Genomic DNA, 72,089 nt, shown 5'->3' with positions numbered 1-72,089 from the left:
TGACTAAACCTCTTCTGGCGCACGGAGGACAGTGACGAGTGCCGGAGTGCACGGAAACGCCATTTACCTTCCCACCGCAGTGGTACCTATTTATCTACTTGCACTGGTGTGCTTTCGAACTGCTAGGTTGGCAGGAGCTGGGACAGAGCAATGGGAGCTCACCCCGTCGCGGGGATTCGAACCGCCGACCTTCCGATCAGCAAACCCAAGAGGCTCAGTGGTTTAGACCCTGTAGTCTTCCAAGATGGTGTTGGCCGTGCTGGCTGGGCTGATGGGAGTTTGCATCCAAGAATATATGGAGTGTCACAGATGCCCCCATCCCAGCTGTACAATAAGTGTGGTTGCAAACACATATTCTGGCTTACTAGCGGTACATGTGAAAATGATCTAGGTGTCTGGGTGGACCACAAGCTTAACATGAGTCAACAGTGTGATGCAGCAGCAAAAAAACAAAACAAAACAAAACAAAACAAAACAAAACAAAACAAAACAAAACAAAACAAACTAATGCTATTCTAGGCTGCATCAACAGAAGTCTAGTGTCCAGATCAAGGAAAGTACTAGTACCATTTTATTCTGCCTTACACCACACTTGGAATAGTGTGCCCAATTTTGGGCACCAAAATTTAAGAAGGATGTTGACAAGCTGGAACATGTGCAGAGGAGGGCAACCAAGATGATCAAGGGTCTGGAAACTAAGCCTTATGAGGAGTACTTGAAGGAGCTCATTATGTTTAGCCTGGAAGATTGAGAGGAGATATGATAGCCATCTTCAAATATCTCAAAGGCTGTCACATGGAGGAGGAAGCATGCTTGTTTTCCCCTGCCATGGAGGGTAGGACTCGAACCAATGGCTTCAAGTTGCAAGAAAGGAGATTCCGACTAAACATTTGAAAAAAAAAAAACTTGCTGGCAGTAAGAGCTGTTTGACAGTGGAACGAGAGGTGGTGGACTCTCTTTCCTTGGAGGTTTTTAAACAGAGGTTGGATGGCCATCTGTCATGGATGCTTTAGCTGAGATTCCGGCATTGCAGGGGTTTGGACTAGATGACCCTTGGAGACCCTTCCAACTCTAAGATTCTATGTATGATTCTACATTCACATTTGACATCATGAAAATATTTTAGGTCTTTTAGGAGAGAGAACTTCTCACCAGAATTCGAACCACCACCTTTCTTTCTTTTTTTCCATTTTGAAAGGGAAACCTCTCCTTCGTTAAACTATCTTGAAGAGACATTTGAAGTTGCCAACGGGTGTCATCAACAGTGAATCTAGAGAGTGTGCCTGAACGAAACCCTCTCGATAAGAAGTCAGGAGGAACTGTTTCACAATTTCACTTTAACTTTTATAGATAAATTATTGAAGATTTAAAGAGTCCTCTTGAGATGATAATTAGAGATGACAAGGCACTGCTGATGGGAAGCCTTGGTTGCTACGAGACAGAGACAGTGAAGTGTCCTAATGTATGTTTTATTTTGGGCCAGTAATGCTCATTAATGAACACTTTTCATTATCTTTCCTCTGCAAAAATATTATGTGAAAGATTTGGCTTCTTGTAATTGATTCTGGAGGTATTCAATTGATTGAAGGTCAGGGAATCTGGATGCTGTGCAGGCTTCGCCTCCTCTCATGTTATCCTCACAAGGTATCTTGGGATGACTGATCCAGAGACCTGGAGGGCGTGGGTTGGAGATTAAGCATGCAAAGGCCATGAGCCACAAGGCTTGTTTTTCTTTTGAAATTATGGACGTAAATTGGGCCAGGGAGAGGGGGAGACATGAATAGTTCACTGGGCTTGCATGGTCATATGTACTGTATATCTTTGGATCTTGCCGTAATGAATTCACTTGGCTATGGACTCAGCTCGATTGGTAAATAAAAAACATTTTATATGCTTGGTATCGAATTACGGTGCTGGAGGAGACTCTTGAGAGTCTCATGGACTGCAAAAAGATCAAACTTATCCATCCTTGAAGAAATCAGCCCTGAGTGCTCACTGCAAGGACAGATCCTGAAGTTGAGGCTCCAGTACTTTGGCCACCTCATGAGAAGAGAAGACTCCCTAGAAAAGACCCCGATGTTGGGAAAGATGGAGGGCACAAGGAGAAGGGGACGACAGAGGATGAGGTGGTTGGACAGAGTTCTCGAAGCGACTAGCATGAGTTTGGCCAAACTGCAGGAGGCAGTGGAAGATAGGCGTGCCTGGCGTGCTCTGGTCCATGGGGTCACGAAGAGTCGTACACGACTGAATGACTGAACAACAACAACATATGCAATATAACACCGTGACACCAGATGGCACTGCAGAGTCCCATCTTTCCCTACCAGATTCCCTGTATGAGTTTAAACTCTTGGATAATGGCACTGTCCCGAGTGAATCTTCACCCCCTGTCTCTCTCACTTCCTCATTCATCTCCTCTACGGGTGCTGCTACGTGCCCTCTGTCTTTGAGCTCTTTGCTCTCCTAATTTCAAGGCTTGCTGGGTTCTGGGAGATGGAGGGTCTGGAATGCTTTCTAATAAAGAGGTGTTGCTCTGGCTCTCCCATGATTCCCTAGCTTTCCCCCTCATCTGCCTCTGAGCTGTGACCTCCCTCAAACCCCTGTTGTAAATCTATACTGTCTTCCTCTTCCTCCTCCCTGGAAGGGTCAGGATGGGGAGGTTGTCTCCACCATTCCTCCTCTGCCCCGCCCCTGACAACTATGCATATAAAGCACTTTTTCTTTGCCAATGTAGCTGAGTCCTTGCGCCTGAGTCCTGCCCCCCACGGTTTGACTGACCATGAGTCAAGCTGAGGCAAGAGGTGGTGCCCCAATGCCTCTGTGGAGAAGCATTGGAAGTGGCAGTAGCTTCTGGCAAAATCTCACGAGATCTCATGCAAAATCTCACCAGAACCTACTGTTGCTGCTACTGCTGTGTGACCCTGCTAAGGGAGGTTATGGAGGGACAGAACCTGGTTATGAGGGTTTTTAAGGGACACAACAGCTATTATTAAGCTATCTCAGAATATTGAGCCCCACTGAAAAACTGTTTGTATCACTGGAGTCTATTAAAAAGTAATTTAAAAGTTTCTAAGATTTATCGCTTATTAATAATCTAATACACAATGAAAAATATAAGGGAAAACGGCTTAGGAATAGAACTGTCAAAGAGCTTTTCATTTAGGCCCAACTTTTCTATTAGCACAAATTTAATTTAATTCATTTTTTAAAGTTGCTATGCTCATATGTCCTGAAAAGAAAACCAGGGAATCTTATTCAAATTATAATGTTAGATCTTGTTGGCTATGTCAGAAAATGCATTTTTTAAAAAGTTTTTTTTTTTTTAGTTTTAAAAATTGGCTTCTCCTCCCTTTGGCTTTCACTAGGCATCACTCAGATTCAGGCCTGTCTCCACTTCTTTCAAAGCTAGAATCCGGCTTTTTGAAAAAATAGGCTCCTCAGGATGCTTCCTTCCTTGTCAACGCTAAATTGCATGCTTGCGCATTGGAATCAAGGGATGCAGACAGCCCTGGGAACAGTTTGCAACGTGACATCTGAGCTCAGGATGCATTTTATTTTATCTTGCATCCAACGTAACAGCCGAAGCAGCCTGCTTGCATGGCTTCGTGGACAAGCCGGTCCTTATTTTTCTGATATCCTGGTTGTTCCCCAGGGAAACAAAAGGTTTGTTTGTCATCAGAGTAATTTCCCTGGCAGGCAATTATGCTGTCTGGTACAGTAAGAAAATTGTGTTAATTACTAACTGTAGCAGGAGGGTTTGATGTGTGTGTAAGTGGATCTTTTGTGCTACAAAATAGCGCTGCTTTGTAATAGTACAGGAACTGAACAGCCCTCTCTTCTTTTTTGGGCCTGATTTAAACTTGTTGCCATGTCTCTAAAAAAACCAACAACTTACAAGTGCACCAGCTTCACTTTTAAACCAGGCCCCCAACTGCACTGTCGTCATGTTAGCAGCTAAATCCTTCCTGCTAAATAGAAGAGAGAGAGAGAGAGAGAGAGAGAGAGAGAGAGAGAGAGAGAGAGATAGCTCTTTCCATCAACCAGTAACTTTGGTTTCCCCCTCTCCTTGAACTTGTTCCAATTCAGGTGATTACAAGAACTCTGTAATTAAAGCCTAGTGACTGATTGCTTTTTCCTCTTCCCTCCTAACACCCTTTCCTTTTGCGCTGTGCCTTTTAGATTGTAAGTCTTGTGGGATGTAAACACAGAGCAGCCAAACCCAACACTGCTAGAGTGGACATGAAGGCAACTCAGTCCTCCAGGCTTAGCTTCCTGTTTACCTGGACTGAGTTACAGGAACCAGAAGTAGGTGTGGTCTTACCTGGGAACAAGATCCCAAAGAAGACTCCCCATTTTGCCTTGTCCTTTGAACAAGCAGGATGCTCTCTCTCAGCTTGCAGCTGAGAGAAGCAGAGGTGAAGCCTGTTCCCCTATGGAATCAGCTTCACCACATGTAAATAGATTTATCTAAGCTTGTCTGCCTCTTTGAGCCTGTACTGTATCTCATAGACGATGACTGTAAGTAAACTTTTATATCTTATAATCAGTACTGTATTGTGTCTTTGCTTTTAAGAGGGAAGAAGGGGAATATACCAGGAATATATATTTCTTATAGAGGCTTTAGCAAGCCTATGCAACCGTTTTCTGCTGTGTTTTAAAAGGGAATGTAACTCTGCTAAGTTTGGAGCTTGCTCACACAAGCTGGGTTGAGATATATAAATAATATATACTCATCCACACTCCCAAACATTCCCACAAGTCTGAGGGCAGGGTATGCCTGATATTTGTGAGCTGCCCTGGTAGCTTTATTTTTATTTTTTTGCTAAGGAGGAGGGTAAAAACAAACAGTGTGCAATGTTAGCATGCAATCGTGATGCTTGCCAGGCCACAGATTCCCGCCCCAACAATGCCCCATGAGCTGCGGAGACAAACTGTTTCAGAAGATAGCCTGGGCATGAGCACCGCCGTGTGCATATTTGTTATATTCCCAGCGCCCCTTTTAAATCAGGCCTCAGTAGGTATTCATGAGAAGCGGCATCACGATAATGATATTTAGTGCTGAATTGCCTGTGAGGGTTTTTTTTATCACCTTCCTTGTCATTGTAAATTTTGTTTTTCTTATTTAAAAAGGAAGAGAAATAGCATGGCTTGCTACTATTCCAATAAGGGAGTCCAGGCCTAGCTTTGAAGAAGAAGAAGGGACAATAACATAAACCAATAAGTATCCATTCATGAGATTTAAACCATTCTAGGCAGGGTTGTGGACCTTTTGACGGAAAGAGCTTCGTGCTAACCCTTCTCCCCTCCACAGATTGAGAATGGAAAATTTGTGACCCAATTGCCTTTGCTTTGAAAAGAGCACATATTTTGTCTTTTGTTAGAATTGGATTATGCGGGTGCCTATATTTGGAACAGATGCCTTTTGCTCTCTTTCCAGTTACTTTCAGAATTGGACTTCCGGATCACAAGAGACACTGTGCCTTGAAAAGTCTCCATTCAAGTGGGCATTTGATTCTGAAAGGATCACAGGAGAGCAGAGAAATTCTAAACACAGTCTCAACAATGAAAGTTTAGAATATTTATATGAATTCAATTAATTACTTTGATGTTTAATGCCAGATACCCTTTTGCCCTTCCCTCATAAATGTGGAAATGGCTACCTCAGTCAGCATACAGTCAGGGGAAATGCGGCCCCTATCTCTTGGCAGCTTTCAATACCATCAACCGAGAGGTGGGGCACCATTTTGGTCAACAAAAGAGGTTTAAAGACTCTCTCAAGGAAAATCTTTTTAAAAATGTAATATAAACACCTGCAATTGGGAAACACTGGCCTGTGAGTGCTCTAATTGGAAGCAGCCTTTTCCAAAGGTGTTGTGGAAATTGAAAATGCTTGAACTCGGGTCAAAATGGAGAAACGTGCTAAGAGGAAGGCACACTTGGCAAACCCTCACCGTGATCAACTCCCACCCGGAAACCTATGCCCCCACTGTGGAAGGATGTGTGGATCCAGAATTGGCCTCCACAGTCACTTACGGACTCATTGTTAAAACCATGTTCATGGAAGACAATATTTCTTGGCTACAAGTGATCTCCAAAGACTTCTTCTGAAGGGCTACTTCTGGATCTGTTACTGTTGCTTGAGGTTCAAGTGGCCTTGGTGGCATTCTTTCAGCTTCAGCTGGTGGCTCAGCTGTGCCCTTCTATGGACAGGAATAGCCTAACTTCTGTTGTCTGTGCTGTGGTAACCGCTAGGTCAGATTACTCCAACGCTTTGTATATAGAGCTGCTTCTGAAGATGGTTCGGAAACCTCAGCTAGTGCAGAATTCTGCAGCCAGATTCCTCACCGGGGCAAAATGGTTCAAGCATATTATACCGATCCTGGCCCAACTTGACCTATAAAACCTTAAATGGCTCAGATTCTCAATACCTCAAGGGGCACCTCTCCCTATATGAACCTACCTGGACCTTGCGATTATTATCTGAGGCCCTTATTCATGTTACTCCTCCACGATGGAAGATGGTGGGGGCATAGTGAGGTGTTATCCCCAAAAGTGGCTAAATAAAGATCTCGACTCTAGAATGAGGTTCACTCTTGGGAAAGCAACTAACAACATTTAGCTGATCAGAAAAGGGAAAAACACAAACCAGAGGACCTGATGGCAGTTTACTAAAAAACTGTTTGACATTTTGTGAAATGATGTAAAATAGCCACTCAACCCTCATTTGCTTTACCTGAGAATATGAATGAAAAGTATGATCGTTCTCAGGAGAATATAGTTTTTCGACAGACGTCAATTAACCATTGTTCATTACAGACGTTAGATAACCTTATTTCCTGTCTGGGTCAGAATAAAGTACCGGCATGGGGTTCATTTCAGGAATAATCTCCACTCATCCGTTAGGTCAAGTGGAGCTTGCGCATTTATAAAAAGAATAATCTTTTCGTTGGCTTAGCAGGTAATAAGAAAAATAATAGCTTGTGATAATTTCTGGCATTTCCAACGAGAAAAGTTTTCGGAATACGTGGCCAGACAAAATGACTTTACTGCAGAGATCCCGACAACTTGTTTATGTACCACACATACATAACATATGGAGCATATTTACGAAAAGTTATAACCATTAGTTTAGCCTCTAATGGGAGGGCTAGTTTTAATACTGCTTAATGTAATAAAAATGTCATGGCGGTTTACATAAAAAGAATAAAGCTACACAATATTCTATAACATTTCCTAGAAGCTAAATAGAAATGAGATGGAAACAAAAATGCAATTCAATATAGCAAATAAAACTGAGCAGGGTAAAAAACAATTTCTTAAAAGATATATTTAAAGGCCATTACTGTCTCTGCCTCACAAATTACCCGAGGAAGGGCATTTCAGAGGATAGGTGCTGTCACCAAGAAGGGGCTGTTTCACATTGTCACCAAGTGACAACTCACTGGTTTTGGAATGACTGTAGGGTCTCCTTGGAAGATCACAAAGGGTGGCTTGGTCTGCACCAGGGGAGATGGTCTGCTAGATATTCTGGCACCAAGCTGTTGGGGACATTAAATGACAACAACGAAACCTTGAACATGGCTAACAGGTAGTTGGTGCAGATCTTTCAACAAGAGTGTAATACAATCAAATCTGGGGGTTCTACTAAGCAGCCTAGCTGCTACACATTCTATTAGCTGCAATTTCTGAATCAACTGCATTCTTCTTCTTCTTCTTTCTTCTTCTTCTTCTTCTTCTTCTTCTTCTTCTTCTTCTTCTTCTTCTTCTTTTTCTTCTTCTTCTTCTATCACTCATAGCTGAGTAAGATTGTCTTCCATAAACACGGTTTTAACAGTGAGTCTGTAAGTGACTGTGGAGGCCAATTCTGGATCCACACATCCTTCCACAGTGGGGACATAGGTTTCTGGGTGGGAGTTGATCACGGTGAGGGTTTGCCAAGCCTGCCTTCCTCTTAGCACGTTTCTCCCTTTTCGTCCTGAGTTTGAGCGCCTTCAAATTCCATGACACCTTTGGTAAAGTCTGTTCTCCAACTGGAGCGCTCGCAGGCCAATGTTTCCCAGTTGTCGGTGTTTATACTATATTTTTAAAGATTTGCCTTGAGAGAGTCTTTAAACCTCTTTTGTTGACCACCAGCATTACAATTTCCATTTTTAATAGAGTAGTTGCTTTGGAAGACAATCAGGCATCTGCACAACATGACCAGGCCAATGAAGTTGATGTTGAAGAATCATTGCTTAGAAACTGGTGATATTTGCTTCTTCCAGTACACTGGCATTAGTTCGCCTGTCTTCCCAAGTGATGTGTAATTTTTTTCAGAGACACCGTTGGTGGAATCTTTCAAGGAGTTTATAGGTCCATGTTTCACAAGCAGACAGTAAGGTTGTTAGTACAATTACTGAATCAACCGCAATAGACAGCATATTGCCATACTCTAATGGTGAGCTTAGCAATGTATAGACAGCCATGGGAAGGCTGTCCCTGTTCAGGAACAGTCATAGTTAGTGTACCAAGTAAAATTAATAGGTGCTCTGAGCCACTGAGGTCTCCTGGCTCTCTAGTGACAGTGACAGATCTCTGGGCACTCCCAAACGATGTTGTACCTATTCCTTCAGAGAGAGAGTACAAATCCACTCATTGCTGGCACACAACCCCATTCCTGGACCTGAGAACCATCCATCTATAGGGCCTCTGTCTTGTTAGGATTCATTCACTCCAATACATCTGGTCTATGCTATTTACATGAAACTATTGAGAGATCAAATCCTGGCACTGCTATAGGATCCAGATGTTCAAAGGAAATGCAGCTGGATGTCAGCAGAATCAGAAGTATGTGCAATATTGCATATATTAGCCTAAAAATGCATTTACATGCCTATATACAAACATGCATTACATTAGGGGAAATTGCTTGCAAAAATGTGTAAGGAAAAATCTACGTTGAAATGCTGGATTTTCATGAGTTTTTTTAAAAAATCAAAATCGACAAATTCGTGCAGAAATGTAGAGAACTGAATTTAAGATTAGAAAAATGAGAAACTTTGAGAACCCAAACTGACAGATTCACCCATCCCTACTCTGAATTTTGAGATGCAGTTTTTGAACAAAAAATGTGTACAAACGTGTGTATATTAGAGAAAGCCTGCAAAAAGCACCATATGGAATGGCTTGCAAAAATGTGTAGGCAAAATTGCATGCAGAAAGTTGTACTAAAATAAATGTACACTAAAATGCTGACAAATTGATGTGAGGAGGGTCCCCCCCCAAAATGCAAATTGAGCTATAGTGAACCGAATTAAGATAATATATATGTATAGTTTCATCTGTCTGTAGTCTTTGTAGGTCTTAACCTCTAAAAGTATTATTTCCCCAAATATCTATTTTTTCCTAAGCAGTTGCCCTACCTTTTCAATATTGTTCAAAAGTTAACAGAACTTTATTTCCTTTTAAAATGAAAGCTGAATTTTGTGCACAGTGGCTAGCCTGTACTTCTGCAGAATCATGGCATGCAGGCAGGTGCCACTTGCTTTTCAAAATCTGAAATACCCATTTGTTGCCCACGCAAAATGGTTGCCCCTTTGCTCCATCCCAAAGCAGGCCATATCGTTAATGGTTCGGCTCAGCTAATCCTCACCCTTCAAGCTTTCGATTTGGCTGGTGCTCTGCTTGGAAATCCTTGTCAAGTCACAGTGGGAATAAAGGAAGCACCGTTGACAATAGAGGGAATTATTTCTATAGCCAATTTGTACTGCTACACATGGGGTTGATTATTAGGGTTCTTACTTGCTGATGCTGTCAGTAAAACTTTTCACGGGCCTCTATTTTCCGCTAAACACGATTCTCACTTCGTTGCGTCTTCCCCCTTGCTTCCATTTGGAGTTGTGAATAGGAACAATTCCAGTTACAGGTAGGTAGCTGTGTTGGTCTGCCATAGTCAAAACAAAATTAAAAAAATCCTTCCAGTAGCACCTTAGGTAAAGGTAAAGGGACCCCTGACCATTAGGTCCAGTCATATCTGACTCTGGGGTTGTGGCGCTCATCTCACGTTACTGTCCGAGGGAACCGGCGTACAGCTTCCGGGTCATGTGGCCAGCATGACTAAGCTGCTTCTGGTGAACCAGAGTAGTGCATGGAAATGCCGTTTACCTTCCCGCCGGAGCGGTACCTATTTATCTACTTGCACTTTGACATGCTTTTGAACTGCTAGGATGGCAGGAGGTGGGACCGAGCAACGGGAGCTCACCCCGTCGCGGGGATTCGAACCGCCAACCTTCTGATCGGGAAGCCCTAGGCTCTGTGGTTTAACCCACAGCGCCACCCACGTCCCATTAGCACCTTAGAGACCAACTAAGTTTGTTATTGGTATGAGCTTTCATGTGCATGTACACTTCTTCAGATACCATTCCAGTCATAGCATTGGACCAAAACATCCTGGTACCTGGTCCAGTCAGGGGAGCAGAGTCTAGAGCAAGTCTGGAGAATGGGTAGTACCAGGAGGGGCAGATCCCAGTGGTTTTAGATGGGCCCAGTAAAATAATAATAATAATAATAATAATAATAATAATAATAATAATAATGGTTGCCTTGTGGAAACTGGATATGCCATTTTTTCCTGGTCATTTGGAAACCCTGTGCCATTCTAAGGCAGGGTGTTCTGTGACACACGAGCCTGATGCTGGAAAAGGCATCAAAGCTAGTCTAGGAAATGCAACATCAATCACGGGAGGGATGCCTCTAAACAGCCCCATTAGCAAAATTTCTCACACTGCGCTTGACGAGCTGGCAGTCTTTTAGAAGACTTCAGATGTATAAAATTTTTACTGTATTCACCTGCATAGCCACCCTATAATTAGCCTGACTCCTTGCAGTACTCAAGTTCCCAGCAGTTGTCAGCTCCTGTGGCAGAGCAGATGAAAGAAAAGCAAATTTCATGGCACCGAGCGCATGAAAGTGCCCCTTTTGCCCTTGTTTACAGGGGCTAGAGAATTCAGTCCTTTACTGAGAGCTCTGAAGTAATGACACTCTGTGAAGCTGAAGCTGTCTGCAAGGATGAGTTAGTAAGAAACGCAAGGCAGTAAGAAACATTGGCTTGACAGCACAGTGCTATGCATATATGTCTACTCGAAAGTGAATGCCATAGAGCTCAATAGGCCTTACTCCCAGGTGAGTGTATATAGGATTGCAGTCTGCACTTTTTGTCAGCTTCCCCTACCTGCCCCAAAATGTTTTCCTGATTTTTTTAAAAAATTTATTTGCATTTTTAAAGTTTACATGCTGGCCATTCCATTTTCTTGTTAAAGGTAAGAATCATGAACACTACCATGGTGAGGATAATGAAATTATATTAGTGCATTAAATTAAATTAACCTCTGCATTCCAAAGTATAACACCAGTGTTATGTATTGAAGTTCTCACCCTAGGCCACTAGGGGTGTGTGTATATAGTTCATTCTGCTGCAGTTCTCACTCAGGTCCGCACATGCAAATGAGGGATTGAAAGTGACGTTCAGGGATTGGGTAACTACAGAAAGTTGTTACTGTTGCTTGTAGCTGAGTTCTATATAAGCAGGCTGCTGAGCCCTTCGGCTCACTTCTGTTCCAGCCTGAGAATAAACAGAGCTGCTTGGAGAATCACTGTGTCGTCTGCTATGTCCACCCAATATTTAATAACCGGAATGTGTGTTATAATCCAGAATGCGGCTGCTAGATCGGTGACTGGGAGCGGCCGCTGAGACCACATAACACCGGTCTTGAAAGATCTACATTGCCTGCCAGTACGTTTCCGAGCACAATTCAAAGTGTTGGTGCTGACCTTTGAAGCCCTAACGGTCCAGTATACCTGAAGTAGCGTCTCCACGCCCATTGTTCTACCTAGACACTGAGGTCCAGCGCTGAGGAGGTGAAAGCGGACCCTCAAGACTTGCTGCTTAGGCCTGCAGAACAAATTGGGGGCAGAGCAGCATTGCAGACTCAGAGACTTAGGAACCAGGAGGGTTGTTACTCAGGGATGACTTCCCTTAACACTAAAAAAAGAGGGGGTCAGGGAAGTCTCAGCCTCATTCAGTTACTAGTTGTTATGTATTGGGTTTAACACATGTTATGATTCTAACCAATCGTAGAAGCGTAGGTGGACGAAAGTTCTAATGGCAAGCACTGTCAACTGCCAACAACCAACTGGCACTTTGTGCTGGGGCTTTCAGAGTGTGTTCTTGTTTTAACATGGGAGTGAGCTGTTGAATAAACGAAGTTGCATTGGGCTTCTGACTTTTCCTGAATATTTAATACTAGTGGTGATGGGGAGTCGTAGGAGCCTTCGGGCTTAAGCCAATAGGAGATCCTTTGCAAATTTCTTTTACGTTTAATACATTTATGGATCCAGCTTGTTAACCTATTGTTAAATGCCTTGCCTTTTTATTTCCAGGTGTGGGTGCACATGGAGATTAATCATCATCATGGCTAGCTAATAACAGCAACAGCAGTACAGTAATTGTATGAAGATAAAATCAGAGGCTTTTATTCAATTCCCTTTTACTGGCTCAGATAATTTTAAACCGAGTTTCCACTTCTGCATTTAGTGCTATGTTGTTATAGAATAAATTGTCAGGCCTCCCTTCTGCAGATTATGGTATAATGGCGTGCTGTTTAGTGGAGCAAAGCAGCGCACCTCCTCCATTATGGCCCAATATTAAAAGAACGAGAGTTCCTCTGTTTTTGTTGCTGTTTATGCAGGAACATTTTGCACCAGTTTTATCTGAGATGGTTCTGTGAGGAAATTTCCCGTGCCGTTTCTACTGGCAGCAGCTGAAGTTGCAAAGTAGACTGCTAAAACTTAAAGAAGAAGGTTTCGGGCGCAACCTTATTCCTGAGATAGGCCCAGGGAGCTATGAGGGTGGAAGAAGATGCCAACCACCAGAACCTCCAAGAATGATGGTGAAGGACTAGTGATGGAGCAGATGAAAGCAGGGTACCAGATGGCTTGGGAGAGCATCACAGAGAAGGAGCACACCAGTGTCAAACCCTAACCTTCCTTGTTGCATGGACGTGCCTCGCGAGCAGCTGGAATCTACACTAGTAAGTAATTTCCCTCCCATTGACTCATGGGAACAGGGCAAAATGTGGATCACTCTGGATGCTTCTTGTCCATTAGGTTATCCCAAGGCTCAGTCCTACCAAGTGAAACGCCCAGCATTTATTTTTTTTAAGTTTCTCTCAGAAACCCCATCCACACTCTTTCATGCCACACACATCCTCCCATAATGCATTTCAATATACAGAGTCCTGGATACTTTTCTGTCAGTCTCCGGCCAATAAGCTTTCTGTGCCACTCAGTCAATATCAACCTGAAAGTATTGCCATGGCAAGGAGGTCCCACACACCTGCCTCCAGGCAGCAAAAAATAAAAAAATAAAAATAAAAATCTTGCCAGAGCCACAACAACCCTGGTTGTGCAGTTTTCAGTCCCCTGTTTCCCCAGTGCAGCTCATGTATCTGACATTAACTGGTCATGTAACTGACATTAACTGGTCTTCCTTTAGGACAGATCCAGGAGCTGTTCTGAGCATGCTCAGAGCTGTTTCCTTCACACCTCCAAGACCACACCTCCAAACAGCTCAAAGCGAGCTCTTTGTGGGCATGCACAAGAAGGGAGTGGTTGTTAGTTTGAGCAGCTTGGGTTGTTGTTTTTTAATTAAAGAAATAGTATTTGTTAACACAGAGAGAGAGTGTGTGTGTAACTGTGGACAGCGTGATTCACTTTCTACAACAAACATTCCTTTTTTTTTTTACTTTTAAAACTATTTGCATTTATTTTTTCGGGAAGAGAAATGGTTGACTGTGGGAAGCTTGTTTTTGTGTTGCAGCTTGCAACAGCTTGTGTTGCTGCCTGGTTTGTGGCCTGTCTGAGAAAGATAGTGCATCTACATTTTTACTCAAATTTCAGGTTCTATAAATGCTAGAAACATACTGGTTTTGTTTTTTAAAATGAAAGCTAAGAATTAGGGGATTATGAGTAGAGAACTGTCTGCTCTTGACATCCATAGGACCCTGCAGAATGTGGGCAGACCTCAGAGTTAGACCATTTCTACCTCAATCCTAGAGCATGTCTAGTGTATATGTGTCTACTCCAGCTGAGTTCAGTGGGACTTCCTCTCAAGCAAGTGGGTGATCTGCAATATCTAACAGACCAGACCTGTTAGCCCAGGATAGGACAGAACATACAGGTGAAACTCGAAAAATTAGAATATCGTGGAAAGGTCCATTTCTTTCAGTAATTCAACCTAAAAGGTGAAACTAATATACGAGATAGAATCATGACATGCAAAGCGAGGTATGTCAAGGCTTTATTTGTTATAATTGTGATGATTATGGCGCACAGCTGATGAGAACCCCAAATTCACAATCTCAGCTTTGGGGTTTTCATCAGCTGTGCGCCATAATCATTAAAATTATAGCAAGCAAAGGCTTGACATATCTCGCTTTGCATGTCATGAGTCTATCTCATATATTAAACTCCAGTAGCTAATGAAAACAATTGCTTACATAAATGGACTTTTCCACGATATTCTAATTTTTTGAGTTTCACCTGTAGATTGGGACCTGCTAGTAGATCTCTTAGTAATTTGTAGTCCCTGAGCCTAGAAAAAGGTGTCCCAAGCTTTGGGCATAGGAAAGACTTACAATCAAACAATTTAAAATATCAATGCTAAGCCAGCACAATTCTATTTCACCAATATGCATGCTCAAGAGTGCTTATTGCAACAACCTAGCTTGTGGAAGTCATTTCACGAAGGGGGGTGGGGTGGAATAGTATCAGCAAATTAATTGAAAAAAGTTTTGATTGTACAACAGGACACAACAATGAACCGTTAACCAAGTTAGGAAGATGAAGAAATCCCACAGCAATTTAACAAGCCACTGGCCATTATTCCATTTCGTTCCTCCACTTTTCCATTGAACTTTAATCAGAGAGATTGTTACATTCTTTGGGATGCTTAGCTGAGTTGCAGAATCAGCACAAAGCCCAGGACCTCACTGAGGAGATCACACACTGTTTTTGAAAGCATCTCAAGGAATGTATAGCTTGCATACTACAAAAGCAGTTCTAATTAGCCCCAAGAGGCAGTTACATAAGTAACATTGAGAACCTTGCCCAGTCACATTTACTTCCTCCTTGTGATTTTTTGTGTGAGATGCCAGTGTAATGAATCCTCTTTGACAACTGGAGCTAAGAGGCCTTCTAGCTAACAGCACTCCTGAGTAAACAGCCAGTGATCTGTATTTGCAATTCTGCAAAGATCCATTCTTAAGTGTTAACATTTCCCCAGATGGCTCCTCTGTTGAAGGTGGAAGATATTGCATCCACTTGGGAAATATTAAATGGGGGGTGCGGAAACAACACCTTGAGACTTTAGAAATAGCCACATGATACTGTGCCTAACTGATATTTCATTTTATTTTTTGTGAACCTGAGTGAGGTTTTCAAGCATTCCCCAAAAATCTACGTTATACATTAGCACTGGTGGATATCTGGAGGAAGGCATCCGGGACGGCAGGAGGTCTAGAAACCTCGTCCTATGAGGAAGAGTTGAAAGAGTTGGATAAAAGCAGAAAAAGAGAGGACCACAACATGGTGTGTGAATGCCCCTGCTTCAATAGAGGAAAAGATATATACACCAGCCACAACAGCACTGTCTCACAGAGAGGAGGTTTTTGCACCTCTCCTCTGTTCAAGATGGGAGGGAGAGTGGATGTCTAATCCTGGCATCCAGTGGATTAGGGGCCTGTCCAATGTAGGAGTGGCTGATCCTGTTGGGGCGGGTGTCTGTGGGAGAGTGTTCATTCTTTCCAGAAACAAACTGAAAGTTCTTGAAAGTTCCAGAAGGTTCTAGTGCAAACACGAGCAGCGTAGGAAGAGCAAACAGCATTTTTATTTTCTTGAATTTTTGTGAGGATGTTTACTGAGCCCTTTCTTCAGATGCCACGAGAGGTACTGGTGAGCAACCCCTTGACCCAAGTTATCTGTCTCTATCTATCACAGCATCAGTGTATATGATGCTCTAGATGAAGACAATATTTGGGGTCTTTAAATACAAGAAGAAGTAAAAGTCCTTCAAATGATCTGAAATTCCAGCTTGCATGCTAAAACTGTCGTTTTTATTATTATTTTGCACCATCTGGATGGAGTGGGTTTTTTTTGTGAGAGACAGATACTACATCTATCTATGCAACTGAGAATGTCAACTCCTCGGGATATTTTGGGAGAGCAAATAAAAATAGCAAACATGCCCTTGCTTGATAATGCTTCCCCTCACCCCTGCCCCACACTTAGTAACCACTTTCAGAGTGAATCCAGAACTGCAAGGGGATAAAACAGCTCTTCATTGCCACAAGCTTGAGCGGTACCGGTCTAGTACTTGTGCTTGTGAAATGCATTTCATGCCTCATCTGTTACCTAAATGAGATGTGAAAGCAGTTCACACCTCGTTTACATTTGTGCTATTTTATAGAACAGCAAAGACACAGTTTGGTGAAAGCAATGAAATGAGGTCACCCACCCAAGTTCTATCCTCGGATTGAATCCATGCAGCCTGATCCTCTCAATTCATCAGGTAGGAAATGAATCTCGGGTGCTGTTCGGAGAAAAAAACCCCACTTCGTTCTTTCCTGCAGATGGCTTGCTTTTCCCTAGGAAAGTTTGCTGCATAGACCAGTCGAAAGTTCCGCTTTTGTTATGCTATAGTGCAAGAGTGTCCCTTCATACGGCAATGAGAAGTATTGGTGAGGTATCACAAAACAACAAATAAAGTGGAACGATGGGCGGGTGGTCTGGTATAAATCCACTATTGTTGTATTAATTATCTTCAGCAGAATACACCTGCAAAAACCCTCCACCAGTCTGGAGGGGTCCTTATGGTAGACTTCTTCTTCTTCATCTAGCCCATTACTGTCCACTTCTCCTGGAAGCAGCTCAGTCTAGGCAGCTAGGCTGCTGACTGGGAGCAGCTGCCAGGACCACATAACACTGGCCCTAAAGAATCTATACTGGCTCCTAGTCTCCTAGTACATTTCCAAGCACAATTCAAAGTGTTGGTGTGGATCTTTAAAGCCCTAAATGGCCTTGGCCCTGTATACCTGAAGTAGTGTCTCCACTTGCATCATCCAGCCCAGACACTGAGGTCCAGCTCCGAGGGCCTTCTGGTAGTTCCCTCACTGTGAGAAGTGAAGCTACAAGGAACCAGGCAGAGGGCCTTTTCGGTAGTGGCCCCTGCCCTGTGGATTGCTTTCCAGGTCATGTGGCCAGCTTCTGGCACAACAGAGCACCGGAATGGAAGCTAGAGTACACAGAAATGCTGTTTACCTTCCCACAGCAGTGGTACCTATTTATCTACTCACATTGGTGTGCTTTCGAACTACTAGGTTGGCAGAAGCTGGGACAGAGCAACGGGAGCTCACCCCATTGCACGGATTCAAACTGCCGACCTTCTGATCAGCAAGTTCAAGAGGTTCAGTGGTTTAGACAACAACGCCACCTGCATCCTACTGTAAGACCACAGGAGCCAACTCCCTCGGCCCCTGGATAAAATATTTGAGGGGGCTGGGCCCTGTCCCCAAGTTGATGTGCATTGCTATTCAAATGGTGTGAGTGTACCATGTCATGTGATTGATTATGCAGGGTGGGGCTTACCTAGGTCCCCTCGGTATTTTATTCAAGTTGGCACCCCTGTGTAAGACTTTGGGGGCTATAACTGTCATACTTTTAACCTAATTTGGGACCAAGAGATCTCAGAATGACTGAGTGAGGGATTTTGCAGCTTCAGATGTGGCTGAACCGTAGGCATCATGATCAGTGGTCAGCGACATCTAGACTTCCACAGTTCCCCCCATCCCTGTCTCATTGGAAGCACATTCTAATTTCTAACAAAAATGAACAGATACAAAAATGAAAGCCCATACACTACAAAAAACACTAATATTTAAGAAGCACACTGGTGCCACTGCTAAGTCTCAGAGCAATGAAATGCTAAATATGCTTTTGTGCAAAGCCCCATCACTGAGAAGTGAACTGGTATATATTTTCATTAAAACAATCTGTGAAGGCTTATGCACAGCTCCTGCACAGGCAGGTTTTCATACTGGTCTTCTGAGCGACCAGATTTCAATAGCTGCCGCACAGTCATTGAGCCAATACCAACCAACATAGAGGTCTATGCCCAAACCATGCACTCCACATATGAGCATGTGCATCTTTGGCATCCTGGGTCTTGAACCAGGGACACTGGCTGCAGGGCTCAAAGGCCTGGAAACGATGCCTTATGAGGAACGACTTAGGGAGCTGGGTATGTTTAGCCTGGAGAAGAGAAGGTTAAGGGGTGATATGATAGCCATGTTCAAATATATAAAAGGATGTCATATAGAGGAGGGTGAAAGGTTGTTTTCTGCTGCTCCAGAGAAGCGGACACGGGGCAATGGATTCAAACTACAAGAAAGAAGATTCCACCTAAACATTAGGAAGAATTTCCTGACAGTGAGAGCTGTTCGGCAGTGGAATTCGCTACCAAGGAGTGTGGTGAAGTCTCCTTCTTTGGAGGTCTTTAAGCAGAGGCTTGACAGCCATCTGTCAGGAATGCTTTGATGGTGTTTCCTGCTTGGCAGGGGGTTGGACTGGATGGCCCTTTTGGTCTCTTCCAACTCTATGATTCTATGATTCTATTCTATTCTATGATTCTACTCCCTGCACCACCATAACAACTGATGGGGAGAGGAAAACGGGAGCCTGATCTCTCCAGCACTGCAGTACCACCCTTACAGCTACTAGCTCAGCAGGGATCAGGTGACACAATGAGTTAGAAGGGTCCCAGAGGGCCTTATCAAGCTATTGACTTTGGACTAGCTCCATGGATTGAGTTGCTTCTGCACTGCCAACTTGAGTGTTAGCCCAAACATCTGCTTGTCTCCAGGCAAGCAGCCCTGGCAGTCCACGAGTTTCAGTAACTCCAGTATGATAACATAACGACTTTTGCATAATGAAACACATGGGTAATTTAAATTAATGGGAGAAGGCAGACATATCACTTCTCAGTCTTTCCAATCCAACCCGGGGTCGTGCATGTACAAAATCAGGCTTATGGGGTGAGGAATTTTGCATGTGATTTCTCTTAGCTTGACTGAGAAGCTGTCGTTCTGCACCCTCCTTGTTTGACCCATGATTTCATTACAGGAACATGCTTCCATACGACTAAACTATTAAACTGCAATTAAAGTGAAAGCCAGGCCTGAATCTGGAAATGGGCAATGTTTTTGCCTAATTACTGAAAGTATGCAAAACCTCTACTTACTTTGGTTTAATTAATGACAAACAATTCATTGTGTGAACTAAGCAGATACATCAAGAAAGGTAGTGGTTCGGTTTCACAAACTGGGCCAAAGTATTCAATTTATGGACGAGCAAAGTTCTTTTATTAGGGGAGTGCTATTTGCTTATTTCCGAAATGAATTGATTTCAAATATGCTATCCTAATACGTATACCACATTTTCCTCTGCTTTCCAAATCATCGTTCTCTAGCCAGAACATGGAAATAAACTTTTTTTTTTTTTTAAACCAAAAGCGCATAACCAAGAGACATCACCCTCCTTGTCTGTGTGTTTATGCCGGCTCTGGTGGGTCTATATAAAGCAATTAACTCATCTGCACTCCACAATCCCAGATGTTTATGCAGTTTGGATGACATTCTTGGTGTGCCAGCGCATAAACAAAAGATCCAAACAAAATCAAACGGCGCAGGCTTATGCCATCTTGGAGAAGAAATGTTGCCGGCCAAATGGAAAAGGACAAAATCTGTCAGGAGAGAAGTGTTGTTTCCAAGGTTGATAAAGAGTATTGCAAACATAAGTGGCTAAGAATAAACACTGAAAGCCATAAAATGAACGTTGGCACCTTCGGAGCCCTTTCCTTTTAATCATTGGGCTTTCTCACTTTACTGCTGGATGAAACGCTGGACCATTTTGGCAGATAGTTGATCTGTGATCTGCAGGTGACATCTAGGGTGCTCCAAGACATGCTGCTGGCCTCAGGCAAAAGGCAAAATGCCCCCCCCCCTTCCATGTGCAGGTGAAGATTGGCACTTGAAACTTAGGCTGTGTAAACAGGACATTTTATTCTAGAAGCAAGGTAGGCCGAGTTCCTACCGTTCACACACAATCTGGATATTTTGCCCCTCAAAAGCACTCCTTGAGAAATTGGTTTCATTCTGAAGATAAAACCTCATTTGCAGATGGATTCTGCATTATCCTGTAGAGTGAAAACAGATTCAGGCAGCCCCGGCAAAGGGTGGGGTGGGGTCTGTGCCCAATGACATTGTGGGTGGGCATATACCAAAATTGCAACAACCATTTCCTCCTTCAGTCACCAGAGGTATGTGCAGGGAGAAGAAGAAGAAGAAGAGTTTGGATTTGATATCCCGCTTTTCACTACCCGAAGGAGTCTCAAAGCGGCTAACATTCTCCTTTCCCTTCCTCCCCCACAACAAACACTCTGTGAGGTGAGTGGGGCTGAGAGACTTCAGAGAAGTGTGACTAGCCCAAGGTCACCCAGCAGCTGCATGTGGAGGAGCGGGGACGCGAACCCGGTTCCCCAGATAACGAGTCTACCGCTCTTAACCACTGGATAATCTAGTTGAGGTGGGAGGTGGGGGGGGGGGGAACAGAGTAAAATATCTAGAAACAAAATAGGCAGAGAATGTGACTGCATGTGATTTCTCCTTAAGAAAACCTCTCATGGATAAATGGGTAGATAGCAAACCTACCTCCAAACTCACCAAAAACACTTATGTATGGGATCAGAATCATTTCTCTTTCTATCCACAGTGTATTGTACTTACAGGAAAATGGGAACAAAATTGTTACTATTGTCTTTATCAATGTGGAAAAGAAAAGAATTTTTCTTTGGAAATGCCAATGTACGCTGCGTGACTGCACTGGAGGTATTTTCAGCGAACCTTGAAGTATAAAAAAGGAGTAGGTGTGACGTTTCTAATTTTAAAATGAGTCATTCATCTATTCTTGAAACTGAATTGCGTTGAGAATCTAGTGCACTCCATGAATGGCAAAAGGTCAATGCTCAGTTCACCTCTTTTGATATTCATGGAAACAAAGCTCCAAATGTGTCCTGCAGTTCACCTGTTGGCGCTTCATGCAGGCTGACTACGGCAAGTGATTCAGAACATCAGCCAAGATGACCTGTGACTGTCTGCGATGAGTGAACTGAATTAACTGCTCGTTTCCACTACATGCAACCTGCTTGTGAAAAGAAGCTGGTAGTACATGGAGTGTTGTCTTTGGATGAGACTTATGACTGGAAATTGAGGGGTATAACTTATTTGAAAGGAACAGACCAAACAGGGAGTGGAAAGGATGTGTGCACTTGTGAGGAGATCCAGAATGAGAGTATATGGGTAAAAATTGTGTGAGAGGGAAACATAGTGGCCTTACTACGGGTGTCTGTTATAGACCTCCAAGCCAGAATGAAGACTTGGATGATGCCTTCCTAGATCAGATTGTGTGTGTGTTCAGTCGTTTAGTCGTTTCCGACTCTTCGTGACCCCATGGACCAGAGCACGCCAGGCACACCTATCCTTCACTGCCTCTCGCAGTTTGGCCAAACTCATGTTAGCAGCTTCGAGAACACTGTCCAACCATCTCATCCTCTGTCGTCCGCTTCTCCTTGTACCCTCCATCTTTCCCAACATCGGGGTCTTTTCTAGGGAGTCTTCTCTTCTCATGAGGTGGCCAAAGTACTGGAGCCTCAACTTCAGGAACTGTCCTTCTAGTGAGCACTCAGGGCTGATTTCTTTAAGAATTGATAGGTTTGATCTTCTTGCAGTCCATGGGACTCTCAAGAGTCTCCTCCAGCACCATCAGATTACCAAACATTCAAAAAGGAGAGATAGAGTAGTCATGTGAGACTTCAGCTACCCCAATATCTGCTGGATTTCAAACTCTGCCAATCGTGTACCCCAATATCTGCTGGATTTCAAACTCTGCCAATGATGATCCCGTGGTCAAAAGTGGATGGGAGTTTCTTAAAGGTAAAATGTTGAAGGCACTAATGCAGACAATTACAACAGGAGAGAAAAGTGGGAGACATCTAAAGAAGCTTGTGCGGCTGCATAAGGAGCTTACAGGTGAGTTGAGACTGAAGAAAGGTATGTATGGAAAAAAGGGGGAAATGATGAAGGAAGAGTATACACAAGTAGCCAAGAATTGTAACCAGTCGTCAACTGGTTTACCTCACCCATCAGCCAATCTCCCATTCCCACCACCCTTCTGAGTAATACCCCTCCCCACCCTCTCACTATATATAAGGGTCTGGTGACTTCAGAAGGTCTGGTAGGCCAGAGCTCAGAATGAATACAGACAGGCAAGATAGGTCAAAAATAATAGAAAGGATTTATTTGGTTATGTCTGAAGCTAGAGGAAGAATAAGCAAGTGGTAGGCCCTCTGCATGGAGAAGACCGAGAAATGTTACTGGGTGACAGAGAGAAGGCAGAACTGCTCAACACCTACTTTGCCTCTGTCTTCACCAAAAGGAAAGCAGTGCCCAAACTGGTGATGACATAATAAAGGATGCAAGGAGGGAGCTGTAGCCCAAGATAGGAAAAGAAGTTGTAAGGGACCGTGTAGCTACTTAAAATGAATTCAGATCTTCAGGGCCTGGTGAGCTCAACCCAATGGTACTAAAGGAGCTTGCAGATGTAATCTCAGGGCCTCTGTCTGTGAGCACTTAGAAAGGGATTGTGACTAAACGTCAGGAAATAACTTTCTGACAGTGTGAGCTGTTTGACAGTGGAATAGACTTCCTCAGAAGGTGGTAGACTCTCCTTCTTTATAAGTTTTTAAGCAGAGGTTGGATAGCCCATCTGTCATGGATGCTTTAGTTGAGATTCCTGCATTGCAGGGGTTGGACTAGTTGATTCTCAGGGTCGCTTCCAACTCCACGATTCTATGATTTAATCAGTAACTCACTAGCAGAATCAGTTCCCCATCTGCGCAATTAGAGTATAAATTGCTCTTATTATATGCTTGTATTGTTTTATAATTTTACAAAATAAATGTTCTTCTGAGAACTCAAATTCCCTCCCTTCTTTCCTTCCTTCAATCCATCTTTTGTCTACTTGTTTAACACACTAAAACATGCTTTCAGTAGCCCATTAAAAGCAATAAAATCTAACAAATGCTGTAACTCTCCCTAGCTGTCCCCTGGATGGGGAGATTAACACACCTGCATATCAATCTTCTCCACAGAAATAAATCCTATTGATTTCTTTTGGGGTTAATTTCTACCGAAGGGTGTTTAGGAATGCAGCCTCCAAGCAACAATAAAACACTTAATAAAACGAGGTGACAAGAAATAACAACACTGAATTAAAGGCGTGAGGTGCACAAATTGCTCAGGTTGGTAAAAACAAAGGGGAGTTGTGAACAGCTCCAAAAAGATCTATCCTAATTAGTGAATGGGCAGTTAAATGATGAATGTGTTCAGTGGAAGTAAGTGGAAGTGAGGCGCATTGGGGCATTCCCAACCACAACTTCATGGATGGGGTCTGAGTTGGCAATGATTGACCCGGAAAGGGATCTCAAGTTCATCTCTGGAAGTTTGGAGATCTCAGCAATTGTCCCATCTTTCCTACTCACCTTGAATTATTTCCAGGGGCGGACTTTCAAATTTCAGCGGTGCCCTGTGCAAGGTCAAAATTTGGCACCCCCTTCCTCTCGCCTTCCGCTCTGCTCAATCCACGACATCATACTCATGTCGGCCTGCGGCACCCCCTAGGCTTGGTGCCCAGTGTGGCAGAACCGGTCGCGCTGCCCTGAGCCCGCCTCTGTTTTTTGAGCCACATTATGCAATTAGTGAGGAGCATCTCTTAGCGAGGAAGGAGATGTGCAGAAGCTGCAACACGCTTTGTCAGCAGTTGGGTTTCTTCTTGTACGTGCCAACTCGTTGCAGGATAATGCTTTAATTCTGGGATGAGACAAATACAGAGGTAGCGTTCATTCGGGGACGTGCGAGACAGACAGATATTTATAGACTGTTAATGAAAGCTAATGAAAGCAAGGGTTAGAACAGTTTCTGACAGAAGTGTTGTGTGTGTTCCTGAGAACGCCGTCAGAGACAGAGATGGAAGCAGTAGGCAAACAACTGAACCATGTAACCAAAAGGAGTGAGGTATCAAGAAAGACCAGCTGGCCACTTCCAGATGCTATTTCTCTGTCCCTGGCAAAATAATCAGCCTGTAATGGACTGAACAGGATCCGACGAGAAGTTTGGCAGGCAGGCTGGCAGAAGTAGCAAGGCTTCTTCTAGATCCATCAGCAGTCTTTGCTTTTAAATAACCTTTTCCCTCTTCTGAGATTTAAACCATCTGCTCCCTGCCTGCACTACTTTAAGTGTCTTCATTTTTAGGGACACAGAGTCATGCTTTTAGGTCTCTGGTTTCTTGGCCCTTCCACCTCAGCAACCCTAATAATGTCCCTGCCCGGTGAAGCGGGTAAAAAGAGGATATGCTGCTGTGACCCCCGCTGCTCCCTGAAGTGAAATATTGAAGCTTTCATTTTTGTTAGTGAGAAAATCCCTTCTGGACACAAACCTGACATGGCAGTTTGCACCTTGGCTGTAATTGAATGTTTCTTGATGGGCCACTGTGAGATCCAAGGCAGTCTTTGTACTAGGAAAGTGGAAGGGTGCTGATCCATCGTAATGGCTAAGAGACTGAGCTATGGATAAAGATGTTCCTGTGGCGATTTCCCCCTCTACAGTGAACTCAGTCTTAGGCAAGCCTCCCTCCCTCCCTCCCTCCCTCCCTCCCTCCCTCCCTCCCTCATCCCTCCCCTCTCTCAGTCTCAGATTTCCATCTGCAATAGGAGAGCAATAATGCCCACTTTGCCCTCCAGATGTTGTTGGACTACAAGTCCCATCACCGTGACCATTGGCCATGCTGGCTGAGGCTGATGGGAATTCTGGTCTACACCATGGGATGAGCAGGTTTTTGGCTACCCCAGATATAACTGAAGTTCTTGAAAGTAGAATCATAGAATCGTAGAGTTGGGAGGGACCCCAAGGGTCATCTAGTCCAAATCCCTTCAATGCAGGAATCTTAACTGAAGCACCCATGAGATGACCACCCAACCTTTGCTTAAAAACCTCCACGGAAGGAGAGTCCACAACCTCCTGAGGAAGACCATTCCACTGTTGATCAGCTCTTACTGTCGGAAAGTTCTTCCTGATGTTTAGTTGGAATCTCCTTTGTTGTAACTTGAAGCCCTTGCTTTGAGTCCTACCTTCCAGAGCAGGAGAAAACAAGCTTACTCCATCTTCTATGTGATAGCCCTTCAGATACTTGAAGCTGGCCATCATCTCCTCTTAGTTTCCTTTTTTCCAGGCTAAACATACCCAGCTCCTTCAACCATTCCTCATAAAGCTTGCTTTCCAGACCCTTGATCTTCTTGGTTGCCCTCCTCTGCACACGTTCCAGCTTGTCAACATCTTAAATTATGGTGCCCAGAATTGCACACAGTATTCCAGGTGTGGTCTGACCAAAGCAGAATAGAGTGTACTACTATTTCCCTTGACCTAGACACCAGACTTCTGTTGATGTAGCCTAGAATAGCATTAGCTTTTTTTTTGCTGCTGCATCACACTGTTGAATCCTGTTAAGCTTGTGGTCCACCAAGACCCCTAGATCCTTTTCACATGTACTGCTAGTAAGCCAGATGTCCCCCTATGAATGTTAAGTACAGTGGTACCTTGATTCTCAAACTTAATCTGTTCTGGAAGTCCGTTCCAAAACCAAAGCGTTCCCAAACGAAGGCGAGCTTTCCCATAGAATGTAATGCAAAATGGATGCAAAATGTTCCAGACATTTAAAAACAACCCCTAAGACAGCAATTTAACATGAATTTTACTATCTAACGAGATCATTGATCCATAAAATGAAAGCAATGAACAATGTACTGCAGTCACACAATCAATCAATCAATCAGTAGCTGAACTGGGTCCAACACAGTCACAAAAACAAAACAAAAAGAGCCACAAAAACCAAATCGCAAAATAAATAGCAAAAGCAGACAGATCTCAGTGCAACACTCAAAATGGAAGTGTGGCACTCCAATAGGAAGTGTAACACTCAAAACTGAGCATGTTCGGCTTCTGAAAAAGTTCACAAACTGGAACACTTACTTCTGGGTTTGCAGTGTTTGGGTTCCAAGTTGTTTGAGTACCAAGGCGATTGAGAACCAAGGTACCAATGTATTGTTATTACACTAGAGGCAATGTTACTTTTGATTCCATTCCAAAGACAGGGTCTTCTGAGTTTGCTTAAGGGAAGCATGTGTGACTTGATTATTTTTTAATGTGATAACTAGGAACCTAGGAAGTTGCCTAATACTGCATCAGACCATTGGCCCAGCTATCTCACTGTTGTCTAAACTGACTGGCAGTGGCTCTCCAGGGCTTCAGGCAGGGGGTATTCCCAGCCCTGCCTGGAGATGCTAGGGACTGAGGCTGGAGTTTCCTGCATGTCTCCAGCAGTACAGCCTGAAGCTAAAAGAGGCTATAAGGTAGAAGAGACAGAGCCCTGATTTTAGCTGTGAACGCAAGTTATTTGTAATCGAAGCCATTATGCAGTATGATACTGGGAGCAGTATAATAATTAAGTAACTAAGTGAATGTAACTTTATTTGTTTGAAGTTCAGTTCTGTAAGCAAAGCTTTTCGAACCATATTTTTGGACTGAAGAATTTTTATTCCAATGCAAGAGTCAGTTTTGTTCCTCCAGCAGATTCCATGTGCACAAAATTAAGAATCTCAATACGGTATGGGAGCAAATTGGTAAGTTTAGTTAAGAGCACTTGTGAAGCCAATAGGAAGTGACCTGAGAAAGTGCCGTCTGTGAACACATGCATACAGCAAGCAAATCTGAGAAGTGCCTTTTTGGCACAAAATGGATTACAACCATTCTAGCAAAACGTACTTTGGATTGACAAATAGTATGGGTTGCTGGGTGAATGCGCATTATCATGTCGAGTGCACATGCTCCATATTTCCAGGCTGAATTGCTAGCTCATTGTTGAGGTTCTCATCTACGGAATCTGTTGAACTTGCCGTGAAGTACGCTCTGTAATGCCGAATGTCCAACATTTTCTGGGAAGGAGAAGCAGACCCTTAAAAGAGAAGACAAGAAAAAAGAGGGACGCGCGGCTTTTCTGCACCATGATAGTGCAAATGGAAATCTCGACTCTGAACTGACAGTGTCTCGTTAAGCTTGTCGACAGCGTTAACCTTCTGGGCCACGGAAAAAGGAGATAAAATGAGGACAAGGGACCCTGTGAATGTTGCATTGCTTGACCGCTATAATGAAACACTTGAGACAGCTGCAGTAACTTTCTCTGTGCAGAACTGGGAGGATTCACGTTGCACAGAAACCGAGCAAACCTGTCATTTGCTCGACGAACGCTTATGTAGGTGGCTCAGCTGTATCATGTCAGCCTGTCGAATAAAGCATGGAAATGTGAGAGTGAATCAAAGCCTCTTAAATGTGTTGTTTTGTCTTTGCAAGCTGCCTGTGGGTGCACCTGGCTCCCTTGCTTCTTTGCATGATGTACGTACCCCTTTTGTTTAAATAGCACACCAAGAAGAGAAATTGGGGCGGAAGGAGTTGGGGGGGGGAAGTGTGGCACGGAGAGGACTCATGATTCCCCCCCAAGTCAGCTTCAGTCTACATCTCAGGAACATGCAAACAGGAGAAATGAGAAGCGAGGGAAATAAAGCTGATTGAAATGTACGCCATAAATGGAGTCATTCCTTGGGAGAGGGCCACGTTTGCAATGTGCTTCTCTCCCACCTGTGCACTGCAAAACAAAGCACAGATGTGCCCCATGCAAAGAGATGCAAATCTGACTAAGGTATGTGGGCTGGATTCTTCCCCCCCAAAAAGTATTTTCCATCTGATGCTTCTCTGTACCTGATGCAATCCTCCCAAGGTGCGCACAAACAATCTGGTGTATATGTTTGCCTGCCAAGTTATCATACGTAAAATCAACTGAATATAATGGAAACACAATGGGGAGGAAAGGCATTTCAGGATACGCACAGAACAAGGGACTTGCTCGATCAGATGAAAGGTCCATCTAGTTCAACATTCTTCTTCTGGGCAATGTGTCTTCGAAGCCCACAAGGAGGTTGTGGGCAAGAGCCACCATTTTCCATATTGGCAGTGCCTTTTTTCTAGAAAAATAGGTGCAGGTACACACTATGAAATTGTTACAGTCAGTGCCACACTTTTTAACAACAACAAAAAGAGGTGCCAGTACTGCGTGCCCATGAGTACCCCCTGAAAAAATATTAGTGCTTGGTTCTCACGTCTATTGGATTGGGTTCAGACCAAAGCCGATTCATGCATCCACTTTGCTCATGTGAAGTCTACCTTATGAGGCAGAGGGATGATGTACGCCCTTCCATTCTTTACAGCCCTCTATGAGTTAGAGAAGGGACACGGGTGGCGCTGTGGTCTACACTACAGACCCTAGGGCTTGCCGATCAGAAGGTCGGCAATTTGAATCCCTGCGATGGGGTGAGCTCCTGTTGCTCGGTCCCTGCTCCTGCCAACCTAGCAGTTCGAAAGCACGTCAAAGTGCAAGTAGATAAATAGGTACCGCTCCGGCGGGAAGGTAAATGGCGTTTCTGTGCACTGCTCTGGTTTGCCAGAAGTGGCTTAGTTATGCTGGCCACATGACCTGGAAGCTGTACGCCGGCTCCCTTGGCCAGTAAAGCGAGATGAGCGCCACAACCCCAGAGTCATCCGTGACTGGACTTAACGGTCAGGGGTCCCTTTACCTTTACCTTTATGAGTTAGAGAGCGACTGCCTGAAGCAGGGAGCTGCATCTCCTTGTGGAGGCTCTTTGTGGGATTTAGAACCCCACACAATCAGGGCTCTAAGTCACACAGGGTGCCTTTATGAGGTTGGTCCATGTAACTTTGGTCTGCCTACCAACTTCAGGCTGCTTTCCACCTGCTTGCATAAGGGATGAGCTGTGGCTGTCAGCTCTCTCCTTCCTGGTCTACGTTCTGCCCTTGTAGAACTCAACAGGAAGATGGGGAGAAAGTGAGAATCAACTGGCTCTATCTTTCATTGGCGGTGACTCTTACTTACCTGCCCTACTGGTTCCAGTGGGAACTAGCCACTGCTGAGGCTCTGTGATACAAACATTCACTCTCCAGCTCATGCAAAGTAGGGGATGGTGAGGTGTCAGGGGGTCAGGCCTCTGTTCTCCCTGCTGTGATTCCATTCGAGTAAACTGCATTCATGAACAGAATGTCAGATAGACATGCTTTTTAGTCCCTCTGAAATCAGTGAAATTAGTGAGGACTAACATGCTGGACCATTCCAGAGAGTAAATACACTTCCCTGGGGGCTGGCCACTTTGAACTAAGAGGCTTACTTCTGAGTAGTCATGCATAGAATTGCAGCCTTAAGTTTTATTGATTTCAGTGTGGCTAAACACTGTCTAATCCGGCATTTACCTGGGAGTAAGTCTCATGGAATTAAATGCTCCTGAACTCTGTGTGAACAAGTATAGCCTTACACTGTAACTTTGTCCTGATTATCTCCATGCTAAGACAACGTCTCGGATAGAACTGAACATATCCAAGTGAAAGTCTTATCTCTTGAGCCCATTCACACAATCATGCTGAAGGCCAGCATTCAGCTTTGATTGTGAAATCAGTATTAGCACCACTGATCTGTGAGGGACTCCAAATTTTTCTTTTGTTCTTTCGTTCCTTCTTTCTTTCTTACAAAATACCCGAGATATTTCTGACAATTTCTCAGTTCACGGGGTTATCAAAACATCTCGCTAGCTCCTTTGGAATAGGAAGGAAGCTTGGGCTCAAATGAGATACATGATATGCAAATGTATGCATTGATAGTCCTTCAAAGGTGGGAAAGTGGCTTCTCAGGGGGAGTGGGGAGATGGGCAGGAGGGAGAATGTATCACTTAACCCTTTCCCCACCCACTGCATCTTTCCCCTCTTGCAAATCGCTCCCCCACTATGCTTTGCTTCCCATGAGGTATAAATGTGTGCTTTTCCTAACATGATACAGTAATCAGAGCTGTAAAAAGTCATGAGAATGAGTTGGGGAACTCTTTTGTGAATGGCAAGTGAGCTTTCAAGGCCACGCAGTTCAGCAAATTGTTGTCAAACAAGCTGACTGAATGGCCAGGCTGTATACAGAGACAACTCTTTATGGCTGTAATTTGAATGGCGCCAGATGCTCTATTAGGGTCTATTTTCAGTGATTGCACTTTGCAGAGTACTTTTTCTTTGATACGACCACCATCGCTGTAGTAAAAGATGAGTCATAATGACTGAGAAAATTGTCCTAAGTTCCAGTGCTTCAACGCCAGTCATGTTCCCTTCTGATTACCTTCCTGGGGATTTTTTTATTTTATTTTTTGAGTTGCAAAAGGTAGATGCATCCTGGACTGTGCCTTAAATGTCCTTGGAGCGCAGGGGTGGTGAACATTCAGATGCTGTCAGTCTAGAACTGCCATCATTCCTGATACCTTGAAATATATGATTCTCCAGTTTTCAACAGTGATCTTATATGCAATGAAAACCCAACTTTGGGGAGTGTATTGGCGGCCAGATAGGGGGCCCTGTAATGCTGCACTGGCCCTGCAGATCTGAGGTGCACGCTCAGGGGAAAGAGGCTTTAACCCTTTGCTCCTGCCATGACCCAGATTGGAATAGAACCTCCCTGGATCTCCTGTTTGCCATGGGATAAAAGCTTGCATAGACACTAGTGGGAGCTTTCCTCCCCCACTGCGAATTGCAGATGCAGGAGGGTGTCCAATTCCACGGGAGACCACAGTAGTGGCCAGGGCTGGATTTAGGTTTGATGAGGCCCTAAGCTACTGAAGGTAACGGGGCCCTTTATAGGTCCAGCTTTCCTTTGTCAACAACAAATTGTCGCTGTTTTTTATGTTGAATATATGCTATATGGTAATGTCAGGGAACTGTCCCCGGCGCAGCGCAAGGTGGTGGAAGGGCTCTCGGGATGCTACAGAGAACCCCAGCCCCACCTGACCAGCAGTACCTCCTCTGGCAGCAGAGGAAGCAGCGAGGCTTCCACCGGGGAGGGGCATGCATTTCAGGGTATGGAGGGAAGAGGCTCTGAGGATGCTGGAGAGACCCTGCACTCCCGTAGCTCAAGGGGCGATGAAGGAGACACGCAGCTTCCGGCGCCCCAAAGGCGTCAAGGGGTGAAACGAAAGGATGGGAGGGGGGTTTCCGTATACCGAAACTCTTTTGTTGGGGTCAGAACTGGAAGGGGCCATTCCCGGATTCTGCCGACGCTTGATACAGACATGAACTTATTAGCTCTGCACTGTACATAGTTTGCACAATAAAACTATTAAAGGAAACTTGGAGTTTTGCCTGCTTACTCATGGGCAACTAACCGAGGACCTTACAGGTAATTTATGGACCTAATAGGTATCTAAAGCCATTTGCACATGCAGGAGGCAGGCACCCTATATATAGAAATGAGCAAACCAGTGATATTTTAGGGAGCAGGCTAGCAGGCGGGGCCCATTACTTACATCATAGGAGCCTACACAACACAAAACACTGTTGCTGTATGTAGGTTTTATTTTATTTGTTTTTTATCTTATATTTTGGAAATGTACATCCAGTTTTTTCCCCTTTAAATTTTTGGGGGGCTCCCAAGAGGGTGGGGCTCTAAGCTATAGCTTGTTTAGCTTATATGTAAATCTGACACTAGTAGTGGCAAATGGCTAAAGCCCTCTCATGCGATGGTCTCAATCAGACTCAGCTCCATCCCTCTGTTGGGTATTCATTTGTGTGTGTGTGTGTGTGTGTGTGTGTGTGTGTTTGTGTGTGTATATATATATATATATATATATATATATATATATATATATATATATATTTAAAAAAACAAAACAACAGCAGCTATGCAAAGAAGGATAATGTGAGAAATGTCTGGTCTAATCTGGCCCTGCATTTTCTGAATGATAAGGGAAGGTTTCTATACACTGTGCATCGTCCGTGCCATTCGATACTTGGGATGCTATATAGTGCAAACAAAAGCATTCCCCATTTTGAAAATGCAGCGCTGTAATTGTTCTGATTGCCACCTATTCCCACTTTTAGCTCTAGCAATTTGGCTATAGATTTCACTTAGGGGACACCGTAGCGTGCTGATATGGCCGGATCATTTACGACAGAAATACTGGATTTTTAAATTCACCCAGACAGATTATATTCACTCCAGTGAGGAAAACAACGCACTCTACTCGGGAACGTTGTTGAACTGAGGTGGGAAATCCGTCCTCCTCCTCTTACACCTGCATGGATCCTGCAGGCAATGAGTGATATTATGCGGTATCTTCAGAGATGCACCAAACCCCAATCTCTGTAGAAAGACAGAAATCTTTCTACTAGAGTTCTTGCAGTTTTGCAAGCCCTTCTTTGGTTTTGTATCACCGCTTGTCTGGAAAAACACACACACAACAACCAGAACAACAACTATCTAAAACTTCTCTCCAGTGACATAGTAAACAAACAAGGTTAGTTAACAGCAGGTACACCTACCTCAGTAATGAGCTGGGTTAATTGGTAAAGAAAATAGGTGCCTGTTAATTTAATGGCTCATTAACAGCAGAAAGTGAACCTTCGGGGCCCAGTTCCCTGTTATGTAAATATCCCTTTCCACAAACCTAGGGAGTATAAGAGTAGCAATGTTTGAGGTTGCCACCTGGACAGATTTAATATGAAAGGATCCCACTTTTGTTTGTCCCCCACCCCACCCCTTTGGCATTCCACTTGGATTCGTTTAGCTTTGCTTCCATGCTAAGCAATGAACGATTTGACATTGGCATGCATCTCATGATGTCACTTATGCAAAGAAGTTATGGCTCCTGGAAAGCAGGGGTGCATTTGTAGCCCTTATGCTAAAAAAAAACAACACACACACACACGCTTCCCAACTCCTGATGTAGACAAGGGATGGGGAATCTGAGCTCCTGCAGTTTGTGTTGGATTCCCACCTGCCCCACCCAATTATCAGAGACGATGGCAATTCCAGCAAATTCTGGAGGTATCTGAAGAAGTGTGCATGCACACGAAAGCTCATACCAAGAACAAACTTAGTTGGTCTCTAAGGTGCTACTGGAAGGAATTTTTTTATTTTTTATTTTGTTTTGAGAGCAGCTGCTGCTCCTGCCATTTTGTGCAGACTTGCTGTGGACCACCTGTACAAACCCAGCGATCCATGGACCACAGTTTGAGAACCTCTGACTTAGATCACCTGAGGAAATTCTACTTGTGGCACCACACCCTGCAGAATACCGCAGGACGGCTACCCTCAAATTGGCATCTTCTGCTGTTGCCTCTGGTCTTTGGAGTAACCTTCCCTCTCACTGCTTCACAGGAAGCAGAGACCATTAGTTGCTTCAAGATGTTTGGTGAAGTCTTCTCTTTTCGCCCAGGCTTTCCGTGACCCATAACAGTGGACTCTGATTTATGTGTATGGATCCCCTGAATCTGTTTTACTTGCTTTCATATGCTTTGGTGCTGTTTTATTGATTTCGGGCAGGGGTTTGTTGTAATGGATATTGTTCTTATATTGTACATGGTGTAAGCCCACTGGGTAATACAGTCACTCATTCCGAGCCTTTTTTTTTTTAAAAAAAAATAATTTTTATTAGTTTTCAATTACAATAATCCAATAATAGCCTCATTATAACAATGCCATATTATAATACAATTAGCAATACCAATCATTCAGATACCAGATTATATAATTTAGGTGGCTCCCCACATGCTAGAAGTGATGGTTTGATGATTAACTTTACTTCTGCATTCCAAAATCTTATTAATTTCAATTACACTCCAGTCAAAATAACAATTCTTTATACAACAACTGCAGTATTAACAACTTTCATTCGTATTGACACATTAAATGATTTATAAAACTACAGGTGAGGCACTCAAACTATATCCTTGTTCTTCCTGTGGGTGGCAATTATTCTGCCCGTGATGTTTCTTCCTGTCCGTATAAAGTATTATGTCTATCTTTTCCCAGTTGTTGCTTGGGCCTTGGGCGGAGCTAATATCCCATTCCCAGCCTAACCTACCCCACAGGGTTGTTGTGGGGGAATAAATGAGGAGGGGGAGAACCATGTAAGACACTTTGAACTCTGTGGAGAAAAGGGTGGAATATAATTTCTCTCTCTCTCTCTCTCTTTCCCCAATGGCCAGAAAAATAGCACATTACCTTTTCTTCTTCTTTTTAAAGTAGACACACAGCCGCATCTCTTTCTGCTTCCTTTCATGCCCAAAGTAGCATGCGTATACTTTGTACGTCTGAATATGTGAGATGGTCCTGATTTAAATGGATTCATTCGGCTCCAGATTTCTTTTCACCCACAGCTTTAGGGAATTGTTAGAAGTGTTAAGTACAGAAACAGAGATACCCCTTAGCTGTGCATTTTCAGTATGTCCTCAAGTCTGCTTTATTGAGACAATTTTGAAGAAACAACTTTGACATCATGTAAAAAAACACCACATTCTCCTCTACCACCGTGAACATATTCCCTCCCCTTGCCTGAACACAATTTAGTTCCTTCAGCAATGTATCTGTTCAACAATAGATGATTCTTTCTTTATATATATATATATTAAAAATCCATATTCCTCATAGCATTACTGAGAAGTAGCAGAATTGTGTGAAATCTTCACTAAACAGTTACGCTAAATGTGGGGTCAAGAATACTGTGATAAAGATAAGGATTAGGCTATCATTTAAAAAGTTCTATTTTCACCAGCTCTGTACTGGTAAATAGCCTCCTGTCATTGTTTTAAAAACACTCATCTGTTCTATGGATTTCAAGATAATAGTCCTGGAATGAAATAGCAGGGATGAACGATCGGTCCTCTACTCACATTCGGCACCATTAAAGCAAGTTTCATTGTTAAGGGCTGGTTCTTCACTCATGCATATTCATCACTTGGGCCCCTTATATTCATCACACAAGTTGCATTGGGGTTGCTTTACTGTGGGACAAGTTCCACACCTCTGTGGAGCATGTGCGATTGAAACCATCACACAGATAGGGTCCAGGATTCTCCCCCATCTGACTGGTACCTGCAGAGTGGGATCAGGTGAGTGGGACTCCCATAATTTTGTCCATTCGTGTTGTCGCTTAAGATGCACTCGTGTTGTCGCTTAAGATGTATGCTTAGGTGTGCCTCGACGAGTGCAGAATCGTCTTCTTCTTCTTCTTCGTCTTCTTCTTCTTCTTCTTCTTCTCCTCCTCCTCCTCCTCCTCCTCCTCCTCCTCCTCCTCCTCTTCCTTCCCCCTCTTCCTTCCCCCTCTTTCTGTGGCTCCTTAAATTTTTTTTTTTTAATATTTTCTACATTCAGTCATACCTTGGAAGTCAAATGGAAACCGTTCCGGAAGTCCGTTCGACTTCCAAAATGTTCGGAAACCAAAGTGCGGCTTCTACAGCCAATCAGAAGCTGCGGAAGCCCTGTCGGACATTTGGGTTCCAAAGAACGTTTGCAAACCAGAACACGCACTTCCAGGTTTGCGGCGTTCGAGAGCCAAAACGTTCGACTTGCAAGGCGCTTGGGATCCAAGGTATGACTGTATTCCAAATTAACATATTTATTCATCTACTTTAAATATATACTCTTATAAAACTGCTGGTTATTACAATAATTCTGCCAATGTTCTTATCTGTTTACAGTTTATTTGTAAATATGCAATAAACCATTTCCTTCTTTTATGAAAAGTTTGTTATCTTGATTTCTTATTTTTCTGGTAAGTTTTGCCATTTCTGCAAATTCCATAAGTTTTTGTATCCATTCTTCTTTTGCTGGGACCACTTCTTCTTTCCATTTTTGGGCAAGTAACATTCTTGCCACTGTAGCCGCATACATGAATAAATTTCTGTACAGTTTGGGTAGTTCTGTCCCTATAATTCCCAAAAGGAGTGCAGAATCAAGGGAAGAACCGTCAAAGGTTGTGGTGGGGAGGTTGGTGCAGGGTTGCAGCCAATCTGATGATGCTTTTTTTGGAATGGGGGGCATATCATTTTTTAAAAAAATAAAAATACATTGGTAAAATTCATCACATTGTCTTTTCATCTTATAACATTTTGGCTTCTTAAGGCCACGACTTCCCTCAAACCCATCACATGATATTCTAATATCTATCACGTATATCTATACTTCTTAAATCAACCATTGCTCTAAATCATCACATTCATCTTAATCACTAAAATTTCATATTTACAACGATATTTCTTCATTAACCTACAAAGCTTCTTGCAGTCCTATCAACGTATTCAATTGAGTATAATTATCCTTCAGACAGTCCGTAAATTTAAACCAGTCTTTGATAAATTTCTGGTCCCACTGTTCTCGGATTCTTCCCGTCATTTTATCCAGTTCCGCATACTCCAATAATTTCACTGTCCATTCTTCCTTTGTCGGTATTTTTTCTTCTTTCCATTTTTGTGCTATTAAGCCAATCTGACGATCCTATTCCTGCCACTGCCGGCCACCTTCCCGAATTGGTAATCAGCATAGAACAAGAATTGGCAAACTCAGCCCTCCAGATGTTTTGGGACTACAACTCCCATCATCCCCTGACCACTGAGCCTGTTAGCTAGGGATGATGGGAGTTGTAGTCCCAAAACATCTGGAGGGCCGAGTTTGCCTGTGCCTGGCATAGAACCTGGCACCGGGAAGTCAGATAAGCAATGCAGCTCTGCTTCACCCCACTGACTGCTATTATGGGCAAGGTTGAAGTCTGTGCTAGGTGGGCAAGAACACTTAGCACAGCCTCTCGTCTTTCTGCCTCTACCTTTCTGCCACATCCTTCTCCTTGCCCCACCCTGCTCTCCTTTCTCCTTGCCCAGTAGGCTCCCAAGGGAGGGACAAATCACTGTAGCTAGAGGTTTAAAATGATGAGGGCCTTTGAAATTAGTCTAGGGGCCACATGAAGTTGGGCTGCCGGCTACCCAGCCTGTTTTATACCCTGAAACTTTTCCTATATTTTTATTGCTGTGCTTTATGTGTTATCTTTTGCTTTTATCTTCCTGACAGATGAAAAAGTCCAGCTCAAAATCGGTTCTCTTGAACTTTATACCCTTCTGCTGCTGGCAATGCCAAATGTAAGACATTAAGTCTTTGAATGCTTTTTTGTTTTGTTTTGTTTTTTGTTTAAATCTAACTCTTTAAACTCAGCTTTGTCATTAAGTAACCTTGATTAGCGATTGCTCGTCATCTTGAATGCATGCCTTGCATTTTTCTTATTTTAAGAAAAAGGACAAGCCTCTAAGGGATATTTTGAAGCAAACACTTGGAAGATGTGGATTCGGAAAAGAGGTGTTTAAATAAAGCAGTCTATGTATAAGTTGATGCAGTCATTATGGGTTTCTTTTTTAAAAAAAAATGTGCCAAAGGTTCGTTTATGGATGGTCATTTGTGGAACTGCACACTGTGACTGGGTAGCTGTGAGTTCCATTTTGCAATTGTCACAGCACCACATCCATAATTTGTGAAAATTATGACTAACAAATGGGGTTATAAGATCAGCTGCAGCTAAATATACTTGTGGTCAGAGGTACATTTGAAAGAAAGAGCTCTTGCGCTATTTTTCACCCACTGAGTGCCGAAATTGGAACAGAAACTGAAATGAGATCACAACTAGTTCAGCACTGAAGTGGCATCCTCCATCCCGATTTTTGCTCTATTTGAGGAGTCTTTACTGCTGTAATAGGCCCTTGGGGGTGGCTTAGAAATTAGTAGATGGTTCTGTGCATATTGGCCTAGGTCTGGCCCAAGACACTCTCCTGCCTGAGGTGAAGCACAAAATTCTCCACTACCACTACCCACCATTTAAAGTACTAGATTAGCAGACTAATCTTACTTCAACACTGGTGTTGAAATTGTGCCCTCCACTCCACCTGAAAACCACAGGATAATTTATGGGTGCAGAAGAGGACATGTGGCACACATGATGTCATGAGTCTTTTACCCTTTACTTAGGTGGCAGTGGAATCTTTAGGCATTAAAAACTAAGTTATAGTTATAATATATTTGGGGAAATATTAGGAAGGTCTGGTGAGATATACATATACTTAAATATTCACAGTTGGGTGTCAATGGTAGGATAAAGCACCCACTGCATGGTTTGGGAAATACAGCTTTTGACAAGGGGCATCTCCACCCTCATGGTTCAGCCCGGACACTGAGGTCCAGCTCCAAGGGCCTTCTGGTGGTTCCCTCACTGTGAGAAGTGAAGCTGCAGGGAACCAGGCAGAGGGCCTTCTCGGTAGTGGCGCCCTCCCATCAGATGTCAAAGAAATAAACAACTATCCGACTTTTAGAAGACATCTGAAGGCAACCGTGTTTAGAGAAGTTTTTAATGTTTGATGTTTTATCACTTAATTATTATTATTAATAATAATATTCTGTTGGGAGCCAGATGGGTGGGGTATAAATTATTATTATTATTATTATTATTATTATTATTATTATTATTATTATTTCAATAGATTGGAAAGGATTTTATGAAGTGGCTGTGATGGAGGACCAATTTGTTCCTTTAGTTCTGAGAGGAGCATGCCAAGGGCTGATATTCAAATAAATGTGGTCACAGTGGAGACAAAGAATGAGAACAAATAATTTCCTGTTGATGGGGAAGAGGAGGAAAACTACAGGAACCAAAGGTGGCGAGAGCCGCAAACAACCCAGCTGAAACAGAAATAGAGCAGAGTAGTGATAAGATGCTTGAACAGGAGCTTTTAAAAGACCCTAGTCTGCAACATCTCAGAGGCTTCTGGAAATTCAGAAAACCAAAGATCTGAAGAAGCCAGAGAGCAACTTCTGTAGAAAGAGGGTATTTATTTCCAAAATGGGTATACTACTACTCTGTGTACCACATATGTCCTGCGTTGTACAAATGTACCTACCATGTGATGTAGATCTTGTCAGGTTAGCGTGCCAGTGGCATAGCTGTATGGCTTCTGATCCCTGGACCATTATGTGGCAAGTGCATTTATATGCATCAGGGATGATGAGCCTGTTCCAGAAGTCATTGGATACAGACTCCCAGAATCCCTGAACATTGGTCATGTTGGCTGGGGCTGATGGAGTCCAGGAACATCTGGAGGGACACAAGTTCCTTGTCCCACATATATGTGATGGGACATGCATGGAATGCTGAGTGGGAAACCCCTTTAGTGTGGCTGGTTCAACCCACTGCTTCATTATAAGATGCATGTGTGGTTGTGCGGTGTGTCTGTGTCTGTTGCTCCATCTATTTCCCAATGATCTCATGAATGGCAACTTTCCAGCATCTGTGCTGCCATTCACAAAGTCACTGGGAACAGATGGTGCATCTGAGGCATTCACACATCACAGCAGTTCTTGCAACTTTTCAAGGAAATCCCCACAAGAACCAGCCTATGATAAGGCAAGGATAACATATGAACATGCCTTTTGAATGGGTAGAGGGTGCTTTTTGTGTTGGGCCACCTTTCCAAAATATACAGACGTTATCATACTTCATCCTCACAACAACCCTTTGGAGAGCCAGTGCGGTGTAGTGGTTAAGAGCAGTAGACTCATAATCTGGGGAACTGGGTTTGCATCTCCGCTCCTCCACATGCAGCTGCTGGGTGACCTTGGGCTAGTCACACTTCTTTGAAGTCTCTCAGCCTCACTCACCTGACAGAGTGTTTGTTGTGGGGGAGGAAGGGAAAAGGAGAATTATTAAATATTCAGGAAAAGTCAGAAGCCCAATGCAACTTCATTTATTCAACAGCTCACTCCCATATTAAAGAAGAACACACTCTGAAAACCCCAGCAAGCAGTGCCAGTTGGCAGTTGACAGTTGACAGTGCTTGACATTAGAACTTTCGTCCACCTTCGCTTCTACGATTGGTTAGAATCATAACATGTGTTAAACCCAATACATAACAAGAATGTTAGCCGCTTTGAGACTCCTTCGGGTAGTGATAAAGCGGGATATCAAATCCAAACTCTTCCCTTCTTCTTCTTCTTCTTCTTCTTCTTCTTCTTCTTCTTCTTCTTCTTGGCAGATTAGAGTCTGTGCAGATTATGACATCCCCGCCATGTTGAGGTCTCTCATTTCAGGATAGCTTGCTTCAGGTATTTATATCCTGCTTTTCTTTTTCTTTTTGGTAAACCAACCAACCAACCCTAAAGCTGCTATCATAACTGTCCTGTCAAGTAGTTTGGAGAATACTATTACATGTGTGGGAAAATGGTAATTTGGCACTTTACCTAGTGACCTATCATCTAAGACTGTAAGAAGGCATGGTGGGAAAAATTGATCCTTGGGGTGGGGTGGGGGTGGGGTGGGGTGGAGTTGGGAAAATGCTACCCAACCAGGAAGAACCCTGTAACCCAAAGATTTATTGGTAGAGGTGGAATTCTGCCCACTTTTGTTGATTTTGGGCAAATACCGTTCTATAGATAGATTAGATAGATAAATGATGGATAGATATGGTGTGATGAAAAAGCATGTTGTTGTTTAGTCATCTTAGTCATGTCCGACTTTCCATGACCCCATGAACCAGAGCATGCCTTGAAAACTCTCACTTTCTTCTCAAAGCTTCTCCTTTTTTATGTCCATGGAGTTTTCTTGGCCAAATACTGGAGTGGATTGCCAGTTCCTTCTCCAGGTGGATCACATTTAGTCTAAACTCTCAGCTATGACCTGTCCATCTTGGGTAGCCCTGCACAGCATAGCTCATAGCTTCTTGGAGTTATTCAAGCCCCTTCGCCACGGCAAGGCAGTGATCCATGAAGGGGAAAAAACAGCATAGAACTACATAAAAAAACAGTTTTTAATTCCTCCCCCAAATCATTGTGATTGTAGTGCCACAGGAAAACACTTCCCCTTGATTCAAACCCAGATGTGTATGTTCAAATGAATTATCCTCAATTCCCCCCCTAAGCTTAGAGTGTATCCCAAGTAAGCTTGTTTTAACCTTTAAAAAAACCTCATAACAGTCACTTTAAAAACGCAGCATTTTTGGGGGTGGTGGTGGTGGTGCCCAAGCCCATAATGTGACTCAAGACTTCAGGCAGTCCCCGATCTGACTTCAGATGCCTGAAATGGTGCAATCTGACTTAGGAAAGTGAAAACCTCACCCAAGTCACCCAAATTCACCTAGTAATTCAGGAGGTACGCAGAGCCAATGTGCACCTCTAAGACACACTCACTCATGTTCCTCATGTACTATAATCTGATCACACCTCACACCATTTTACCACAGTGTGAAGAGAATAAAAAAGCCATTCTTCAGAGTGTGTAAGAAAGAATGCAGGGATATGCAGTGACAGGACTGAAAAAAAAAATCATCTCTACTGAGCACTGGAAGTTTCACGGTGCACAAAAGCCCTCCGGGTGAGGAAAACTTTGAGCACTTTCTGCCAGTCTGAATGGGAGCCTGAGTGTTGAGTGCTAAAGCTGCTGTTGGATCTCAGTTTGGCACCTGCCAGGCAGAGTCAGTAAGAACTCGAGAACTGGATGTGACATCCTTGTGCACAGATCAGTGCGGAGTGAATGCGTTTCCGTTTGACTGACAGCTGTCACGCACAATGAGTAAGCAGCAGCAGCAGCAGCTTTGCACCAGATGCTTTAATAAGAAGGTTTCTTCACTAAACTGACTTCTGTACAGAACAGGAAATGGCAAGTCTGTCAGTGTGACTGTCTCTCTGTGGCCTTGTGAAATGTTTGACCTCCCCTCCGCAAGGGTGAAATAGGGCTGACTTAAGTCACTGCCAGGTCTGAATTAAGGTAGTGGAAGATCCTGGATGTATTTATTCATCCCACCTAAGTCAACCTATGGCTCTTAAATTGATATGGTGGGACCTTGGTGTGAATGGCTTGCCACACATTCCCTGTCACAGTCCTGGGGCTGCAATTTGAATCTGAATTCTGTTAAACCTAGGATTCGCTTCTCCCCATCATACACGACTTCTTCAATCTGCACAAATGTCTCACTAACTTTCCATCTACCCTGTTTGACTGTTGCAGCTGGCCATTCCTTTGAGCATAAGTGTCTTTCCTGTCCCCTTTGTACAAGATACTCACAGGGCCAAGGCAGGTTAGTGGCTGCAGCACCATGGATAGCTCCAGCTGAGCAACTTGCACTAACAAAGGCTAGAGGTGAACTGAGTCCTTATATGGTCACATTAAAGGACCAAACATCTGGCCTGTAGATGAGGACTTTTATGCCTTTCTGTGGCATCCCATTTGCCATGCTCCCTGCACCATTGTGATGAGATAGCAGAGGAAACACTTGATTCCTCTGACCAGTCAAGAACACAGCTCAGGCTCTGTGCACTCTAAACCACCAACCTCAGGTTCAATGGGCTCCAAGACAGAGACTGTCCAAGCCTTGGGCTCTGTAGGTTCTGGAACAGTAGCATTAGGAGGCTGGTCCAATTTCCCAGTTGGTGGTACAGCAGCCCTGGACTCAGCTGGCTTCTCCTTTTTCAAACTCCTCAACAACAACAACAACAACAACAACAACAACAACAACAACAACAACAATTTATTATTTATACCCCGCTCATCTGGCTGGGTTTCCCCAGCCACTCTGGGCAGCTTCCAACAAAAGATTAAAATACAATAGTCTATTAAACATTAAAAGCTTCCTTAAACAGGGCTGCCCTCAGATGTCTTCTAAAAGTCTGGTAGTTGTTTTTCTCTTTGACAACTGGTGGGAGGGTGTTCCACAGGGCGGGTGCCACTACCGAGAAGGCCCTCTGCCTGGTTCCCTGTAACTTGGCTTCTCACACCAAGGGAACCACCAGAAGGCCCTCGGCACTGGACCTCAGTGTCCGGGGAGAACGATGGGGGTGGAGACGCTCCTTCAGGTATCCTGGACTCAAGGCCATGGCTATCTGAAAGACTGTATTCGCTTATACAAACCTGCCTGGGTTTTGAGATATTTTGGGGAGGCCCTTCTCTTGGTCCTGCCACCCTCACAGGCATGCTTGGTATGGCTGCAGGAGAGAGCCTTCTCGGTGGTTGCTCCCAGACTTTGGTACTACCTTACTAGAGAAGTTAGACTAGCTGATTCCTTGTGGCTCTTCCACTGGCAGGTGATGACTTTCTTGTTCCATCAGGCTTTTTTATTTTTATTTTTCACAATAAAACAATTCCAAAGGGGATAGAATAGACTATGAAGATAGGATTCAATGGATTAGATTGGAGGAGGGGATATGTGGCTCTCTGTTTGGTTACAATTCCTACCTTTCCTGCCTCTCAGCTATGCTGCCTGGGGCTGATGGGAGTTGAGAGTCCAACAATGTATGGAAGGCTATAGGTTCCTCCTCCATGGCTCAGATAAACGCACTAGAAAAAAAACCCTCAGTGACTTAGCAAACAAAAAAGTATTTTTTTTTTTGCGGAAAACAATTGCACCGATAGTTAAGATACATGTGCACAACTTTTTAAATTGCAGAAAGATAGTTTCCTGGCTGTTAGCTGTTATAGGTCCTGAGTACCCTTGTGTGTGTGTGTACAGAATGTTGAGGAGGTGGTGAAGTGTTTTTAGAAACTTGTAAGAAAGTGTCATCTTTGTTTAGGAACTGTCAAGGATGCCAGAATTTTCTTTCAATTACTTTTACACTTTTTTTTTGGCATGTAACTTGGAAGCAAGTGCTGAAATTTAACTCTTGGTTAGGATTTATTGCTGAATGGAGGGCCTTGTATTGGCATTACACGACACCTTGGCGACACGGAAAACTTTGAATGACTTAAGGGCTGCAGAAAATGCTATCCACAAATCTAATCGATCCAATCCTGGTTTTGGGTCAGGTGCACCTGATCCAGAAGTAAAACTGGATCAATGACGTTTGCTGATTGCTTTTTCTCACGCTGCAGGTCAGCCCTGCAGTGGATGTGAAAGCAGTGGAGGTGAGAACTCTACTTGGCTTATTGAAGCTGAATATAAACAGATATTCTAGAGATGGCAGAATGGGTCAAACCACTTCCACCACATTTGAAATGCAACGTCTGCTTCCACCCAAAGGAACACACGAACTTATTCCAGCCCCACAGTTTGTGTGGATGTGTGTACTTTCACCATTGTTTCTTGACAGCTACAAGCCAGCACATGGGGAGCAGGGGAGAACCCCACAGTAGTGCTAACTCCAGGAAACAAATGGGTCCTTTCCTTGTAATAACTAGAATACCTGAAGCTGTGTAACAAAGCACCTCTGAGAGAGGAGGAAGGTTATATCTAAAGTTAACTAAAGACATTAAGCATCTTTCAGCATGTTAACTGAAAATCACTTCCAAATCATTGCACAATGCTCCAGTTGTTTTTCAGTAGGCACATAATTGCCGGGGGCGGCCCAATAGGCACGTACTGCTAGGTATATAGCAATGTGTTCCATATAGCAAGCACACAAACAATGATTGTACCACTTGGAGATAATGTCACTTCCACAGGTGAGTTCCAGGGGGCTGGGGAGCAGGACTTGCTATTATAGCCTCCTGCAGCATTCCCCTTTTGCTGCTGTTAGTCTCCTCTGGAGGAGAGATGAGGTAGCCAGCTGCAATCATCTAGCCTGGAGAGAAGACCCATTTCCTTCTGAAACGTATCCAAGGCAGGCTATGGAAGCTCATGGAGTGCAATAACACCCACAATAGCAGTTTAAACTTTGTTGTCTGTTCATGGTTTTTTTGCTTTGTATTTGAGAATAGGTTGTAAGCTGCTTTGTAAACAGCATATTTACAAACACTGTGGCATATACATGAACTAAATCAATTAATACAAAATTTAGAAAAAAAATTATTTCCAGTAGCACCTTAGAGACCAACTAAGTTTGTTCTTGGTATGAGCTTTCGTGTGCATGCACACTTCTTCAGATACCTCATTACATATACCATGTCTAATTCTTTGAATGTCCATAAAAAGTCAAGTTATCCTCAATCAAAGTACTATTGTAAGGTGGAACCTCGTTTTTTTGAACGTAATCCATTCCAGAAGTCCGATCAACTTCCGAAATGTTAAAAAACCAAGGATCAATGGGCTGCCAGCAAGTTCCACTGAGAAAAATTGAGAAACGTGCCTCAGAAGCCATTCGACATTTGAGGCGCATTCGAAAATGGAAGGATTCACTTCCAGGTTTTCAGCGTTCGGCTTCCAAAACGGTCGGCAGCTGAGATGTTCGAAAACCGAGGTTTGACTGTATGTTGATGGAACCACTTAGCATACTGTTGGTGCAAAACAAATGGTAGTAGGTACATTCATGCACATGTGGTGGTCCTGTAAAGAAATAAAAGTGTTTTGGGAAATGGTATATAAGGAGATAAAGAAAATGGTTAAATATTCTTTTAAGAAAAGTGTGGAGTTATTTCTTTTAGGAATGATGGATAGTGAAGTTCAGGCAAAAGATAGACATCTATTGTTATATGCCACGGTCTCGGCGAGATTATTGATAGCAAAAAAATGGAAGACTCAAAGAGTACCGGAAAAAGAGGAATGGCAGTTAAAATTGTTGACTTATTATAATTGGGCAGTAAAATATGAGGAATTACAAGGAAAAAGTGAATCGGAGAGAGAAAAGAATTGGAAATCACTTAAAGATTATTTTAAATTATATGTGGGGAGAGCCAACCTCTTGGCAGAATGGTAAAGATCCAAACGAACAAGATAAAAGGAAAATTGGATAGATATAAGGATGTGCGAATGGACTAAAGGATACTATAGACAATATGTAAGGTAGACTGTGAAGTAAAGGGGGGAGGGGAGGGGAGGGAACCAAGGAGGGAGGGGGGGAGTGATGGGGAATTGTATAAGATGTAATGATTTGGCAATTTCTTGCAACATGTATTTTTTGTTACTGTTTTCGTTTACGCTGTATAATTTGATAAGAAATAAAGAGATTTTAAATTGAAAAAAAACACTTACCTGGCAGGGGAGACACCTTGATCATGAAGGAGGTTTTCCCAGGGTGAGGCTCATCCATTGCACTGCGGGTGTGCTGACCCCTGCGATTTCCCCAAATGCGGGAAACTCGACTGCAAATTAACTTACTTACTTAAATTGAAAAAAAAACAAAAAAAAAATGGTAGTAGTAGATACTGGTAGTTGCAAAAAAGCAAACCTTACCATGGCTCTCCCACTGCCCCCCCCATCCTTGTTCATTTTTGGGGCAGTTCACATATCGTTCTCTGAAGATGCCTCACTGCTTGTTGTGATAACTAGCATCTCCGAATTGTGCTTGAGGTAACCTTCGGTGACATCAAAGTTCTGGTCTGTGAGATGTAGATCAAAACATTCAAGTTACCCTTTGATGCTGCAGGTTAAAAAAGGATTAGGATGCGGGCAAACAACCCTTTGTCTATTTCTCATGCTGCCTTAAGTCACTAACACAAACATTTTCCCTTTTGCCACAGTCAGGGGCGGCCTGTCCTGCTTTGCCACCCAAGGCAAACCAGAAATGTTCCATTCCTCTGCTGTGCTCCACCCACTTTCTGCCATCGCCAGTATGCCCCCCCCCTTGCTGAACTCAGTGGGAGCCAGAGTGCTCCTCAAAACATTGCCACTGGACTTCCGTTCTTAGCCCCAGGGGTGGGGAAAATGAGTGGTAATACTGTGAACAGGAATGGCATGGCTCTCACTGTACTTGGTGAGAGTTAGGACACTCCTCAAGGTGTTGGGGCTCACTGGAATGCCTCCCTCTCACCTGAGAGAGGAGGGTATTCTGGTGGCAGGGGGAGTGGTGGGGTAGGTGGGGAACTTCCCCTTGTGCTTTTGCTTCCTGAGACAGGTGCTTTACCATATCATTTCAGTGGGCCGGCTCTCATTCATGTTGGGCTGAAAGTTGGTTCACACACTCATCCATGTGAAATCGGGAGCAGAGAAACTTAAGTTGATGTAGAAGCATCTTTGATTGATGGTCCGAAGATTGATGTGGAACCTGACCCTGTCGAGGATTGACATGGCACTAGACCAGAAATCTTCAGATGCAGATGAACTCCATGGAGGAGGAGACGGAGCCACTTCTCAGTCCTTTTCATGTGGATATGCTGGCAGCCAGAACTGAGTCTCATATCCTCAACCTCAAGGAGGCACCTCTTCCTCCATATTCTGATGATTGGGCCACAGATCCCTTGGAGCTTCTCACAAATACGTCTCTGTAGCTAAAACTCCTGTTGCTTAGAAGCCAACAGCTGCAGAAAAAAAAAATCCTTTGACTGGTCAGATGCAGCGCTCAATGAGTGGGTTTTATTCTTGACTATCTATCCCAGACTATAAGCTCTGAGAATTGCTCCAAGACACTGCTGAGAGAACGTGCTGATTTTGTTCCATGGAAGTCAGTAGAGTTTGAGCCAAGAAGGAGAAAGTGGAACAGAGCTGGCTTAGAAAGCTAACTGACCACCCCCCTGCAATGCACCCACCTTGACCTTTGAGAAGAGGGAATCTTGCAGTGCCATTCCTAAGCATGGGTGGAGCAAATGCACCCTGTGAGGGATCCTATTCCCTCCCCTTTCAATACTTCCCCAACAGAGACACTCCCTAGGTTTCACTGACAACTAGGATGAATCCTTCAGTGTTCATATGGGAGTTGTCTCTGGGGTACCTCAGGGCTCTACATTTGAAAACCTCTTGCCACCTGTGGGATCTCCCTACCAGGGTTCCCAACTACTGCAGTTTGCCTTCCCTTTAGGCAAATAAGTGGCACACTTGGCTTCACTGTCCAGCCCTCTGTATGACAGGAGAAGAAGCAAACAGTTTCCTCTTCCCCAGGAAAGCTTTGTTCTCTCCTCTTCGTCACACCTCTTAAGCTACTGATACACTGCCAGAGTCAACGAACATTTAAGCACATTTAACTTTATTAGGTAACTTGAAAACATGGATGTCTCAGGTTATTACTGGTACAAATCTTCTTCTCATGTAATTCAGCTTTGTTATAATATTTCCCGCATCCCTTTAGCAATGGTAATGACATTTTCTCCCATTCCCCAAAGCCTAACCTCCCCTTTTCTCTCTCTAAACCTCCATCCCCCCAACTGCCAAACCCCCAACTGCCTTTCAAGGTTGTTCCCCCTCCTTTTAGAATGCCAACTAGCTCCGCCTCCCAGGGAACACCTACCTAACGTGGGAGTGATAGGTTAACCCATGATGAACCAGGCATTATTCCGCCACACACCCCTGATGAAACGTGGAGGAGTAGGATTGCAAAAAAAAAAAAAGGCAATTAGAGTTCTGTGTAGCTAGGCCCTGAATCAGGGCCTTCTTAAGCATATCTGGCACTGTGGTGCAAAGCTCCCTCTGGTGCGCCCCCCCATTTCCCATAGTTTTTTTAGGCAGGATGGCGCTGCCGGCAGGGCTGGAGGAGGTGGGCAGCGGCTGGAGGGCGGCTCCTCTGGCAGGGCAGGGAAGAGGCGAAGGCTGGATGCGGCGCCTCCCGGCTCAGCTGGCCGCTTCGTGCTGTGGTGGCCACGGCAGACGGAGGCTCTGGGTGCGGTGCTGCTTCGGCATGGCATGGCGGAGGCAGGTGAGGGTGGCGAGCTGATGCCGGGAGGTGCCACGTCCAGCCTCCGCCTCTTCCCTGGCGCCCTCCAGAACTTGGTGCCCTGGTGCCCCACGCCACTAGCCTCTATGGGTAAGACGCCCCTGCCCTGAATGGTGCTAATATGAGAGGGAGGGAAGGAGGGAGCAGGAAAGCGAGAGACTAGTCCCTACTCTGTACAGTTTACAATCTAAATTTTGTCCATGGGGACACAACAAAGGGGAAGGAGAAGGTAGCAAGGAATGAGGCTGAACAGATACAGCTGCACACACTTAAGCTCAATTACAGCTGGTGATGAGACTGTGCATGGACATTGAATGCAATGTACCTGCCGGCAACAATGCAAATAAAGAATTAATTTCCACCTCTGGAAATCAGAGTTCCAGAGCAAATTTCTGCCACATCCCCCCCCCCCTTTTTGCTGCTGCATCTTTTCACATTATGTTCCAAGACACTTTTGCAGCATGATTAATGTCAGCACAATAGAAGCACCTGTCACAGCCAGGAAAACAGGTCATGCTGCACATCAGCAGTGTGCCAGATAGGCAGAACTGCGTCAACAGCAGCTCACAGATAACAAAGTTTGCTGGCAGTTCTGCGTGAGGACCAGAATACAAGAGATAAGATGCATATGGGGGGGAAATCGACTTGTGCCCTCAATTGTGGTTCTTTATAACTGATGAAAAAGGGCTGTGTGTGTATTGTCAGTTTGTTTGTCCCTTCTTTTTCCCTTAGAAATTTTGGGAAATGACAGCCTTCATTTTGTTGGGTGACTTGGCTAGCAATCTGCTGTGGTCATCACCAGGATGCAGGTGGCCCTGTGGTCTAAACCACTGAGCCTCTTGGGCTTGCCGATCGGAAGGTTGGCAGTTCAAATCCGCAAGATGGGGTGAGCTCCCATTGCTCTGTCCCAGCTCCTGCCAACCTAGCAGTTTGAAAGCACGCCAGTGCAAGTAGATAAATAGGTACCACTGTGGCAGGAAGGTAAACGCCGTTTCCGTGCACTCTGGCTTCCGTCACGGTGTTCCGTTATGCCAGAAGCGATTTAGTCATGCTGGCCACATGGCCCGGAAAGCTGTCTGTGGACAAACACTGGTTCCCTCGGCCTGAAGCAAGATGAGTGCCACACCCCACAGTCATCTTTGACTGGACTTAACCGTCCAGGGGTCCTTTACCTTTACCTATGGCCATCACAATAATGGGCAAGTGTGTGAGAGTTCCTTAATTTTTTTTTTCAAGATAACGTTAACACAAAATGAGCAACAGGAAAGGGGGATATGTGGTCCTCCAGGTATTTCTGGACCAGGTAATTAGTTGAACCTGCAACCTTGGCGTCATCAGCACCAAGCATTCCACAACAACTGTGAAACAGTAAGAAGATGAATTTAAAATACATAACAGATCGATCCCTTTCAAACAGCAATTTATCTTTCTCATGAGGAGGAAATTGCTTCTAAGTCTCTGAACAAAAATGACCACAAATGAAATGGCTTGACAACCACTGGTGTCGTGTGCCAGTGATGGCCATCAACTTTTGGCAGGCTTTAATAGGGGGAAATACAATTTCACAGAGGATTAGGCTATCAATGGGAATGAACCCTGATGGATATCTTCTTCCTGCACTGTCACAGGCAGTATGCTTCTGAATACCAGTTGATGGAAGCATAGACAGGAGAATACTGCTGGGATCAGGTCCTGTTTGTGGACTCCCCATAGACATCTGGTTGGCCACTGTGAGAACAGGATACTGGACAAGATGGGCCACTGGCGTAATCAAGCAGAGCTGTTCTTATTTCATTCTTCGAGTTTTGAATGTGCAGGGATGGCTTTTGTTTTTGGATACAAGGGAGCATTCAAATATGCAGTCTTCATCTGCAATCTGAAGCGGTCCAGTCTAGCAAGAGTTGTGCCACAAGAGGCTGATAATCTTCCAGCTGGAGCAGAGAACCTTTCCACAGCAATAGCAGCAACGAAAAAGCTATCTTGGTGCCCATGTAGCTGACCTCTACTTCAATACAGCCTATCATTTAGACAGGGAAGTATCAGGGAGTGGGTGAGATTGGCCCTGGCTCACTGCACTGAGTGTTGGAACACCCAGGAATGGTTGGGGTGCCAAGGACCCAATTTCCTGGCATCGATGCTGTTGCTGGATACAGAGATGGTGCAGCAGAGATGAAAGCTCGGGGCAATTTTGGCACACCAGTAGGAGTGGTGCATTGGCTCTACCAGCATGCCGGAGTAACCCTGACCTTGCTATTGCCCTGCTCCTGATGGTGGCTTTTAGGAGGAATGATGGTGAGACTCTTGCATGGCAATGACCCGCCCCACATAATATAAGGTTAAATGGGCAGAAAAGGCCACAACTTTATTGATTATAGATGTTGAGCGGTATTGTCTTAAGCATTTGACCCTAACCTACTATATGCGACCCCAGCCCGTGTGCTGGAAGTCTGTGAAGGGTTAACCTCCAGTAAGGAGCCCCGTGATGCATATTGACTAGGACATCCCCCTGGGGCCACCGATAGGGCCGTGCCTTATGCCCTAACCTCCTTAGGCTTCGGACAGGGTGACGCGCCCGGAAACCTTTAACGGAATACCCTTCGAATTGCGGGGCAGGTGATGGCACAACCTCCCCTCCACCCTTCTACAGAGATATTCCAATGCCTAACCGCCAAACCGGAAGTTGTGACTAATTGCTACGAGGTAGGCGAAAAACCAAACGGCTGGTGCCAATTTGCCAAGTGGGGAAAATTCCTACCAGGCCCCTCAACGGCAACCAACCGACGTCCATAGCAAGGTCAAGAGAAAACCTACAGGGCAGGTGGGCTCCCAAACCGATGCAGCTGGGGAACAGGAACAAAAAGGAAGGGTTCCTGGCCGTGTTCCAGCTTAAGTGGTGCTGGCCATGCCCCCGGGTCAACCAGATTGGTCGGCCTGGCGGTGACGTGGTCAGGAAGCCCCCAGCCCCTGGGGGCGTGGAAGGGGCGTGATGCCCGCAAGCCCACCTCCTCTTTATGCAGAAGTGGGTTTGTGCACATACAGACAGCTGGAACTATATTACTTAGGCTGCAATCTTATATCGCCTTACCTGGGAGTGAAGCCTGTGAGGCTTACCTCAGGTGTATAGGATTGCATCCTTAATCTTTGATCCCAAGGATTTTATTCTCACCTGCAAAGTCATAAGATCTGCAGCACTGCTGTAACTGGCTCCGTCCCTTTCTTCACCAAGTTTGCTCCTTCATCTGCAGGTTCCGGTTTGCATCTGAATTGTTTTGCATCTTAAGGAGTTGGCTCTCTTTGGGACACAGCCATACTATGAATGGAGCAGCTTCCCAGAAAAACAAGGCATTGGAGAAGATTGTGCATTGCACAGAAAGAAATGCAGTGGATTTAGCAACAACCACTCATTTGGCTTCAGTTTTACCTTAAAAAAAGAAGAAGAATGTGTATAGATTAAGAGAGAATCTGCTGATATTTTGTCATTATTATATGCCAGCTGCAGCAATTTATAGATCTCCCCTCTTTGGAATTAAATTTTATATTTGTTCCTAGGCATTCCTTTTTAGTTTTCAATTTAAATTAGGATTAACTTTTCACTAATGTTGCTGTAGAAGGTTTTGTGTGTGTGTGTATTTTAATATTAAAAAAGGTTTATAAAGCAATATATTAATAACCTTCTGTTGTTCTTACAGCCTCATCTTCAAGTAACCAACCTTTATAATTATGTTTCAAATCCCATTAAAAAGTAAGTTGTTAGACTTGGTTGCTCATAAATGTGAACTCTGAAGTCTGAAGGAGCAGAAGGCAAATAAAATGAACCTCACATTTCTGTTAGAAAATCTCATTCTTCTACAGCCTGCGGGTTAATAGTATTGCCTACTTGCACCAAAGACTTTTGAATGAAATTCCCCTTTTAAACAAGAGGGTTAAAAAAAAAATACGCCCTATATCTCTGACAAGGTATGTGAGGATCAGCTATTTTATAGACAATGTTTATTTTTATAGGTAGAATACAAATGATGCATCCGTACAAATCCCCCTCCTGAAATGAAAAAAATAAATAAATTCGCTTTCTATGTAAACTAAGAGGCAGAGAAAATTAACTTCTCACCAAAGTTAATTATGTAACTTTCACATCTCATCAGGCTCATTGCTAACTTTTTAAATGGTTTACACTTGCAATTTATTTGAAAGCTTTTAAACCCTGTTAACTGTGGAGGCTTAAAGGTAGAGACGTCTAATTTCCGAGGTGAGGGCTAAGTTAAGAATGATCATATTGCTCCATCAGTTTTGAAACAGACACGCAACTTTTTCTTTTCTTTATTCTTTGTGATGCACGGCCTGCCATAAACTCCTTCTTTGCAAACCTTAAAGGAAACAGAAGGGATGCCTGGTTCATTCTAGAATGAAGAAAAATAACCTGGATCACTTTGGTCTTGTTTGAAGCTAAGAACGTGAAGCTAGGAAATATTTTGCGGCACAGTACTGCAAGGTTAGGGACCCAGGTGGCGCTGTGGGCTAAACCACTGAGCCTAGGGCTTGCTGATCAGAAGGTCGGCAGTTCGAATCCCTGCCACGGGGTGAGCTCCCGTTGCTTGGTCCCAGCTCCTGCCCACCTAGCAGTTCGAAAGCACGTCAAAGTGCAAGTAGATAGCTCCAGCGGGAAGGTAAACGGCGGTTCCGTGCGCTGCCCTGGTGCGCCAGAAGCAGCTTTGTCATGCTGGCCACATGACCCGGAAGCTGTCTACGGACAAATGCCAGCTCCCTCGGCCTATAGAGCGAGATGAGCGCCGCAACCCCAGAGTCGGACACGACTGGACCTGATGGTCAGGGGTCCCTTTACCTTTACCTTACTGCAAGGTTGCACACTAGGGATGAACACTATACATTCAATTCCATGATGAGTGAAATGAACCAGCCCTCTTGATCTCTCCTTCCCATTTTCCCTTTGGCTATTTCATCCAGTCCCTGCTGCTATACTGAGTAGGTTTGCCATTCAGCAAGCCTTCTGACAGAGATGGCCAGGGTGTGAATGGAGAACTCTCTCCGATATGAATTCTACACCTCTGGCTTCAGTGCAGACCGGACTGATGAATAAAGGAAGCTTCCTTATCCCAGATTATTTGGCTATATCCAACACAGTATGATCTATGCCAGGAGGAGACCCTCCAGATGTTATTGGATTCCAACCCCCATCAGTCTAAGGCAGCATGATCAATAGTCAGGGATGATGGGAGTTGTAGTCTAACAGCATATGAAGGGCCACAGATGCCCCAAACCTGATCTGGAGAGCAGCAGCTCATTAAGGTCTCAGGCAGAGATCATTTCCTGGCCCTTTAACTGAGGATGCTGCAGATTGAACCCAGGGACTTCTGATTGCCACTGCACTGTAGTCCATCCCATACTTTGGGTACCTTGAGAGTAAAAGACCGTTTCCATTTGAGCTAAACTATGACAACATTCATATCCTCCAATGTTTCCCCGATGGAAATAGGGACGTTCTATTTATTAACAACAACAACAACAACAACAACAACAACAACAACAACAACAACACATTTATTATTTAAACCCCACCCACCTGACTGGGTTGCCCCAGCCCCTCTGGGCAGCTTCCAACATATAAAATAATAATAATAATAATACATTAAACATTTAAACCTCCCCTATACAGGGCTGCCTTCAGAAGTTTTCTAAAGGTTGTATAGTTACTTATCTCCTTGGTTTGGGGGGGGGTTACATAACTCCATACCCTCCAACATAATGATGTCCCCAGGAAAGGGAAACATTCTGGGATCAAATAAGAAACTGGGATGACTTCTGTAAATCTGGGTCTGTCTCTTCAGATGTTTTCTAAAGGTTGGTATAGTTATTTATCTCTTTGGCTCAGGGTCGCATAACTCCATACCCTCAAAAATTTCTCCAATGAAAATAGGGACATCCTGCCATACCCTCCCACATTTCTTTTATGAAAATGGGGACTTCCTAAGGAATAGCGGGGCATTCGGGGATCAAACAAGAAACCGGGATGACTTTTGTAAATCTGGGACTGTCCCTGGAAAATAGGAACACTTGGAGGGCCTGCAATATTATATTAAGGTGTACCATCTTGGATTCAGAACTGGATAGAAATCAAGAGAGGAGGGAAACTCACATGCCAGTCAAGTTGATGTGTTTCTGCAGTGCTGTCCTGGGCATTGCTCAGTCGATGTCCACAACAGTTGCTAAAATGGGTCATTTCACACATTCTGACTGTGCAGGGGAAACTTGCGTTTGCCCAAGTATTTACATGATTGGGAGCTGCAGCCAATCTTGGCTCCCTGATGAGTTTATCTGCATAACACATCTGTTTTCAAAGATCTGTTGGCTACATTTACCCTACACAGTTGGACTCCCAATTTAAAATACCACGGGTGTACATCTAAAAATGTTTCTTTCTTTCTTTCTTTCTTTCTTTCTTTCTTTCTTTCTTTCTTCCCTCCCCCCATAACATTTTATTAATTTTCCAAAAATAAAACAAATAACAATATAAAACCAAACCAAAACAAATTGACCTCCCCTTATTCCCTTCCTTGGTTCCATTGTATATCAATGTACTACATGTCCATTGTAAATTTATATAACCATTTGAATTACTTATTATCCATTCATAATAAAATTACAAGTAATCTTAAAAACCCTGCTAATGTATTAACCAATGTACATTGCTTCTGAATATATGCAATAAAGTCCTTCCATTCTTCCTTGAATTCGTTGTCGTCTCTTCCCCTTAATTTCATTGTCAATTTTGCCATTTCAGCATATTCCATTAATTTAACTTGCCAATCTTTAGCTGGGACACCTTCTTCTTTCCAATGTTCTGCTAATAATGTTCATGCAGCCGTAGCTGCATACATAAACAAGTTCTTTTGTGATCTTGGCAAATCCTCTCCTGTAATACCTAGTAGGAAAGCTCCTGGTTTTTTAACAAAAGTTATTTTAAACATCTTCTTCATTTCATTGTGAATCATTTCCCAATGTTTCGTTACCATTTTACAGTCCCACCACATATGAAAAAAATGTCCCTTCTGTTGTTTTACATTTCCAACACTTACTTTCTTTAGTTTTGTACATTTTTGCTAGTTTTACTGGAGTTAGATACCACCTATACATCATTTTAATATAGTTTTCTTTAATTGCTACACAGCATCCTAAGACAGCATCTTAAAAAGCAGAGACATCACCTTGCCAACAAAGGTCTGAATAGTTAAAGCTATGGTTTTCCCAGTAGTTATGTATGGAAGTGAGAGCTGGACCATAAAGAAGACTGATCACTGAAGAATTGATGCTTTTGAATAATGGTGCTGGAGGAGACTCTTGAGAGTCCCATGGACTGCAAAAAGATCAAACTTATCCATCCTTGAAGAAATCAGCCCTGAGTGCTCACTGGAAGGGCAGATCCTGAAGTTGAGGCTCCAGTACTTTGGCCACCTCATGAGAAGTGAAGACTCCCTAGAAAAGACCCCGATGTTGGGAAAGATGGAGGGCACAAGGAGAAGGGGACGACAGAGGATGAGATGGTTGGACAGTGTTCTCGAAGCGACTAGCATGAGTTTGGCCAAACTGCAGGAGGCAGTGGAAGATAGGCGTGCCTGGCGTGCTCTGGTCCATGGGGTCACGAAGAATCGGACACGACTGAACGACTGAACAACAATTGCTACACATACTGTAAATTTTATCTTTATGGAGGTACATAAAGTGGCCCCAGTTTGTGGGTGGAGACCTGGCAAAACCTATATATACAATTGCAAAGGAATTCAGTTATATTCTTCTACAAAAACAAGCTGTAAGTCTACAGGGGACACCAACCCTTTTGGGGCCATGGACTCAAAGTGGTGAGAGTGCTACCCTCTCTGGTCACTTCTCTCCTCCATCCGAAAACATGCAAGGAGGGAGAAAGCAGATGCAACACTTCATTTTTTCTAAGGGATCTGGGTAAAAGGCAGAAATAATCTGAGCGTTGAAAAGCAGATAGAATGAGGGCGTGGGAAAGAGTGTCGCTTCCAGCTTGCTCCTTGGGCTCTCTGTACTTTTTGAGGGAGAAAAAAAGGTAATCGCACTCACCATAAGGGGTAGATTCTTCTGGACGTGAAATGGGAAATGGGGTGAAACAGGAAAGTCTTGTCCTGAGTGTGTGTCACACACTGCAACCCCTATCGGCCCCACCAATGCCTTGTTTACTGGATTCGCGTGGTCACAACTTTCAGGTTCTGGTGAGATCTCGGAGGGCTCTTGCAAGATTTCCCACAGGACTCTTGGGGGATCTTTCTGGAACCCAGAAGCTGCCACAGCCACTTGTTCTCGCTTCTCCAGCAGTGGGGTGGGGGCTGCCCATGGAGGCACCCCTTGGATTCTGCCACCTGAGATGGCTGCCTCGGTCTGCCTCATAGACAGGCAGGTCTTTCCCCACAACCTTATGGCTAATGATGAGAGTGTGTTCCACAGGACAGACATCACTACCAAGAAGGCCCTCTTCTTGGTTCCCTGTAGCTTCAGTTCTCGCAGCGATGGAACAACAACAACAACAACATCTGTGACATCAGCCTAAATTTTGATCTAGAGGGAGAGGGGGAGAAATTATACAAACCCATTCCAAATGCTTCCCCTCCTGCAAGCTTATGTGAAATCATTAGATTCTCTACGGAGCAAGTTTCGGAGGGTGTGTTGATGGGGGGGGGGCAAACTGGTGATGCCTGTCAGCATCTGCATTAATCTCGTTAATTAGAAGGGGAAAGATGAGCTTTTTCTGGATCCACCAGTGTGAGTGACAGCCTCTCTTCATATCTCCTTAGAAAGGTTGAACCGACTTGCGAGGGTTTCTTATTATTATTGCTATTGTTGGCCTTTCCTTCTAATGCCGTTCTAAAAGTTGCCGAATGTCAGGGACTGGGTGGCAGACGTGGGAGGGAACAAGATGGCAGGGAAGTGCGTGCTAATGGGAATCAAAAATTCTTCGGGGAGTGGTAGCAAGGGGGGGGGGAGCAATTGGTGGAAAGACATCACATACAATCTGTGCTATTCATTTTCTTTCCCTTCTGTGTGTGTGTGTGTGTGTGTGTGTGTGTGTGTGTATGTGTATATATATATATATATATATATATATATATATATATATATATATATATATATTCATTCTCTCCAGAATCTGTAATGTGTCACCAAGGAACAGACTGGAAGACATATGCCTCTTGACTTATTTTTCGTGTGTGTGTGTGTGTGTGTTTTCAACCAAAAACATACAGCCAGCTCTCCACACCAGAGACCCCATTCCTTTCGCAAACCAAATGGTCGCCGTTGGCAGTGTATTGACAGCTTGTTAATGACGGAATTCTTGACAAAATGACAACCTGTGTGGGCTGATGTGTGAAGCTGAAGCCTCCTACAAACCAGCTCTAAGTAATTAGCAGGTGGTGAAAATAGCAACTAACTGCTGTTAGGGAGAAGAAAGTAAGGGGGGTGGGGAGGAATCTCCTAAATTTAATACAGGAGACATATTCTCCTAAAAACATCCATCATTCTTTCTCCCTCCTGGTCACAAATCACAACTGTTGTTTTTTTTAATTCCCCCCTCCCTTTAAAATAGAAATCTGCCATGATGATCGGAGAACCTCATGACGGCTGAAAAATGAGGAGTGAATTGTTTGCCTCCATTTTCCTCGGAAAGGCTTGGATTTTAAGAAAGGAGAGTCTGAGCTAGTGGAATAGTTAGATCTGTTACGCTGCCTACATGGAAGCCTGGGAAGTTCCCTAAGTGATGATTCCCAGCAAACTACAGCCCCCATAATTCTTTGGGGAAACCCATGTGATTTCCATGTGGATGTATATGCTTGGGTTACCTGTGTGATGAATACAACTTAAAGGTGATGCAATCCTGTGTCTGCGGGTTGTTGTTTTTTTTTAACGCAGCTGGTGGTGGCAGGAACTGCACAGCTGATTCCATGCTCTAAGTGTGTGTTAAAACCCTTCGCTATTTAAGTACATTTATTTATTATTGCATTTTAATTCTACAATTCCTCTGAGAAATTCAGGGTGGTGCACATGGCCATCTCATCCTCTTTCATTCTCACAACAACCCTGTGAGGCAGGATAGCTCAAGAAAAAAGTGAAATAAAAAATAAAAAAGCTCATACCAAGAACAAACTTACTACCTGTAGCAGTGGAACAGACTCTCACAAGAGGTGGCGGACTCTCCTTCTTTGGAGGTTTTAAAGCAGGGGTTGGATGACCATCTGCCATGGATGCTTTAGATGAGATTCCTGCATTGTAGGGGGTTGGACTAGATGATTCTATGAAAACATTTTAAAAAGAGGATCTACTACGTAAATATTCATTCATTCATTCATTCATTCATAGCATTTGCACCTCACTCTTCAGCCCCAAAAGCCTCTTAAGTAATAGTTCTTATAATGCCCAGCCAACACGGAAGCAGCTCAGGGGCTGGAGCTGATGGAATGACCACTGCTTCCCATCTTTCTCAAGGAGGTAGCTCTTTCAGCAGTAGTGAAGTTGCTTTGCCAGAACAGAAGGGTTTTAACTAGCTGGTGGAGAACCCATGAAGTGTTTTTGATGGGTAACATGTGAACATGTTGGTCTATAACCTGATTTTAGGCAGGTAGGCCCACCTATCTCTTAGCCCATGACTAAGATTCCCCACTTTGCACCTTCAGATACATGCTGTACAACCGGCATCGAGTTTTCTTTATGAACAATGTTGACTGTCTTGTTGAACAGACAAGAGCAGAGATAATGCTTGAACTTGAAGCCCATAGGAAGAAGATATGGGGTGAGGATGGGGATTTGATTCAGATCACAATGAAAGGAAAAACTTCCTAATCCACACTTTTCCAAACAATATGCAGATGAAAACACAGCCATCCTTTAAGATTTGCACACCTCCAAATTTTCAGTGTTGTTCTCCAGGTAAAGCAATGTGTACACAAATACTTATTGTTGCAAGGCACTCCAATCTCTGAGTGGTGCAAGTTTCCAGGTGTGCTAGGCACACTTACGCAGGGTCTGTGATTCTTTTGGGAAATGAGGCACAGTGGAGACTGTGGTGTCTTTATGATATATGGTTTATTTACACTGAGCCTACGATGGAGGGATTCACGGCATTAATAATCCAATATTATATTAGAGGCAATTGCTTTGCAAAATTATGAATATTATGCATATATTAAGAAAAAATTACACTAAACTACTGGTGATTTTTCACGAGAACCTTTTTTTTTTTTTTTATAAAAAAAATGCAAACTTATGTGGAAAGAACTGAAGACTAGTGAAATGGGAAATTGGGAGAAACCAAAACTGTCAGGTTCACTCATTCCTAGTAGGAAGATCTCCATACTTTTATCTGTTTTAGTATTTTACTGGTTTTTTCCGCTCAATAGGACGCTCCGGACCATAGGGCGCACCTCGTTTTTAGAGGAGGAAACAAGAAAAAAAAAAATACTTTTCTGGTTTCCCCCCTCTAAAACCCATGTTTTTTTTTTAGAATCAGCTCACAGTTTTGCAGCTTTTTTTTTGCAAAGGGAAAAGCCCTGCTTTTTTGAGGATCAGTTCAGATTTGTGCAGCTTTTACAAAGGGGGAAAAGGATTGCTTACAAACCAGTACAGACCAGTAAGCACCAGCAGGTAATAGGAAGCAAGAGGAAAGCAAACCAGTACAAAACAGTAAGCACCAGTAGAAACCAGTACAGACCAGTAAGCACCAGTAGAAACCAGTACGCACCAGCAAGTAATAGGAAGCAAGAGGAAAGCGAACCAGTACAAACCAGTAAGCACCAGTACAAACCAGTAAGCACCAGTACAAACCAGTACAGACCAGTAAGCACCAGTAGAAACCAGTACGCACCAGCAAGTAATAGGAAGCAAGAAGAAAGCCAACCAGTACAAACCAGTAAGCACCAGTACAAACCAGTACAGATCAGTAAGCAGCAGTAGAAACCAGTACGCACCAGCAAGTAATAGGAAGCAAGAGGAAAGCCAACCAGTAAGCAGCAGTACAAACCAGTACGCACCAGTACAAACCAGTACAGACCAGTAAGCACCAGCAAGTAATAGGAAGCAAGAGGAAAGCAAACCAGTACAAACCAGAACGCACCAGTAGAAACCAGTATTCACCAGCAAGTAATAGGAAGCAAGAGGAAAGCGAACCAGTACAAACCAGTAAGCTTACGAACTTACTCAAACTTACTAAAACTTACTAACTTACGCAAACTTACTTACATACTCAAACTTACTAACTTACACAAACTTACTAACTTACTCAGTTACTAACTTACGCAAACTTACTAACTTACGCAAACATACTAACTTACTCAAAGTTACTAACTTACGCAAACTTACTAACATACGCAAACATACTAACTTACGCAAACTTACTAACTTACGCAAACTTACTAACATACGCAAACATACTAACTTACGCAAACTTACGCAAACATACTAACTTACGCAAACATACTAACTTACGCAAACTTACTAACTTACGCAAACATACTAACTTACAGAAACTTACTAACTTACTCAAACATACTAACTTACGCAAACATACTAACTTACGCAAGCTTACTAACTTACTCAAACTTACGCAAACATACTAACTTATGCAAACTTACTAACATATGCAAACATACTAACTTACGCAAACATACTAACTTACGCAAACATACTAACTTACGCAAACTTACTAACTTACGCAAACATACTAACTTACGCAAACTTACTCAAACTTACGCAAACATACTAACTTACTCAAAGTTACTAACTTACGCAAAGTTACTAACATACGCAAACATACTAACTTACGCAAACTTACTCAAACTTACGCAAACATACTAACTTACTCAAAGTTACTAACTTACGCAAATTTACTAACATACGCAAACATACTAACTTACGCAAACTTACTAAATTACGCAAACTTACTAACTTACGCAAACATACTAACTTACTCAAAGTTACTAACTTACGCAAACTTACTAACATACGCAAACATACTAACTTACGCAAACTTACTAACTTACGCAAACATACTAACTTACGCAAACATACTAACTTACGCAAACTTACTAACTTACGCAAACATACTAACATACGCAAACATACTAACTTACGCAAACATACTAACTTACGCAAACTTACTAACATACGCAAACATACTAACTTACGCAAACTTACTAACTTACGCAAACATACTAACTTACGCAAACATACTAACTTACGCAAACATACTAACTTACGCAAACTTACTCAAACTTACACAAACATACTAACTTACTCAAACTTACTAACCTACGCAAACTTACTAACGCAAACTTACTAACATACTCAAACATACTAACTTACGCAAACTTACTAACTTACGCAAACTTACTAACTTACGCAAACTTACTAAAACTTACTAACTTACTCAAACTTACTAACTTTCTAAAACTTACTGTATTTTTCACTCCATAGTACAAACCAGTACAGACCAGTAAGCACCAGTACAAACCAGTACAGACCAGTAAGCACCAGTACAAACCAGTACGCACCAGCAAGTAATAGGAAGCAAGAAGAAAGCCAACCAGTACAAACCAGTAAGCTTACTAACTTACTCAAACTTACTAACTTACTCAAAGTTACTAACTTACGCAAACTTACTAACTTACGCAAACTTACTAACATACTCAAACTTACTAACTTACGGATCACGGCCTTGTCGTGGCGAAGGGGCTTGAATTACTCAGGGAAGTTATGGACAGGTCAAGATGGACAGGTCACAGTGGAGAGTTTGGACCAAACGTGATCCACCTGGAGGAGGAACTGGCAAGCCACTCCATTATCCCTGCCAAGAAAACTCCATGGACAAAGACAACAGGCATATAAAAGATATGACGCTGGAAGATGAGCCCCTCAGGTCAGAAGGCGTCCAACATGCTACTGGGGAAGAGCGGAGGACAAGTACAAGTAGATCCAGAGCTGATGAAGCGGCTGGACCAAAGCCGAAAGGACGCTCAGTTGCAGATATGCCTGGAAGTGAAAGGAAAGTCCAATGCTGTAAAGAAAAGTATTGCATAGGAACCTGGAATGTAAGAACCATGAACCTTGGAAAGCTGGATGTGGTAAAAAATGAGATGGCAAGAATAAACATTGACATCCTAGGCATCAGTGAACTAAAATGGACGGGAATGGGCGAATTCAGTTCAGATGACTATCATATCTACTACTCTGGGCAGGAATCCCGTAAAAGAAATGGAGTGGCCCTCATAGTCAACAAAAGAGTGGCGAAAGCTGTACTGGGATGCAATTTCAAAATGATAGAATGATCTCGATACGAATCCAAGGCAGACCTTTTAACATCACAGTAATCCAAGTTTATGCACCAACTATCAGTGCTGAAGAAACTGAAATTGACCAGTTCTATGAAGACTTACAACACCTTATAGAAATGACACCAAAGAAGGATATTCTTCTCATTATAGGGGGATTGGAATGCTAAAGTAGGGAGTCAAGAGATAAAAGGAACAACTGGCAAGTTGGCCTTGGAGTTCAAAATGAAGCAGGGCAAAGGCTAATAGAGTTCTGTCAAGAGAAGAAGCTGGTCATCACAACACTCGTTTCCAACAAAACAAGAGACGACTCTACACATGAACATCACCAGATGGGCAACATCGAAATCAGATTGATTATATTCTCTGCAGCCAAAGATGGAGAAGCTCTATACACTCAGCAAAAAACAAGACCTGGAGCTGACTGTGGCTCAGATCATCAGCTTCTTATAGCAAAATTCCAGCTTAAACTGAAGAAAGTAGGAAAAAACCATGGGGCCAGTAAGATACAATCTAAATCAAATTCCTTATGAATACACAGTTGAAGTGAAGAACAGGTTTAAGGATTTAGATTTGGTGGATAAAGTGCCTGAAGAACTGTGGATGGAGGCTCGTAACATTATACAGGAGGCATCAACGAAAACCATCCCAATAAAAAGAAATGCAAGAAAGCAAAGTGGCTGTCCAATGAGGCCTTACAAATAGCGGGGGAGAGAAGACAAGCAAAATGCGAGGGAGATAGTGAAAGACACAGGAAATTGAATGCAGAGTTTCAAAGAATAGCAAAGAGAGACAAGAGGGCCTTTCTAAATGAGCAATGCAAAGAAATAGAGGAAAATAACAGAATGGGAAAAACCAGAGATCTCTTTAAAAAATTGGAGATATGAAAGGAACATTTCGTACAAAGATTACCACAATTAAGGACAAAAGTGGGAAGGACCTAACAGAAGCAGAAGACATCAAGAAGAGGTGGCAAGAATACACAGAGGAATTATACCAGAAAGATAGGAGGTCTCATACACCCCAGGTATGTGGTTGCTGACCTTGAGCCAGACATCCTGGAGAGTGAAGTCAACATGGCCTTAGAAAGCCTTGCTAACAACAAGGCCAGTGGAAGTGATGATATTCCAGCTGAACTATTTAAAATTTTAAAAGACAATGCTGTTAAGGTGCTACACTCAATATGCCAGCAAGTTTGGAAAACTCGCAGTGGCCAGAGGGTTGGAGAAGATCAGTCTACATCCCAATCCCAAAGAAGGGCAGTGCCAAAGAATGCTCCAATTACCGCACAATTGCACTCATTTCACATGCTAGCAAGGTTATGCTTAAAATTCTACAGGGCAGGCTTAAGGAGTATGTGGACCGAGAACTCCCAGAAGTGCAAGCTGGATTTCGAAGGGGCAGAGGAACCAGAGACCAAATTGCAAACATGCACTGGATTATGGAGAAGCTAGAGAGTTCCAGAAAAACATCTACTTCTGCTTCGTTGACTACGCAAAGGCATTTGACTGTGTCGACCAAAGCAAACTATGGCAAGTTCTTAAAGAAAATGGGTGTGCCGGGATGATCTCATTTGTCTCCTGAAATCTCTATGTGGGACAAGAAGCGTCAGTTAGAACTGGATATGGAACAAACTGATTGTTTCAAAATTGGGTAAAGGAGTATGACAAGGCTGTATATTGTCTCCATGCTTATTAAACTATATGCAGAATTCATCATGCGAAAGGCTGGGCTGGATGAATCCCAAACCGGTATTAAGACTGCGGAAAAATACAACAACCTCAGATATGCTGATGATACAACCTTGATGGCAGAAAGTGAGGAGGAATTAAAGGTAAATAGACCCCTGACCACCTTTTGATGCCATATGATTTGTTCAACCCAGGCAATCAAAAATGCAGTAAACAATAACTTGTAACTAACTTTTGCTCAACGATACTGATTAGAAGGTGGCACTCATCTCAATTAATTTTATGAGTTGCTGCAGGCATTTAATGCTTGTTCTCGATGGTATGTTCCAGCAACTCTACAATTCAATGATTCTATCATTCCCTTTCCATTAGGAAAGCCACAATGCAATTGAGCCCTCTAAGGGCAGATTGCAAGTTCTGCCTAGTTCTGTGATACCTTTCAGAGACTTTTGTAAAAAACAAAACCCTCTCATCCTATTTCCCACCGAAAGTCGCCTCACAGGGGAAAGATACTGGTAGTTATTACTTGTGAGCGTAAATGCAACTTGGGAAGTTATTTCAGTAGGATGACGGCATGGGGGAAAAGGGTTGGAAAGTATGCCTTCCTCCATACTAGTCTCCCTCATCAAATACATTCTCAGTGGTTGTATGCCATGTGGGTAGGCAAACTAAGAACGTGTGGCTGGATCCAGCCCAATCACAAATCATGGCCCCGGATGGTCTGGAATCGGTGCACATGACAGATGTGCGTAAAATGCATCTCTGGGTTATTTGTGGGCAGGAATTCGTTCACCCCCCCCCAAATATAGTCCAGCCCCCCACAAGGTCTGAGGGACAGTGGACCGGCCCCCTGCTGAAAAGGTTTGCTGACCCCTGTTGTGACACCACCACTGCCCCCCACAAAAATAAAATAAAATATAATAACAGGGCCATACATATGCTGTTAATCCATGAGAGCTGAGTTTCTACATTACCCCCCACCCATAGTGGGGCCCTGGGTGCCAAGGCGCCCACAAAATTTTCACTGTGGGTGCCTGGCTGGGCGACCCAATGTGTCACATGTGATGTCATATGGCACACCGAGACATGGTAGGGCTTGTGGGGGTCTGGTGGGGCCTGTCACACCATGTGATGTCACATGTGACGCTTGTGATGTCACACACATGTGCCAATGTAGGGCGGAACCTGGAGCACCTGCCCCCACCCAAAAGTGATACAATAGGAGGTTGGAGAAATATTGGAGAAGTTAGTGTTCTTCAAAAACGTTGACCTTAGTCCACCACTTTAATGTTACTCTACCATGTTGACCCTCTTCTAACCATGGGTGAATATCTTCTCCCCTCAACATCACCAGCCCAGAATCACTGGTGAAGACAGTCATCCATTCCCTGCTCAACACAGTGAATTTGTGGAGGACTCACTAAGGGGCTAGAATTAAGCGGAATCCATTCAGTAACATGTAGTGACCCTCTAACATAAACGGTAATTGAAGCAAGTTGTCAAAACACTGATTGAAATGACTTAAAATTCATATTTCCCTTTCAAAAAGAAGAATTACCGTATATGTGGGTGGCTCTAACATGACATCTAGCTAAAGCCTCCATTGTGGGATGTTCTAATCAGGGAAAAAGCTAATTGACCAAATTAGAATAACCCAAGGAAACAAAAAGGGAAATGATTAGCTATGAAAATGGTCATCATTTATTACTTTTAGCAGAAAGAGTTTGACACCACTTAGGAAGTCAAGAATGTATCATATTATTTTATCTTGTTATTAGACTGTTGACATAATACATTGTCACTATTTTCATATTATAATCATACTATTTTTTTTCTGCTCTCTTTTTATTAAACAGATATTTCCTACTATCTTTTCATCCCTTCCCAGTTTAATTTGCTCCCCTGTTTAATTAGTATTTTTTTTCTTAGGAATTTAATTATAGATGCTGGGCTTGATATATTCCTTCCGATGGAAGCTGTTAAGTGTGTCAGAGGGTTTACCTATTGCCCATTGTTATTTGTGTGTGTTTTAGCTGTTACATGCAGTGAATATGGCCAATGTAGGCATAACCAGAGGCATATGTGAATCCCATTGCTAAGGATGTGGAATATTGGTGGATAATTGATATGTTTCAAGGCTGGCATTTCCCATTGTTTCTAGCTTGCAATTTTGCAAGAACAACAATGACAAATTAATCCTCCATTTACAGCTGAGCCAAAATGGGGGTTGCCTTTTTGTGAAATGTTTTGGACTGCATGAAACCCCATGAAACCACAGTTGTTCCTGTTGGGAACTACACTGGGATTCTGGTGCGAGTTCCTGCCTACAGAGCATCATCAGGCAGTACGACATTCTCTTGCTCACTGGTCTTGGCCAGGTAGAGATGAGACAGCTGGTGACTATTTGCCCTAATGGAGGGCTCCTGGAAGATAATGGGCTTAAATAGACCCATGGAACTAGGCTGGAAGGGGTGAGGGAGATAGATGAGTGTGTGGTAGCTTCTGCCAGCCTCATTGCTGCATGACATTTGGAGACCTCCAGCCACAAATGCAAGCAAGTTGCCAAGAACCTTCTCCTTACATCCCTAAGAAGGCAGCAGCTCAGAACAAGCCCCACTGCACCAAGCCTGATAAGAAGGCCTTTGGAGGCTCCTGCTGTCAAGTCCTAAAACTAAGCCCTTGAGGTCATAGCTACGGACCTTTCCCATAAGCAACATGGAGAACCAGTTGATCCTCACCAGACTACCCAAGAAATGACCACCAGGAGGAGTTACAAACCTATACCGCGCATACGTCCTGGAAAAAATAGGACATCCCATTTTTTTTAATTGTGAGAATGGTGACCATTTGGGTTGCTGAGAATTTATGCCATTTCATGGCATGATTCCACACCCCCCCCCCGGTGGTGATCTTGCGCTGTGCTCTAAAAAGTTTTTTTTTGGGGGGGGAGGGGAACAACGGCATGAAATTGTGCAAGATCATCCTGGCAACTAAAATGGCCTCTGTCCAGGAAAATGGCATGCTGGGTTTTGGCTCCAAAGTGTTGGAGGGTATGCAAACCTCCTCCCCCCTTGTTAAAAATGATACTTACTCGAATTTTCTTGAACAATTCTCAGATTCTCAGCTGAGGCCTGGACATGACCCTGAGGTTGAGGAGGGGTCCTCTGTGTAGAGAAATGTCTGAGAAGGACTTTTGGTGTTTTGGTACAAATTGTACTAGATTAGGACTTTCAACCGACCTGTACTTCTCCAATATCACGCTTGGTCTTCTGCTGTAAAACATGGGCAGTAGTGTGTGCCAATACCTCCTATGGCATCTGCAGAAGGCCTTGGTAAATATCCCCTCAATAAACGCGAAACATGAGAGACTGTTTGCTCAGCTTCCATTTGCCCTGGCTTGGCCTCTCCTGCACTGAACATACTCCCTTAAACATGTCCATATTTCATTGGATGCCAAGATTGTGTGTCCACCTTCTCATCTGTTTGGAACAAAGGAAAGGTGCAAAAATCTACTGTCTATGGGTAAGCACTGCGGTGGGTGATGTAGGTGCTATTTTGCCAATTGATATGGCAGCTGGTGGGGGACATGTCTCCTTTTCAGCTCTTTTAGATGTGGGAGCCATGATGCCATGCCTCCATGGCGACTATATGGGGTTGTGCCACACACCCATGACAGCCATTTTGCCGCTGCAACACACATCTTTCAAAAAGTCCCCCGCCCCCAGTTTTGCGGCCTGGTTTTGCAAAGACTAAAGAGATTGTATGCGGTAATATTTATCCAGAAAAATGGACTTGCTACAGAATTACCTTGCTTTATTAGTCTTTCTTTACTGTGGTCCCCTACTTGGTACATGGCAAAACAATAGTGAATATTCAGAGTAAATTCTGCAAAGTGGCCTTCATTTTCTAGGTGGCGAGAAAAAGAAATCTCATGAAAGGGTCTCATTTAAAACACGTGGTTTCCCCCAACGGATTTTGAGAATTATACCTCTGTGAGGGGTAAACTACAGTTTCCAGGATTCTCTGTGCTTTAACTGCATGCTGTGTATGTGAATGAAGCTATCTGAAAAATGTAATCTGAGGCGTTTGGGCCAGTGTGGTGTAGTGGTTAAGAGCGGTAGACTCGTTATCTGGTGAACCGGGTTCGCGTCCCCACTCCTCCACATGGAGCTGCTGGGTGACCTTGTGCTAGTCACACTTCTCTGAAGTCTCTCAGCCCCACTCACCTCACAGAGTGTTTGTTGTGGGGGAGGGAGGGAAAGGAGAATGTTAGCCGCTTTGAGACTCCTTCGGGTAGTGAAAAGCGGGATATCAAATCCAAACTCCTCCTCCTCCTCCTCCTCCTCCTCTCTTTTTTCTTCTTCTTCTTCTTCTTCTTCTTCTTCTTCTTCTTCTTCTCAGCCCCAGTTTGATTTTCACAAAACTGCAAAGCAAAACCCCTTTAGAAACTTTTCAGTTGGCGGCATTAATTGTGTATATTACAGCAGTCCGAAGAAATTAAGAAGCTGCCATTCCGTGTGAGCTGCATATTAGTTCTCCAAATTATTGGGAGGCTAGTGAGCTGCCTATAAACACAGCCGTTTTTATGGCTCCTGGCCCTCCTTCTTTCCAGTGAAAGGACAAAAAAATTAAACTAGGTATATTTGCAGCTGGACTTGTTTAGACAGTCTGATTGCCTTCCAGATACCAGTCATATTCCACCCTAGAGGTGACAATCTTTCTATGTGCTCATTAGCTGATGCCAGAAGAAATCATCACAATATATTCCCTTTCTTTGTGCCTGCAGCTGTAAACTAAAGGGTGTTTTGAGGAGAAATGATATTATGAAGAGTCATAGACAATCTGCCTTCCCTTGCGTTCTGAAAGGAGCCAGGCACGAGTTGTGCCGAAATGCAACCTTATTGCCCTCTTCAGATTTTTCGCCTGCCTTTTGCCCAAGGTTATTTGATTTGGCTTCATGATGAATTGTTCTCTCCTCCAAGGACAAGGTTAACAGGATATCTATCTGTCGCTCAGGTGGATATCCCTCAAGTATGTGCCTCAGAGCCAGAGCTCGCTTTATTCTGGTCATGGGGACGCCATGAGAAATTGTATCCCTCCAGGCAAATCCTCTCCCATCAAATGTAGAGACTCTTACTGCTCGGAGGGCCATCTTCACTTCAGAATCTCCGAGTTGAGAAATGGCGGAGGATTTTAAAGGAAGCTGACCTAACTCACACCTCACAGACTAATTCACAGATTGGAATGTAAAATTAACCTTTGGTTTTCACACTTTTGAATTTTATAATAAATTATCTGCTCAGAAAACTCTACAAACCCAAACTGAAAAAAGTTTCCTTTTCTCTAAAGATGCTTCGAAATGTGTATACTGGGGGGAAAGTGTATTTAAATATATCAGAGTTAAAATCGGCATCAAGGACCTAAATGCTTGTGCAGCATTCAAAACATCTTCGCTCAGTTTACATACCTTGCTCCAAGCTGCATAGGTCAAGTTAATGCTCAGGTCGATTTAAAATAAATAAATAAATAAATGCTTTTAAAACCCCTCCCAAAAAGTCTCAACAACTTTGATCAAAAAGAGAACCCAGAGTGAAAATGAGAGCCAGAGAGAGGAAGTCCATGATGGCATGAGATAATCTGGATTTCACCATTCCCACTGCATCATGGGATCATAGAGTTGGAATTGACATTGGAGTTAATCTAGTGTCTCATATCCACCACGAGTTGTGCATTCAACATTTTGGGCTCAATTTTACAGAACTCCCTTCCAGATGAGGTCAAACATCCCCTTCCCTGTTGACTGGTGCCTTTGAAAGACTAAATAATAATAATAATAATAATAATAATAATAATAATAATAATATCCAGCAGGCCCTTTAACTGAATTCTGGTTTTATAGTTTTAACCAATTTTTATTTTCATTGTATTGCTTTCCTTAGACACTGCTCAGTGACGATTGTAATTAAGGGGCATATAAATCTCCAAAATTTGTAAAATAAATCAGCTGGGCGCAGTTGCATACGTTAGAAAAAAAAGACTCTATTCCTGGAAGTTCCGCTTCAGTATAAGTTAACAACGAATGACAATCCCATACGTTTTTTTTTTAAGCGCCATTTGTTATTTAATGCAAGAAACTGTTTCTGAAAGATATTAAACATGGGAAGGTGCTGATCGCCTGAGGTTCCTTGCTTGTTCTTGGGGAGTCTATTGATTCTCAGAGCCAAAGGTTACCCTTTAAACACATTGTCATAAAAGGGGCCTGTCATAAATTTCATACCCTGGTATAAAACTATTTGGATACAATTGCATCTTACGTCTGGGGCAATAAAAATGCACAATATTGCCGAGGAAATCCAATATATCATTGGGAGGATAACGTGGCCTTGTTTCCCTTTATTACAATTTTATTTTTAACTACACATAAGAGGTATCATAAAAAGTTAATGTGTCTCAAAATTAAAAACAGGGAAGCATCCTCATGCAAGCTCCCCTGGCATATATTCTAAGCCAGGTTCTTCCCTTACCTCAGACACAATTCAGACTCTCCTTATTAACTCTTCCCCCCAGAGACCATGGCTAGAACTGAAATTAGATTTGTCGGCTGCAAGAGGAATGGCATAATAAATACTGCACTGGGCCTGTGACCTTTCAAGGCACACAAACAGAAAGCAATCTACAAGCCGCAGTGCTAGCCAATTTGCGATGGGGATCTCCGGGAAAAAAGAAGGGGGGGATTCTGCCACCAAGAATAGCGTAATTAGAACTGAGCTGAAATGATCTATTTAGTTTCCATTTTGCTTCACACACACACACACTTTAATACCAGACCTTCACCGTACAGCATCAAGGTGGGCTTCAACCATTCAGCATATCATATCTTCCAACATGTCCAGGGCAAAAAGTGGGTCATGCATCTTCTGGGCCATGCTCCTGGGTGACTCACGTGACCCGTGCAATGCTCCAAATGGTCACCATGGTCTCTCATGAAAAAAGTTGTGTCCTTTTTGATCCTTGCATTTCTTAACTTTATCCAAGTATTGTTGTTTAGTCGTTTAGTTGTGTCCAACTCTTCGTGACCCCATGGACCAGAGCATGCCAGGCACTCCTTCCCGCAGTTTGGTCAGACTCATGTCGGTAGCTTCAAGAACACTGTCCAACCATCTCATTCATCCTCTGTCGTCCCCTTCTCCTTGTGTCCTCCATCTTTCCCAACATCAGGGTCTTTTCTAGGGATTCTTCTTCTCATGAGGTGGCCAAAGTATTGGAGCCTCAGCTTCAGGATGTGTCCTTCCAGTGAGCACTCAGGGCTGATTTCCTTCAGAATGGATAGGTTTGATCTTCTTGCAGTCCATGGGACTCTCAAGAGTTCTGACTAATGAGATGGCAT

The 72,089-nt window shown here is 43.4% G+C and overlaps 1 pseudogene; it reads left to right on the top strand.

Annotated features, from left to right (window-relative positions):
• Positions 1-46,041: 46,041 nt before the first annotated feature.
• LOC117056222 lies at positions 46,042-46,171 on the top strand (annotated as a pseudogene).
• Positions 46,172-72,089: the final 25,918 nt, after the last annotated feature.

The sequence above is a fragment of the Lacerta agilis genome, chromosome 12 (genome assembly GCF_009819535.1).
Source record: "Lacerta agilis isolate rLacAgi1 chromosome 12, rLacAgi1.pri, whole genome shotgun sequence".
Lineage (NCBI taxonomy): Eukaryota > Metazoa > Chordata > Lepidosauria > Squamata > Lacertidae > Lacerta > Lacerta agilis.
This window is presented reverse-complemented; position numbering and strand designations above follow the sequence as displayed.